Source organism: Solea solea, chromosome 13, assembly GCF_958295425.1.
Source record: "Solea solea chromosome 13, fSolSol10.1, whole genome shotgun sequence".
Lineage (NCBI taxonomy): Eukaryota > Metazoa > Chordata > Actinopteri > Pleuronectiformes > Soleidae > Solea > Solea solea.
In genome coordinates this window covers 22,939,469-23,011,557 of record NC_081146.1, presented here as the reverse complement: position 1 = coordinate 23,011,557, position 72,089 = coordinate 22,939,469, and the positions used below count along the sequence as shown (strand labels likewise).

Below are 72,089 nucleotides of genomic sequence, written 5' to 3'. Positions count from 1 at the left end.
ATATTAAAGTAATATAACTCAACGTTTACTTTTATTTTGCAAACCAGGGGAAATATTTGACTGTGGAACACAGTGATGCTGAACCCTGACCAAATGAAGGAAGTGATCACATGATCCGGTTCACAATAATACTATACTTATGTTCATGCCTCCTCACCAACTCTCTCCTGTGCAATCAGCTCGTTCCCCTCACCTGTTGTGCCACGCCCCCTTCTTCTCACCTGCATCTCATGAGTTCCCCTGTATTTAGACCTGCTCACTATCCCCTTAACTCTCTCTGTATTAACCTGGTATTTTTGATCTCTGAAATTGTTGCCTGCCGTTTTTTGGATGCGTTTGCCTCGTTGGACAGATTCCCTGGTGGTTTTTGACCCAGTTTTTGACTCGTGTCGTGCCGTGTGTCCGTGTGTCGTGCTGTTGGGTTCTTCTCTGCCAGTAAACCTCACAGAAGTCCAGCAAGCAGGTAAACTCTTCTCATTGTTCTGTGCAAAGGTGACAGAAACGTGAGCACACGCTGTACACAGCATGAGATTTGAGGGACTGGGTTTGAGTGAGACAAGCACAATCCTGTGCTTCCTCCTCACCTCCACACAGATGATCCGCTCCCAGCGTTAAGTGGAAGTGAATCAGAGTGATTTAAGGTGTTCCTGTGAACTCATACCAAATAATTGACAACATGTGTGTGTGTGGAGTCCCTGTCATTACTATCATGTTTGGGTTATACAGTAAAGGCGACGTCCAACAAGTTTGAAATGATGATGAGGTACGAGGACAGGAGAGAAGCCAGAGGAGGAGAACACAGATTCCAAAATTTCAAATCTACTGAATCACATCGTCCAGCTTTAACCACAGCCGTCCCCCGTCCCCCGTCCCTGCAGTAAATCCAGGCTCTTTGGCGGAAAGTCATGAATCTTTATGTCCATTTCCGTACAAATGTCAAACTTAAAGGCCGCGGCAGGAAATGGGGACGCAGCGCTCGCTGCACGAAGCGTGGTCTGTCTTTCATCCTGCGTGGAGACAGACAGACAGACAGACAGACAACACGACTCATTTTAGCAAGAGAGACACGTGGGTATTTAGCAGAAACAGTTATCTGCAGTGGCAAGCGTCAGATCCTAGATCACAAGAAGATCAAACTGAGGCAGATTAAAGGTCAAAGGTGAGTCAAAAATGGCATTTTATAGACGGGGTGGGGGGGGGGGCAGATGACCTTTATCTAACCAGGGGAAACTCATTTACAATGAGTGAATGTGGCTTGAAGTTGCTTATAAACATCATTTAAGTCTATCTGTTTAATTTAAGCATAATTAACACATTAATTATTACTCCTAGGCTTTTATTAGAGACTTATACATGTATATATGCTGTGCACCACCCTCACACGTGTAAAAATAGACAAAAGTACACAAGTATTGTGGTAATATTTGGGTTTGTCATTTGTCGTTTGGAATCTCACAGATTCTCCCAGTAAAGGCCTAACTTGTAGTAATAATAATAATAATAATAATAATAATAATAGCTTATAATAATAACCGCATTGCATTCACTTAAAAAAAAACAACTTTTACTTTGATCTGGGTTTAAGACACTGGGAGATTGTCCTGTCCTTAAGTCACATAGATGGTTTTACCATTAGTTTGTCGACGCAGGCACCTGAGGACTTTAGACATAGTGATGTTTCTCCAGGATCAGTTGGCCAGATATGGTCCACGGATACAAGATGATGCATTTGAAATGCATTCAGACTGACTACTGGCTACGTGGTGACTCACGAGACAATCAGCAGACTGCTGAAAATATGGGAGTCACTTGCAGGTTAGAGGTTCTCGTGAAGGTTCTCAATAATTCAGAAAAAGAATTACTCCGAAAAATGGGAAAACAAAATTCTAAATTATTATTCAAAAAAACAAACCAAAAAATTAATTACTCAGAAAAAACAGGTTTTTTTTGTTTTTTTTTTCAAAACGCAATGTGCTTCCATAGAGTATGACTGAGGGCCCTATTAAGATATTTCACATAATATAACCAGTGTTATTTTTGCTTCATTTAAAACATGGGGAAGAATAATGAAGGAGCAAAGATGTTGGGATTGTGCAGTGCAGAGGTGTGGGCTTCAGGGTCCTTAACCCCGTTTTACTCTGTGTTTCACTCAAAGAACTTAAAATAACAATGTCAAAAATGCCATTGTCGGGATTTTTGTTCCAACCCAGGTGTGCACGCTGGGCTGTGCAGGCGTCAGCTCAGTGAAACGTGGCGTCAACAGAATAAAAAACCAAGTTCCATGAGCACAGCAGAAGCAAAAGACAATGAATATAAAACGGCACATGTACACTAAATGAACGACGACTGTTGAGCTAAACTTAATAATGACATCTGTGACTTCTTCTGTCTCTGCTCTGTGCTGCAAACTGAGAGGAAGTGATTAAACCCGTTCCACCTCCGTGTTATTAAAAGATCGCACAGAAAGTCGCGAGTCACCGTATGAGACAGCGAGTATCAGTCCATTACCTCATCAGCAGGCTCAAAAACACTCGGCGCGCCCCCACCCTTTGACTCAGCATCTTTCACTTTTGCACACTGCGCTGCTCTTTCCTGTCTGTTCCATCTTATTATTACTATCAGGGAAACTTCTCGAGTCACCCGTTGACACGGCGAGTTCCACTGCACCTCAGCAGCAGCCGTGACGCCGGGGTTTCACAGCACGCCGGGGGCGGACAGACGCCCACTGCCACTGGAGGCGGGGGGAGATCCCACGGGCCGCAGACGCAAGTATCGAGACTTGAGTCTGAGCTGAGGTGAGGCTGGTTTATCTGCCATCTGACTTCCCACAGGGCTTTATCTCATCTCGCACAGTCGTCCGTTTCGTGTAACAAAAGCGAGAGGCCTACAATTTTGAAGAAAACAGACGCCCACAAGCCCAAGTTAAAGGAAAGTGGAATATATTCGAGGGCTTAGAAGAGAATCCTGGCGTCGTTTACAGACGATATACGTCCTGCGTCTGCGTATCCACAAAAAACTGTTATTTTACAGTAGATTTATTGTAGGCATTAAGATATGATTAGCATCCTTGTCTCACTTACCAGAGCTTTAACTCCCCAAAGGACTGTGTCTGTTTACATTCTGCTTTACATTGTTATTTATGTGCAAATATGTCCCAAAAAAAGTACTAAATTATGATGTAAATGTTCAACGCTCTAATCTAAACTGTGTTTCATTCATTTTAGACCATGGAAATAAAAGTACAGCTGCATAATGACCACCATGTGACGATGTGGTTATAGGCAAAGAGCTCATTTCATATTTACAAAGGTCATATTTCTGTAACTTCACTGATTTATTTCACTCACCTTGAGAAAATGGAGAAGTTTTAATACAATTTAACTCAATAGACAAGGAGAGAGAGAGTTAAATTATATTTAGTTAGTAGACATTTTGAAACAAAGCATACCAGTAAATTACAACAGCAACATTATTAAAAACCAACTATTTTTTGTCCTGGGTGGAATTTAAAGCACAAAACTTTGCTATCTAGACAGAAAGTAACTGGTGAAGGTGGTTGCAGTAAGGATGAAAAAAAAAAAAATATATATATATATATTTATATATATATATATATATATATATATATATATATATATATATATATATATATATATATATATATATTTCTACAACTTTCACTTTTACTCCACTACATTTCCTCTAACTGTCTTTGTTACTCGTTTTTCTAGCCTCGATGAGCTACTTTAAGGCACTGGTCGTGTCAACACAACACAACGCGTCGCATATCGCGGACCCCGGTTTACTCATGTGTCAGGGTCCTGTAGTATCCCACTTCACCATCGGGTGGCAGTACAAGTCTGGACGCAGGGAATAGGACGCTTTCCAACCACAGACACAGAAGTGCGATTCGTGTTGCGCGTTGATGACAGAAATCGTGTTACGCACACGATGCGCGTTGGGGCGAGTATTCCAGGGCCTTTACACTACACTCTCCACCCATTCACACGCTTCAACATGCTGTTAAATGTCTTTGCCCAAGGACACATATAGACTAGCAGAGCCAGGAATTGAACCCACAACCTTCCAGTTGAAAGACGACTCACCCTACCACTGAGCCGCCATGGCTCACAATCCTAACTCCTCCCCTTTATTAATACTTTTAATCCTAAAATTTAAGTACATTTTATATCAGAAAATGACCTTTGATACTTAAGTAAAGTAAATGTCATAAACTTTAAGACTTTTACTTAAGTAATATTATTAAAAAAAACTGACTTCAACTTCTACCAAAGTCAACAAACATTGCATTATAACATCCAGTACCACGGTTCTCAAACTGTGTTACGTGTACAGTTACCTGCTGGTAAACACGACCTGGTCACAAGTGATAAAGCTGACGGTGCCAAAAACCTCGCCTACAGATTCTTTATGTACATTCACATCTGTGGCAGTGATGGACAGTTAGATGTTCTGTGGTCAGTCAGATCTTTCCACAGCTGGTACAATCACTGACACGGTATCTAGGGTTTTGGTTTTTTTTGCGAGGACCCCACAGCGCCCCCAGCAGGCTGACATTTCTGTCATGTCGTGTTCTGGACTGCGAGGCAGCAGTGGAGATTCAGCAGTACACAGACGCAGCGAGGTTGGCAGTGTTTCAGAGGAAGACTCACACACACACACACACACACACACACAAATATCCACTATTTATTAGGACGTGCATCAACATTACGGCACAATCACAAATAAAAACCCACTCACAGGCTCATGGACTTTACACACACACACACACACACACTGTAATCACACCTGTTTCCATTCACTATGTTCACAATCATTAATCTCAGGAGATCTTGTAATTTCCCCCGAAATGTTGTGATTAGTTTCACAATGGAACCATAAATTAAAAACTCTTTTACACACACACACACACAGAGAAACAAACACACTCTCCATTTCTTCTGAATTCCAGAGTGACGTCACTTTTTCGGAATCCGAGTTGCGCCCTTAGCTGCGCGTTTACCGTAAACATGTTGCAGACCAGGGCGTAATCTCACCCGTCTTCCCTGAAATTCACTTTTTCCTCCCTCAACGTCCCTGACAGGAAGTCGCAGCTGCTGCGATTGGCTCAGCGTGGACATTAGTTGCCCCATCAAACATCAACATGTCGTTATCACGTTGGCTGCAGGACCTCGGAGAGAATATTCTAAACAAACGAGAGCACGATGGAGACAGTTGGGAGCCAAATGTTTCCCCAAAGCAGGACCACATTTGCTATAAATCCTGACGCGGCCTGTCACCAAGAAGAGCTCCGCTTCCTCAGCTAATGGCTTCCTCTTTGTCTTCACTGGGGAGAATAAAGATGTTGGACAAGTTTTTCTTTCCTCCTTTCTCCTTTTAAACCGGAGCCATTTTTTCCCCCCCATAAAGAACGCTGTATTTTTAGCCGCGTTAGCTGCGCCATGACAGAAATAACTCCTTTTTTTTAAAGAGTCGTGGTCCTACAAAGAATAAATCCTAACCAGCGCTGTATCTCCGTGACTACTGGCATAGAAACTGAGTACATATACAGAATGTATTTTTATGTCCAAACTCTCCCTGAGCCAGAGGAAAACTAGGCTTTGAATTCAGTTTTTTTATTTTCTTTGCAAACCTGATCCAAGTGTGATAGAATATTTACTGGACCAGACCCAAAACTATTGCTTTCTGAGCCTGATTCAAACCCACAATAATCCCCCCCCCCCCACACCAAAAAAATTAAAATAGATATGAAACTTTACTAGATATGAAGTAAAGACATGTGTTAAGTTACTTGCATGATAAAAACCCAGCAACCGTGAATGAAACCTGACCTGGAACCAAATGCAATTTCAAAATATGTGTTAAAACCTGACCTGGCATGTCAGGTTCTATCAGCGCTCTATTGTATTGGGTCACAACAACAACAACAACAACAACAGGCAGGTGTTCACTTGATGAGATGACTGATAACAACTCTGACATCATTAGCGCCATCATTGGGACAAAACTTCACTTTGGTCCATATTTTGGGACACCCTCACCTTAGCAGCTCCTTGAAAACACCTTTTAAAATGTGTTTTTGAGTCTTTGGTGCACTTATTATATCACTTCTGTTTATTTTACTGCTTTAAAATGACTATTTTTTTCTTTTTGGTGTCTGTTTGAGTGTGTTTTGAGTACTGTTTCAAAGTGCTATATATGACTATTATTATGAATTTGAAGGTCTTCTTGCCTCTCTACCTCAGTCTCACCAGTCTAATGTGGTGTATGACTCTTCTTTTTCACAGCTTTTTTTTGTTTTGTCAGCATTTAGGACAATGTTTTTGCCACGTTCTAATATACATTATTGATATTACATATTTTTATAGTTTATTAGAGGTAATATATTGATATAATGCCACCATAAAGACTAAAATAAAACAGCCAGTTCACTCCTTCACTGTATAAGTTCAGAAACTACAATAGAATACAATGTAATATGAGGTCTACATTATCATTATATAGTGTAAAATGAGTTTTGGGTTGCCATGGCGGTCATCCCATGGGGTGACATGATGTTCAGAGGTTTGTTGTGCTGAAAATGACCAGGTGTGAAACATAAGAGCATTAACCGTAGAGTATGTGCTCAGGGTGGTTACGGTTTACCACATCATACAATCGTGTACATGTGTGTATCTATATGTGTGTGTGTGTGTGTGATGCAGTGAGGACCATGTCCTCCTATATAAGACAGGAAATGTGTGTGTAATAGTCCATATACTGCTTTATAACATATGGCTCATAAAACTGCAAGAAGCTAAGTCGACACATATGAATGGTACTCAGTATTGCATGGACATTATTAAAAACACACCCACTCACATAAATATATATACAGTACATGAGAAATGAAACGGTTCCATCCACACACACACACACACACACACACACACACACCCCTGTTTGTGTCATCTCAGTACAGCAGATGATGATGATGATGATGATGCAAACAAGGAAAGCAAAATATCAGATGCTCCATCTTCACTCTGACGAGAGAATCCAGTCAACATGGAATCTTTTTTTTACTCTGCCATCATAATGAAACTATTACACACGATAACAGCAAATAAAATTGTTATTGTCAAACCTTTTTAGTGTGCAAGTGTAACAAGTGTAGTTTTATGCGGTGAACAATTAACCACACGATGGATCTGTTTGGAGGCAGTGACAACGTGAAACACAGGAAAATGTGCCCTCTATAAAACAAACATACATACAGTGTGTCAACACGAGCAAGAAAACCTACTGAGTACAAGAAATAACACAAGACACGTCGTTTTATACTCGGTGGACAACCCAACAGGGAAAGTGGGGGATAGAAAATTACAAATTTATGCTCCTGTGTCAGATTGAAATAGAAAAATTAAAACTTTACATGTAATTATAACATGAAAAAGGTGAAAAATAACAAACACATATGCTGTAATAACTGACCCTGTTACACAAGTTATTATTTTTTCTAACACTTCGGGAAGCAGAGCCTCCGTCCAAATGTCCTCATCAAACAGTTGTCAGCAGTGTTCAAACCCTAGTTCATCCCAGGTCAAAACCTGGGACCCGAGATGGTCCAAACCCTGGTCCATTTCAGGTCTAAACCCTGGTTCATCCCAGGTCCAAACCCTGGTCTATCCCAGGGTGGACCCTGGTCTATATCAGGTCCAAACGCTGGTCCATCCCAGGTCCAAACCCTGGTCCATATCAGGCCCAAACACTGGTTCATCTCATGTCCAAACGCTGGTCTTTATAAGGTCCAAACGCTGGTCTTTATAAGGCCCAAACCTTGGTCCATCTCAGGCCCAAACCCTGGTCCATCCCAGGCCCAAACCCTGGTCCATCTCAGGCCCAAACCCTGGTCCATTCCAGGCCCAAACCCTGGTCCATTCCAGGTCCAAACCCGGGTCCATCTCAGACCCAAATGTTGGTTCATCCCAGATCCAAACCCTAGTTCATCTCAGGTCCAAACGCTGATCCAGCCCGGGACCAAACCCTGGTTCATCTCAGGTCCAAATGCTGGTCCATCCCAGGCCCAAACGCTGGTCCATCTCAGGCCCAAACCCTGGTCCAAACCCTGGTTCATCTCAGGTCCAAACCCTGCTCCATCTCAGGTCCAAACACTGGTCTTTTTCAGGTCCAAACGCTGGTCCATCCCAGGCCCAAACCTTGATCCATCTCAGGCCCAAACCCTGGTCCATCCCAGGTCCAAACCCTGGTCCATCTCAGGTCCAAACCCTGGTCTATTTCAGGTCCAAACCCTGGTCCAAACCCTGGTCCATCTCAGGTCCAAACCCTGGTCCATCTCAGTCCCAAATGCTGGTTCATACCAGGTCCAAACCTTGGTTCATCTCAGGTCAAAACGCTGATCCATCCCAGGTCCAAATCCTGGTTCATCTCAGGTCCTTCCTATGTTGAGTTTGCATGTTCTCTTCATGTTCATGTGGATTTTCTCCTACTATCACAACACATGTTAGGGTAATGTTCCTGACTGACGTTCAGTGTGAGTGCCAGGATCAGGACTACCCATTATTTTTGTCTTTCACAATGGTCACCATGTCAAGTCAAGTCAATTTTATTCATATAGCTGAACAGCACAACACTATAAGCTATGACTCTGTGTTAGCCTGGCTACAATACTGAAGAGATGGTTCTTGTTTTCTTCTATCAAAAGATGTGACAGTGACACGGATTCTTGCCGTCTCTTGTTCTAGGGACTGGCAAGTATGACCCTCAACCGAAAATCAGGTAGGCAGGATAATGAGTCGTCAATAAGTGCTGAGTACATGTTGTTACAGGCTAACAGCTAACTCACATACATACTGTTATCCTATTGGTCATAGGAGATGTCAGAGTAGGCTGGATAATAATGGACAGATGATGCTAACATGCTAGACTTCTCATCAGGGTGTCATGGACAACCTGTCCTCCAATTCAACCAGTATTTTCTTTCCTTGTTGTCTCATGTCTCATTGACGTGGATGTAATAAAGGTGTCATTGATTAATGTACGTATCTAATCCTTCGGTTGCCTAATTTGAATTAGTTCATTTCAAGAGAAAACTGTTTGCCGTAACTGGAATGGAAATGAATGTTCAAGAAGCCAAGAACAAGTTTGAGGATAGTATTACACTGGCTGCTGTGTCTCCTTCTATGTTTTACATAAAATATACATTTAAATACTTTGTCTGTGGTCAACTAAATACCAGGACTCTTCAGTATGAAGCTGCAAATCAGTCAATGCTGCAATTGTTTCACAGTTAATTGAACAAAAATGAATGGAATCAGGGAACTGAAAGGTTAGAGTGCTTTTATTTTGAAACAGGAGCACGAACCTGCAAAACTGTCAAGAAAAATCATTCTCTTTGTAAAGTTAGTCCTGCGAGCCTGCTTCTGTTCTGAGGAATGTCAGATGGACAGATAATCCCATCGATGGATGGAGAAGCCTTAAAAAAAAGAAAAAAAACATCTTTGTCTCAGATGCTTAATGAAAATCACCTGCTCGCTCAATCACAGTCGATGTAATCTGAATTGTTGGAGCAGGATTCACACCAGGAGTCCCTGTTTGAGATTTCTGACCGACACGCCGCAGACTGCATGTCTTCATGTTTTCAGTTAATTTCTGTCTAACAAACACACTTCCTGGTTTCCCGGGCTAATGATCTGCTTTCGTCTGGCAGACACACATTCACATGTGTGCCGGGGATGACTGGAGGTGATTCAGCACAAAGTTCTCATCGCTGCCCCATCCTGAATCTTCACACATGTGGAGGCTCGCTCTCCTCCTCTTCATCTTCAAAACCGCAGCAGCCGCCATCGCTTCCTGCGACGCGTCGTCCCACATGTTGTAAGCATCAGCGGGGCTGTTGCTGCCGGTCGCCATTTTTATGTCACGGAGGAAATGTTTTATATGTTTACTGGAACACATGAAGGGACGGCTGTGTCTGTGATGATGGGGGTAAAGTCGGGGGATCGTTGACTAATCATGAGTTACAATAATCGCTAATAATCACCTCTCATGGTCACATGTTATTGTTTTACAGAAACCAAGTTCCTACAAGTGGCATTTCTGCGGTCTGTCACAGCAGCCTTTTTTAAAAGTCATCAAATTAACAATGGCTGAGTTCTATTTAGCTTCAGTTTCAGGAAGCATGCTGGTTCTCACTGTTAGGCTGCGAATTTGACACGTTTTCATACAAAGTCAATGCACATACGAGATTTTCGCATTGGCCGGGCTGAGTGACGCCCGTTTTCACAAGTTTGGTGAAAAATCGCGGCCAATCAGTATTGAGATTCTCCGGATGACGTCACATACTTGCTAGGGGTCCGGACTAGACGCTCATAACAGAGGGGGAAATGTATAATATTGTCACAGCAACAGCTAACCTCGAGGTTGAGGTGTCCCCAGGGACAACAAAACAGGGCGGCTAACCCACTAGCCTCCTGCAGAACTACTTCCCAGCCAGTTCCCCACTATGGTGGACACCTCCCTCAGTAAGTCGTCCAGACAACACAGTGAAGCATGCACTAAATAAATCTCTTGTGGAAACGGAGGCGGTCACGACGTGGCGAGTTTAACCGTTTACTTCGCCATGTTGTTGTCCGGCCACGGATGGTTTGTGAAACCACACAAGACGGCGGTTTCTTTCTCTGCAGACGTTTCCACAACAATGAGAGTGCAACAATGCTGTTGTTGATGGGGAAAAGAAATGCCCGTTTAAAACACGACAAAGCGGCGTGAATACAGCATTAGGCCTTGTTTTGGATCTGTTAGCTTTGGATTTGTAAGCTAATCCGATGGATTTCGAGAGATACAGGCCACGCCCCCTCAAAAAAAAGTAGTCTAAACAATTACTAACGATGACCAATGATTTTGAAACTATTGTCTGCCTGCTGAAGAAAAAAAATGTTTTAATCTTTCGAGAATAAAGTTGTAATATGATGAGAATAAACCATTATTATTATCTCAGATGATCACCTGCGTCATGATGCAGAAAGTGTGGGCATATCGCGAAGTCACAGTTGATGAAAGTAATACTTTTGCACAAAGATCGTGAAAGAAACCAAGTCTGTTTCAAAGAAAGAATCACACAGACTTGGTGGAAATCATCTCTTTTGTGGAGGAGGAAATAAATGGCTGTTAGTGGTCGACTGCAAGGCTCCCACTGGTTACATCTGCGTTCTGTTGTTATTTAATAATATTAATAACTTTATTTGAAATACGTTTTTTCTCGTAATATTATGACTTTTTATTTATTGACCAGCAAATTCAGGTTGAAACTGATCTGTAAAAATCTGATAAAAAAAAAAAATGAGGCTGTATACAATCTGGATTTGCTTAAAAATCCCATTTGAGCTGCAGTTTAAACAACACAGTCCTGAACAGAGAGGAGATCGTTAATATGATCAGTGACACCTGAGCTTTTCCTGCTGAAACATGGCTGCTTGATTAATTCAGGTGGCAGGTGTCTGAGGGGGGCGGAGTCAGGTCATTAAGGAGATTCAGTGCACCTGTATGATACTATTTAAGGCAGCAGTCACTGGTCTGTTGGCTTTTGTTTGGGTGGGTTTACATTTGGTTTCCTTTCAGCTCCATGAATCAGCCTTTTAAACAAATGTGTTTGTTTTCTCTTTAGTTTAACCACAAATTACCCTGATCTTTTTTTTTCTTTTAATTAAAAATAAACATTGATCATTGAAAATATCCTCAGAAAAACTTTATACAGGTGCTTGCACTTGTATAAAAGTGGACTTTTTTGTGATATCTGGCAAGGGCCTTGCTTTACAGAGGCAAGTGGATGCAGTCTCACTGCTAGATGTCACTGTTCTTCACACACTGGACTTTATTTTATATCATCTTACGCTGCTCTTCACTTTATAGATCCAGTAATTGACAGGAGTCTGGCCTGAGATCTGCCGCAGGCATGATCCTGGTTACATGAGTCAACAAGACGAGCAATAAAACAGCTGACAGATAAAAACACGCTGGCTCCACTGAGCTGTTTTTTATGTGTATGATGTCATGAACACATGAAGGTTTGACCACAGAGCTACACACACACACACACACGCACACACACTATCAATAACAATAATAACAATAATATTAATGCCTTTGTGTGTGCGTTAACTTTTTTATGAACTTATCTGACTTAAACTTTGACCTTGCCAGGACCAGGAGTCCTCATGGAGACCAAAACCTAGTCTTAGAGAGACAGTCTCACTTAACTCGTTGAACTGATTAAATTAAGTGCTGAGATTAGAATTGTGGTTGAGGTTAGGGTTAGGCATCAACTGGTTATGGTTAAAGTTTGGGACAATGCTTTTTTTATTTTTAGGCTGAAGTCAATGCGGTGTCCTTAAAAGTGTAGCTGCATGAACCTGTGTGTGTGTGTGTGTGTGAGAGAGCAGAGAGAGATCAAAGCATTAAAGCTCTCTAACCTCATCCACATCCTCCTGTCATTCTCTCTCTCTCTCTCTCTCTTTATTTCTCTACGTTTATCTGTGTCTCACTCTTTCTCCACAACCTGTCTTGTAGAGGATGACAGGTACCTCATCTCTCTGTGTGTGTGTGTGTGTGTGTGTGTGTGTGTGATTTTGCCCGCCAGACTTAGAAATGAAAAAACAAATATTTTAGAAATCTTTTAAAACGTTGGCAAATAACAAACTGAATTCACCTTTTTATAGCCACATTTGAAAAGTCAAAAAAAAAAATTAGCAATAATAATAATTATATTTTAGCATTAAAATATCATTTCAGTTAAAGAGCTTCTACAGACTGGTGTATTAACCATTACAGGAATTTAAAAAATGATTTTGATAATGTTCATTTTGGTGGCGATCTAATACACTGTATATTTAAACTTTTTGTGATGTAAAGATGCTCCTTAAATGTACTATTAAAAAGAAATAAATTTCACTCATTAACTCTGTTCACATTTTTTTTTATGAACTTAAAGACTTACAGAAAATAAGAAGCAGTTTATTTAAACGTGTGTACTAATGGAGGCAGCTTCCAAAATAGAATTATGACAGAAACATATATATTTAAAGTTGTTTAAGGATTGCAGTATGTGCTTGAATCTTAATACAGTCGTGTTTTCTTTTGACTCGAGGCCCAGGGTCAAGTTTCACTTTTAGTTCCCTCTAAGTTTGGGCACCTGTGATTTAAAATGTGTTATCGACACTCAACTGGTTTTGTTTTTGCTTGTGAAGGGAACTAGGATGGACGTAGGGTCACACACTGGAGTCTGATTTGAAAATCTAAAGTGACGGTTGATCCACACACACACACACACACACACACACACGGCCAGATCTGAGTCACATCAACAGGAGGAACAAAGAATCAGATATGAGTCTCGTCAGGTGTGGTAATCTCACCGTAGCCATAGTAATTTCACTCTTTAAAGGAAAAAAACAGGAGGTGATGTAACAATAACCAAACATAAAACATCTCTTTGTTTTTTTTTGGAAACATTAAACGTGCCTCGTGCATGAAGACGGGAACGCGGAAGAATCAGTTTTGTGAGTGTGTTTTTTAATCCGAGCTGATTCTGTGCAGCTGAGGCTCAACATCTGCATCCACAACAATTCAAGCAATAAGTGTTTTAACTCAAAAGCTCCACTGTCCACAGACCTCTGACCGTGTGTGTGTGTGTGTGTGTGAGGGGAAGTAGTGCGGTTTAAGGGCTTTTATTACAAAGGGGAAAGTTTTTCTTTGATAGTAGGCAGAAGAAGAAGAAAGAGAGAGGGGGAGTGACTGCTCTTTTTCTGCAAGAAAACGAAGAGAACGAGAACGAAAAGGGGGGGGACAACAGACATTTAATGTGTCATCCGAGTGGGTGAGTGTGTGTGTGTGTGGGAGAGAGAGAGAGACGAGCAAGAGACACACGGAGAGAGAGAGACGGAGGGGAGTGAACTGTGTCCTTTTTGAATCATTACAAACTTCAAAGACTGTCGCTCTCGTTAAAAATGGACGTTCATCCCTCCATCTTCTGAGAGAACCACAGAGGATGTGTGTGTGTGTGTGTGTGTGTGTGTGTGTGTGTCTGCGTGTGTGTGTGTGTCTCACTGCCAGGAATAGTCAGACAAAAACACGCACGCACGCACACACACACACACACACACACACACACACACACACACACACACACACACACACTGCTCTGCTGGTTGTTTTCGCCGCAGGAAACTGGACACATATTTTCTCTATTTTAAAAACTTATTTACGTCCCAAATACTTCTTCTTTATTTAGAACCAATTGAGTCACACGTACGTGTACATTTTGAGCAAATTAATGAAGATTCCTACCAAAGTGAACACGAAATTGAGTGATTATTGATTGGTATTGATTAAAAAGACACCATCACACCTTTGTTTACATGCGTTAACGCGTCTACGATCATAAATCTGACGCATCTTTTGATGTAAACGCACAGAAAAAGGTATTAATGTTTCTCCCCAAAGAGGGAAAATACGATGGCTTTCTTCACAAACCCCTCCTCATATGAATGTTATTATTGCTGCTGCAGTTGATTTCTTTCTCTTTCAACGCCGCACCGACGGACAATGAGCCGCTGCAGCGTTTCATTAAGGAATGACATCACGATGAGGTCAGAGAGCGATGCCGCGCGCTCATCACATAGTCACGCTTTAATTTTTCTAACAATTACAGATCCAATCTACAGCATATTTAAATTAAACCACCGCTGGTCGTCATCTAAATTATGTGGAACAGTGGGTTTGAGTCGGCGCGGCGTCACGGTGTGTTTTTAAAAAGGCCTGAACGTAACCTGGATACAGTGTGTGTGTGTGTGTGTGTGTGTGTGTGTGTGTTTCTCTACATGTAAACAAGTGAGTGCAGACAAAGTAGTTTGGTTAGAGGAGTGAACGCACACTCGTTAACACACTCCCTCTTTTTTTTTTGCTTTGTTTTTCCTCTCCATCACACCGTCTGTCACGTCTCTGGCTCAGCAGGAACACACTCTTACACACGTTTGTGGCATGTTGTCATTTTTACTTGTCACACACACACACACACACACAGTCTCAGCCTCTGCTGTGTGTGTGTGTGTGTGTGTGTGCAGATTTACAGGCAACAAACACACACTCATGACTTCCTCTTCATCAGTAATTGCTCTCATCTGTTGATCTTCTTGATCTGTGCTCTGATAAAAAGCTGTGCACTGTGCCCCCCCCCCCCCCCCCCTCGAGGACCCCCTCTCTCTGTTTGTGTGAGACAGACAGAGAGAGAGAGACACACTGGTTGGGTAGAAACAGACGGGACAGTACTGTAGGGCATATTTTGTGGTCTAAACTGATGGTAAAAGCGTGTGTGTGTGTGTGTGTGTGTGTGTGTGTGTTTCGCGGAAGCAGTCGGACACCAGTGGTCCAGTAAATATGGGTCCACAATCAAAGGACTGTTTACAGTTGCCACGGAGACACAAGCAAACTCAGGCTTTATCTCACATACGCGATCAGTCGAGGAATTGAAAAGTTGCGAGGAATGTTGATTTTGACTGTTTCCCGGATCTCCTGTCATTTTATTTATAATCTATTCTTCCCTGTTAGGGGCCTGAATCATTAAAGGTCTGGTGTCCTAATAGTGAAACTGCACGGTTTGTGTGTTAAGATTCCACTTGAAAACACAAACAAACACACACTGTGGTGGTGGTGGATATAAAAGACTTATTCTTTAGCTACAAAAACACTTGTTTTTCCACTTTAAAGCAAATATACAAACACACTTTCTGCCAATAATCCTTCCTAAATGTTACACAATGAGCCTTTAAAGCTTATGGACACAGTTGGATCTTGACATTTAACCACTGACATTTGTTCCCACACACACACACACACACACATTATGCATTCCCTAGCACAGGGGTCTCAAACTCAAACTCAAACGACCTGGGGGCCACTGAGCATCTAGTCTGGTCAGAAGTGGACCGGTCAAGTAAAAAGAAGTCCAATTGTGTGTGAGGAAAAAATACCACAATATTCCATCATGATATAGCAATAACAATATATGTATATATATATATATATATATATATATATATATATATATATATATATATAGACACTTATATAACTTATATAACAATAAGTCTTTGATATAGTTCACAAAATATAATGCTTGATTAATCTATAAATATCAAAGACAGACAGATTTAAACTTCATGAGTGCTGTGCCACATGAAATTGATTGGGGGCCACAACTGGCCAGTGGTAGGCCGCATGTTTGAGACCCCTGCCATAAAAAAACCCCTCTAAAACCTGGTCTTAACCCCCCCAAAAGCCCCTTAAAGATGTGAGGACCAGCCAAAATGTCTTCATTTTATGTTGTTTTCATATCATTTTCAGTCCTAAATACACACACAGTGAAATTAGCTCTGATTCTTGAACCAGAAGATATTCTAATCTAATCAATGACGTGTCATCATCATCATCAATGCATATTGATTATATATACAGGGATGAGGCTCATCTGTGGACATTACTGAGTGTAATATTCACCACACTGAAACAAGTGAAAGTGTCTGATGTGTTCAGCTTTCATCCCCTCTGGTGATTTCACTTTATTCATCTCTCTCTCTCTCTCTCTCTCGTTCTCTCTGTCTGTCTCTCTCTCTTATGTGTTTAACTGCTGGCACTCACCCTCCCTCGCTCTCTTCATCTCTCCTGGTTAATTATCCGTTGGCATTCCACACTCTGCTAATGAGACCACTAAACTGTCCTGTCAGACAGGCCTCAGGCTGCTCCGTCACTCCCTGTGTGTGTGTGTGTGTGTGAGAAAGCACCGTGGAATTGAACTATACAATGTGAAGAGTGAGTGTGTGTGTGTGTGTGTGTGTGTGTGTGTGTGTGTGTGTGTGTAAATAATTAGACATCATTTATAGCCACCGCAGGTGTCTGTACGTGTGTGTGAATGAAGACATTCACTGGAATTCTTCCTGACTTTTCTCACTCACTCACACACACACTCGTCGTGTCTTGCCGTACAGGCAGTTTGCTAATGTGTGTGTGTGTGTGTGTGTGTGTGTGTGTGTGTGTGCGTGCGTGCATTGTGCAAGTGATGTCACACATCATGTCATCACGTCGGGCTTTCTCACCCTGCTTGTGCCGCCGCCAAGCATGATGGGACGGCGGGTTTTTATGGTGTTGAGTCAAGACCCCGACCTTGGCGTGGGGTAAAGAATGTGTTTGTTTGTGTGTGTGTGTTGCATTTAAATGTATACACACACTGCATTACACAGCTCCAGACGCAGTGATGAAGTGTCTGCCTCACTGACACACACTTTTTATGGGATTTCCCGACCCCACTGCTCACTCCACACACACACCCCTCCCCCCATACTGTACACTGTGTACCTGGTATTCCTTATGTTGTGGGGACCTACATGACCACATTAGGCTGAGGTTAGGCTGAGTTTATAGGGTTAGGTTAAGGTTAGGGTCAGGGTTAGGATTAGGTCAGTAGTATTTATGGATAAGGAAATTAATGTAAGTCATTGCAATGTCCTCTGAAGTCATGGAAACCACCCTGGGTGTGGGTGTGTGTTAATAATAGCATGGGCTAGTGATGTTTTTGAATGGAATGACATGACTGTAAATTATTAGCAGATTTCACTTCTTTTTGTGTGTATGTGTGAGTGAGTGAGATATTCATCAGTAGCCACATTTACTGTTTCCATGGACACGATTAATCTGACTACCTTACCTACTTCAGAAACTCTGTTTCAAGGGCAAAAAGGGGACAAAATGGGACATGGATTTGGACCGTATTCACCCTCAGACCACTTGATTTACATTATGCTGAAAGATTATTATGAAATCATTGATAAATAACTATAATTATTTTGCCTACACCAGCTTTAGATCTATTTTGTTATGGTTTAAACCTCATAAGAGATGTCTAATCATGTAACTGGTGTTACTTTACTTAAATTAGCTCCCACTGCCGAGATATGTATGTTCAACTCCTACAGAAATGAAAACTGGATTCTTATTTACGTTCACTGAATATTTTATACGTCTCTTTATTTCCCCCCCCAGGATGAACACGTGCGTTAAAAGTTGTGTCATCTAAACCGGGAAGTCGTCAACCAATGTTAGTCCAGACTCATCCGTGTCCAACATAAAAAATTCAAAGCGTTTATATGACATGTCGCACAACAGCCTGCAGACTCGCAGACCTTAAGCGATGTCTCATTACACATGAGCAGAGTTCTTAAAATGAAGCAAAACCAGATGCTCAATTACATTTTGGCAGCGGACGAAGAGGCTCGAGCCAAACCTGACAAAAACAGACAGTAAAACCCACTTCACTGTGTCGTAGTGATGAAGAGAAATCGACACCTGCTATTGAAAACATGTGTCAAGCTTTTTTTCCCCCTCCTTCTTTCTCGTGATAAACAATTTATCCAGTAACTCATAATTGTGATATTGAATGTTGCCACGTAAACATCTCATGCCGTGTTTGTCGAATAAAATGAACTGAAATAAAAGCCAATAATTACTTTGACCAAGGAGTCAAGTAGATTTTGGTAAGAACCCACCAATGACGTCACAAAAAATTATCTTTTCAAGAAATCCTTGAAATTTGTGTATGCTACCATCAGACTATGTTTCATCCAGATCTGATCCATATTACAGATACGGCAGCAATTTAAATCTTACAAGCAGGTGAAGTTCATCCACAGGATCAAAATGTAAACATTTCAGGTTTGGCAGAGGGAAGTTCACAGACGTCACCTGCCACCAGGCTTGTTTTGGATGACAACCAGCTGTCAATCACACATATGTGCCATTATTTTAACATCTATTTTGCACAAAATGGGAAGATCATTTACAAAATTGAAGAACGTCCACAAGAGTATGTCATTTCCATATGGACGATAACCATCTTAAAAAACACCACTGCCAACCGATTTGTTTTTATTTCAGTTGCAGAATCCCATCACTCAGTGAGGACGAAGTAAATACTGAAGGACACAATTCCTCTTTATTTAAAACATGAAATTAATATGTGGTATGTAACGGAATTTTTTTTTTTCTTACAAGTGAAGATGAAAAATGGAAGGAGAGAAAAAAACAAAAACAACCAGATCATGACAGGTGTATATTTAGTCTTCCTGTTTCAAATAATGCATAATTAGACGTTAATGTGACGTTATGTGTTTGTGTGTGTCCTCAGATCTCAAAAACTACTCATATTTTTCTTTACATAAGCTCATTTGGTCAAATATAAAACAAAAAAAATATTATTTTTACTAAGCCGACAGAAAATTCCCTCATTATTTTTTTCCAGGCTCTAATGTAAACTCATAAGTGAAAAAAAAAAAAGGTGAAGTAACTAAGGCAGCTTCAACAGGACAGGACACACCTATCCCCAAACAAGGACGCAAGGATGGAGAGAAAAGACGGGCTGCGTTCATCTCCTCGAGTCCCATGAAGATATGTGTTCTAAGACGAACAGAGAAAGGAGGAGGTTAAGATGCGAGACAGCAGAGTAGAAAAACGAAAGGTTTGTCTCTTCACTTCCAAGAAAGCGTGTCTTCTTTTTTGAAGTAGAGGAGGAAGAGATCTTTGCACCGTCACCTCCTGAAATCAGGTTTTCTGAGTGGAATAGTAGTAGTAGTAGTAGTAGTAGTAGTAGTAGTAGTAGTAGTGGTGGTAGTAGGAGTAGAAATATAAATAAACAGGATGGTGAAGGAGGTTTGTGGAGGACCCCCTTCACCTCCTTTTCTTTCCATTCTCATCTCAATAAAGAGTCTGTTAGTTCAAATCTTCCACCGTTTCCTGGGGCATCCCGCGGCTGGTGCTGGCGGTGACAGCGGTGGCCTCAGTAGCCTCAGTCAGTGGGGATGGGGATAATGCAGATGTGCAGGAAGTTGTCGGGGTGGCTTAGGTGTTCGCTGAGCCACTGAAGAGGAGTCTCCAGCAGCGGCTCGATGCCGTGGATCACAGCCTGGTAACGCTTCTGCTCACCTGGAGAGAGACGGAGACGGAGAGATGAGGAAGAGAGGGGGAAATAATCACAGATTTTTTAATTATCTCCAACAACCCCAATGTTCAGGGCGGTGACTTTTTCCAAAAACATTACATGACACGTTATTCCTGCATAGATATTTACCACACATGAACAGCCATAAACACAACAATATTTATTATTAATATTAGTGTTTCAGATGCTTTGGTGTTGCAATTGTCCATTCAGGACCGGTGTCCTCCATATACACAGAAAAACACTGTCTTGTTTTCTTTTTTGGTGGATTAAAAGTGAACCTATGCCCTCTGCTGGTCCAAGTGGCAATTACCTTAGGTGGTCTGATGCGTGTCGAGGCTGTATATTTTAAAACTGAACAGGTTTTCATGGTTCAAGTTTGAAGTTCCACAGCCCCAGGTTGGAACGGATCAAAAAAGTGACAATTTTAATAAAAATGGACTGAACAAGGTTTTTCATAAAAGAAGTAGTACCGAAAGAAAATGGAAAAAGGAGGAAAAACTCAAACTCTCCTTTAGGCCTCCTTGAACTCACATAAAATATTTTTATTTACAATATAAGAAGCCGGAAATAGAAGAAAAAAAAAGATAACACTGTGACTCAGGGAAGAGGACATAAGAGAAAACAAGGGAGTATGAAAATGTGAAAAACAAAAACACAGATGATGAAAAGGAGGAATGTGCTGAAAAATAAGAGTGAGTGTTTAAAAACAGCAGAGAGGATGAGAGAAAAGAAGAAAAAGAGAGTAAGTAAGGAAGGAAAGGAGGAAAATCAGGGGAAGATGTGGTAAAGAAAACAAAGTCAGAAAAAAACTGATAAAGAGAAGATAAAGGGAAGAAAAAACAATGGTGGAGAAAAAAAACTGAGGTGAGAGACCACATCAGAGATTCTTGTGATACCACGGGTGTGGTGGGTGAGCGAGAGTGAAGAGAGAAAGTATGTGTTCGTTCAACTCTGAAGTGACAGTTGATTATTTAAGCGTTTTGTCGTTGAGAGGATTCGAATTTTACACTCTCACTCTGACGGTTCACAGTTTCACACTCTCCCTCTCTCTCCCTCTCTCTGACCTGAAGGCCCCTTCAGTTTGAGTCTGCCCATAGACCACAAATCATCCGTTATTACATCTAGTGGCTTTGGGTCATGTGATGTCAGCAGATTTCTGATTTTGGGGTTCACATAAGGATCTCTTTTTGCGGATCATACGAACATGGGTATAAATAGTGTAAACATAGACACAAATACTGCCAGATGAAAGAAACTTGTTTCCTGTCATCTCTTAAACAACTTTCTAACCAACAAACGGTTTAAAATGCAGAAAAAACATGATGGCGTGACAATTTCAAGATGATCATGTCAATAGGAAACCACACATTTAAGAACACCTGCTTATGGGTCTACTTTTTGCACATAACGCACAAAAAAGTTAGGACAGTTTAATGAATGTAGCTGATTTTGCAGCATTTGAAGATCTAAATACGTGAGTTTACTGGTAAGAGGTAAGAGGAAGAGGGAAGGCGGGGTTGCAGCTAAACCACCACTTTGTCACAAATGTCAGAATATTCGTGTTTGCTGAACTGGTGGTTTGATACGTACGGTTTCACACTTCTTTTACGTACAAACAGTGACGAGCACTAAAGTGTGTGTGAGAGAGATTAGAGCTTAACTTGATCAAAATGTGGCCGGAACTTGAGTCGACAGCAAGTTTAAACAAAAGTGATACATTTCACTCCAGTTTCACTGAAAACAAGTCACACCTTACGATAATGCGCACCTGTTTAAAGGCAAGAATTTAATCTTGCCTCCGCACTCATTCATGTTTGCTTTTGCAGTTTTGCAGCGACGGTGACACGGGGTGTTTTGATCGTCATTAAGAAAAACAGAAACTGTTCACATGAAAAGAGCAAATACAGCTGTTTCCAGTGTGTCTGGTGTTAAAGAGACACAGAGAGAGAAAGAGAGAGAGCGGATACATGCTTTAAAGTTACATTTTAAGGTCAAATAAATAAGTACACACAAGTGCTACAACAGCTTTTAGTCAAGAGTGATCACAAAGTCACACGCAGTCAGACACCTGTCTTGTCTGTGTGAGTGAAAGAAAGAGACACACAAGAAAAGGCCTCTTCCTGTCAATCACACTTGACCTTAGCTTGCACGCACACACACACACATACACACACGCACATGCACACATTGCTCTCATTCGCCCACCTCATTTGTGACAATTTGGCTCCACGTAATATCAGGAGGACGGTTGAGGCGCAGCATTAACCGCCGGTCTGAGAAGCGGCGCCGCCCTACACCTGCTGACTGGCTGGCAAACAGCAGTGTGCAAGCAACACTGTCGTACAAACTGTGCAAGACAACGTGCTCCACAGAGGCCCTCTGAAAACGACACACGTGGCACTTCCACACAGGCTTCACTTTCTCAGCCTAGAGACAACAAATGCTTTCATGTACATTCTGAGGTGAGGCTGTGATTTTCAGAGTAAAAAAAGTGGGGGGAAAAAAAATAAAAGTTGAAAAATAATTAAACAAAAAAAAGTGAAATATATAAGAGAGCACCACGAATGCTGCAGTGAGGTAAGATGCCTCCGTTTTGTGTGCATAGCATTCAAAAACCAGAGTGTACCCCCCCTTTCGCCCTATGACAGATGAGATTGGCACAGTGCACCCCGCGACCCTCATGTGGAAGATGAGTGAGTGAACTTATGAATAGTGAAGTGCACACTCTACCAAATGGGCAAATGAGTGCTGTGGTATTACTCTGAAAAGCATGCAAATATGTAATGTTTTCAACGCCAAATGTATGAATTTATGAATTTCTGCTGCTGAATTAAAAATCTTAAAACTGAATTGGTTGCTTTTTAGGTGTTCAGGTGAATTTCTAGGTCACTGGAGCACGTTTCAAGCAGTGTGGGATAAAGTGAGGAGAAAAACCATGTTATTAAAAAAACGGGAAACCATTTGGATGCTGTTGGATTGGGGACAAAAACGTTTTCGTTTTTCATTTTCGTCAGAGCAGTCGAGGTGGTGCACTTATTTGCATCGCTGACTTTCTGCACTGAAACCACCGAGCCACAGGTTTGAATAAAGGAAACCAGCTACAATCAATCTGTACTGACTCAACTTCCTCTCGACTAAAGGGAAGTCGAGGAGCAGCTGAGGAGGCCTCAACTGCAAGAAGAGCAGCAGCTTTAGTCTACGACAGGGGCGTCAAAGTCAAATGACCTCTGACCAGCTTCTAGAGAAAAATTGTGTGGGAAACATAAGCTTAAAATTCTCGCACAATATCCCATTGTGACGTCGTAATTAAGCTATTCATGATGATATTTCACAGAATTTCAAAGTAAAAGTGTTTGTTTTGATACGGAATGATGTAAACTTCACAATAAAAACATTCAGTGTATATAAAAAAAACTATTAACATCAAAACCAGACAGAAATAAATCTAAAATGAAGTAAATTGTAATTAAAACACAACAAGCTTAATGTTGAACACTATACTCGAGGCCCCATGTGGCCTGTGGGTCGCCTGTTGTACACCTCTGGTCTACGATGTTCTGAAGTTATCGTAGACTAAAGCAGGCATAAATTTTATTGGATGAGCCTTTTGTTCGTGACTAAAATCTGTTTGTTTTTAAATTTGTCCCTGCTGGCGGCCATGTTATCTTTGAGGGCAAGTATCTGGGTCAGGATGGTTCATGGAAATGACTGCATGCACAGTGAAGACAGTGTCAACATCTCGTACAACCACACAGAAAAAAACTGAAGTATCCTTTTAACACATTTGGGCTGATCAGCAGTGATGACAATCTAAAGTTCCATTCAGAAAGTACAAGGTGTGACCCCGGTACACAAGACAGCCATAGTGAAAACACACTTTCTCCTGCTCACACACACACGCACACACTCCATTTCTGGGTGGTGGGTGTATCGTACCCATCTAATCTCTATCAATGAGTCTTGCCTGACAACAAGCCTGATGAGTTGGGTGGAGTAGGTAGGTTGTCACAATCTCACTATGAGAAATGGGGGAAATTTACAATGGGCCACGCCCCCAAACACACACTCTCTCAACTGTACACACGCAGGTTTAATACGCATCACTGTAGATCGCTTCTATGGTTCAGTCGCACATGTGCAGTCTCATGCTCAAAAAGCCTGGATGACTCGTAGGGTCAGTAACTCTGCGTGGTCCATCATGTTTTGGTCATTGTCAGTGTGAATTCCAATAAACACGTTGTAAACAGCTGCAGCATCACAACAGCTGACACTTGTTAGGCTACAAAGTTGAGACAGAGGGAAAAAATAAGCCCCCCCCCCCCCCCCCCCCCCCCAACAACATGGCAGGCACTTCTTAAGAATGAGCTCAGAAGACAGAAAGAGAAACGGAGCTTTTCATGACCTTTTCATCTTTTCAGGCTCTCATTTACTCACTTTCCTCTAACAAACCAAGCTAACTGTTAGAGAACTGGGTGGTGTGAAAGTGTACATTCTGTTTACGGTACATTCACTATGTTCAGTGCACTTAAAACACTAATCACTATAAGGTTAGGGTCGGTAAGTCCAGAAAAGCTAGCAATAACAGACTTTACACTAGAGCTGCGACAATGAATCAATTACTAAATGAATCAACTATTTGGTAACTGATCAGTTTGAGTGTTTCCCTAGTAATATAATTTTTCAGTTTCTTCAGGATGTTTGGAAATCATGTGACTTAGCCTGGGTGAATGTAGCCAAGTCTGCCACGTTTGGCCAACTGGTAAAGGGAACCATGGTGTGCTAGAGGCAGGTTTAACACGATGATGACAGAGAAGTGACATCTAGCAGCTTTTGTATACATCCAAACATGGTGGCCACAGAAGAGCAGCTGTCTTCTGGATTTTGCTTTCATTTTAAGTGAGACGGAGCCAGAAGTCTCTCGACGCCATTATTAGATAGCCATGCCTCCAAGAAAACTACACAAAACATGTTTTGGTTTTTTTGTTGACACGCTTTATGTCATCTGGATCATTGGTCTGATTTGTTGTAGGTCTTTCCAATTGTGTACAGAGGCATTTTAAACTACGTCCATTGGTCACGCCTCTTGGGAGGTGATTCCAGAGTCAAGCTCAATGTCAAATGAGATTGAGATGTGGTCTGGCGTTAGCCCAGGCTACTTCACTCAAGACAAGCTGACTGCAGGTAGGCAGGTTAGCTAATGACAGACGTGGTTTCGTTTATTACAGTATTTCTAAGGCTACAGACACCAGCCTTTTTTCCTTCTTTCTTTTTATTCAATGACATCTATCGGGACGTGCAGAGGATACCAACAAATAAGATTAAAAGTGTTTCGGAAATAAATGACAGAACTGAGCTTTAATAACCAGTTTGCTTTGGAAGGCAGTCGTAACTGAAACTGGACTAATTTAGCCACTGACATAAGCGCATACACACACACACACACACACACACACAGATACACACACCCTGTGGTTGAGTGGTGCACGAATGCCGGCCAAGACGACATGTTTTGTCAGCCGAGCAAAGCCCAACCACGATTTAGGAAAACCGCAACACGGCGTGCTCCTCACAGCCAAACACACAGTCTGAGTGCATGACTGGCAGCTGGTAATACAGACTGACTGGACAAAAACAGCCACTGGCTTCCTATTCAATGACTGAGTGGTAAAAGTTGTTATTCAATAAATACTTATTGAGTCTATAAACCGTCACAACAGCAAGAATTGCCAAGAATGCATCATCACATTTCTTGCTTGGTCCAACTAACAGTGCCAACACCAAAATAGGTTCAAGCTACAATTATTCAGAACAATGAAAAACAAAGCAATTCCAAGCAGCAACAACAACACACAAGTCTCACAACTGCACATGCAAACTTGTGTTTGCACAGGTGTTACACAGAAGACTAAAACAAAAACACCTCAGGAAGCGCTTTACTGTAAGTGACATGCTTAACATACACTGCAGAACCAACTGCTGAATAAAAATCACTAATTAAAGTACAGTGTAAATCTCAAACCGTACTGATGGTGACAGAACATACAGATGCAACATTATCATCTAATCTTTAAAAGCACTAATGTTGAATTTATACTATAACACACATTGCAGGACTTAATATCCTGAAAAAGTACTGTAACAACAACAAAAACAACCAAACAAAAGCTTTAGAATAAAAGAAAACACGTCTAAATGATGCAATATAGCAATGTCATTACTCAGATTAACAAAGAAATAGGAATTTGACAAATGATCATTGTGATACTCATGACTGTAAATTTATTTCAATGTAGTTCCTTAGAAGTGCAACCAACAACTTCCGTGTCTGTCAGTTCATGTTCACTGAAGTAAAGACACAGCAGTCAGGAGGTGTTGGCAAAGACACATGCACTTTTCCTCAGAGCTGGTGTTGCTATATTAAGCAACATTGTTGTGAAAAACACGTCTGTCATGTTTTGGATACAGAATAACGCATGTTCTTTGTCCCATAAACTTGAGTCATCTCAAATCAACGCGAAGAGAACCAATAGGGGACCAATAGAAATGCAGTGGGTGTCGTTTCCCTCTTACCAGCACACTGTGTAATTAGTTTTAACATCATAATGACAAGTTTAAACTTAAAAAATGTCTATTTCAACTTTAGGCTGAATCTAGGGTCTGTGAAGAAAGTCCTGAAAACGGGGGTTTGGACAATCTTCGTAAAAACAGACGTCAACAACGTGTTGGAAAGACGAAATCTCCAGCCCCAAAACTCACCCTGAATTCCACCAAAACATCTGCAGCCTTTTTACAGTAAACCTGCACGGAATAGAATTAGAAAACAAGAGATCTCAGCTGACCACATTTTAATCAACAATAAAACGAGTCATACGGCAGGCTTTCGAGCTATTTCTGAATTCCCCTGTCTGGTGCACATCTCACACACCCGCGCACATGAACCATAACCCGCTATCTGCTGTATCAAAACAGCCACTGAAACCTACATCCCCACCCCCCCTTCGGCCTCTGAAGTGAGCCGACCCGTTTGATGAGCACAAGATGATGCTCCTGATGCTGCCTGTGAAGGGAAGCCTGCCAATAGTGAGTGGGTTGTACCACAGATGTGACTGAAACAGGGGGGGAAGGAGGCGTGGGAGGAGAAGGAGGAGGAGGAGGAGGGGGGAGGGGATTGAGAGGGTTGGACTTAAAGTAATGTGTGGATTTGTCACTTGAAGGGGAGGGAGGGGTTAGGGTGGGGTTGTGGGGGTGGTGAGATGGGCGGGGGGTTTCCTCTGATTATTCACAGACAATAATCAATGACGGGTATTTTCATAATTGGGCTCACCTACGATAAATCTTACGAAAAAAAAGCTTTATTTATGAGAACTGGTTGTTGATACATGTACAGTTTGTCATGTGTGGGCAGTATCACTCCAATTCCTGCCAAACGCCCTTGCTCAATAACACACCTGGTCCAAACACATGAAACAGTGAAGACACAGACATTCGTCAGAGCCCTGACCGCTGCTTACAATATGCTTTGGGTTTGTTTCCCCCGCAGCAAGTAGGAAACTTCGGGGCCTCACGCAAACACAGACGTTTTCGGCCACTGCATGAGAAATGATTTGGGAATCCCCTTGTTTTTTTTCTCCTTAATCCAAGCCACCCCCATTCGTTTGCTGCGACTGGTTTCTGGGTCCCGAAGGGGTCAACACCAATCCTCTCTCAGACATAACAGAGGTGGAGACTGTTTGAAAACCTTATTATTTGATGTTTGAAAGATCAGAGAGGCAGAGTACCCCAGATTTTCTTTTTGTTGTACCTTAGGGTCCCGGCAGAAAAGAAACAACTCCTCTGAACTCTTGAACAATGCTACCAGCAAACCCTCCTCTCCAAAGCCACCACTGTCCCGCCCAGTCGCTGAACACACGTCCCGGTCTCTCTAATCCAAACACGCCATCATAATCCCCGGCTATCACTCGACTCATCTACCAGTCGAGGAAGAGATGGAAACCAAACAAACGACAAGAGACAAAAGGACCACTTTCACCTTGATCCACCAGGCAGGCTGGCAGACTCTTCTCTGAGGGAGGAGAGCAGAAAAAAGCCGAGACTTAACGTCAAAGACATGAAAGACAGCTACGGCAGACAGGAAAGATGTTGAAGACTACACCTGAGCAAAAGATAGAGGATCAAAGAGGACAAAGAATAGTCTCAGATCAGGAAAACTACACAGATAGACGGAAAAAGGGGAATAAGAGGAAGTGGGAGAAAGAGGATATCTTTGTCTACGAGGAACAGTCACGCATATTCTAAGCAAATCTTGAAATTTGCCAAAAATGAATGAATGAATTGAATGCAAATTAGATGAATTTATAACATCTGGAAGTTGACAAGTGTCATAAAACCAGCCATTTGTAAGAAAGAGAATCGCTGGCAGCTGTTATTGTTCAGAGATGTCAGGTGATGGATGGATTTCATGCTGCCGGAGGCCAAAATCTGAGGAAAGTTTCAAATGTACCAACTGTGCAAGCATGACTAATTCCACAAGATAGAGGTAGAGTTTTTCCACATGAGGAAAGATCTTCTTACTGAAAAATTTGTGGGTCTGACGTACACTTTGCACATGGCACATTAGACTACAAACCCATTACCCATTACGCTACATTGGTGTTAGCTTTTATTGTGGTTACAGTTAACATACTCTCTCGATATGACTCCGCTCCCTGGGTGTTTTTGCACGTAAAACTGAACTGGAATTACCACCTTATGGTTCTACCAACCACAGGTAATTACAGGTGTAAAATTACAGACTCATCGTGATAGCATTCACTGAATGACAATATGATATTGGCTAATGTGCTAACATCTGCCGAGTGCAATTTTGTTTTTGTGCAATACAGGAGTCTGCAACTGATTAATTATTTTATATGTACACATTTGTATGATTTTACACTCGCCAGGCGTCACTACTTGCCGTCTCCTCGCGCTGATAATGGCAGAGAAAGCTACGTTAAGAGATGCCCCATCCATGCTCAATACATAGACTTTCGATATATGATTAGCTCGTAGAATCGTTGTATCGTTTCGTTAAGTGAGATACCCTGTGATTCCCAGCCCTAGATTTAAAACTTAAAACTGCTTTGAATTATGTAAAACCACAGATTAATGCAGTGAGTGAATGCAGTTAAATGCTTAAAAAGTAATAGTAGTAGTAGTAGTAGTAATATCTTCAAATCTAACGTGAAAATGTTACTATCACTATGGTGACAAAATGAGAGTGAATGTCAGACAGGCAGATGGTGTGTGGGGGGGGGGGGGGGGTGTTAATGGTTCTGTCTCGTCGCTGCAGATGAGTCTCCTGCGGGTCGTCTGTCCTGAAACACTATTGTCTCCTTATCTACTTCCTCTCTCCTCCTCTGCAGACGCTGCCTGTTTAGACTGCCACCTAACCACTCTCTCTCTCTCTATCTATCACCCTCTCTCTCGAGATGTGCTGAGTGTATTGTAGACAGGGCTCACATGGTAATTCTACTGGCCATACATATATTACAATGTGTGTACGTGCATATGGTACGTACAGTATTTTTACTGTACAGTGTAAGACATGTACAGTCCATACATGCTCCCCATGAAGTAAGAAATTCACAGATGTTTCACATTTTGCTGATACTGATCATTTATCCTTGTGTATCTTCAGATTTTATTTTTTTTATGCTGCAAATTAGTAAGGGATATTTTGAAGAAATGAAAATAATTTAGCGAGTTTAATAAGTACATGTTGTTCATGTTTTGTGCTTGTTGTCGGTCCAGAAAAAAAAAGACATTTCATGATCCAATTTCTTTCATTCGTCCACATAATCAAGTGTGACAGCTTTGTATTTCCATACAAGAGACAACAGACGTAGCGGTTTATTTTGTTTGAATTCATGTTCATGCAGTGGAAGTTTCAAGCTTCTAGTAACAAGCCTCATATTAGAGGTTTTATGTTGTTTATATGAAAAGAAATGAAGGTCTTCCTCTTTTATGCAGCCTTTCTTCTTGGCTATTCACTCTATCTGCTCATCATCTCCCCTCCTCCTCCATTTTACAACTCTTTGTTCACTTGTTCTGGCAAACACCACTATTTTCCCCCATCCACCCCCCAGTGGGTGCGTTATCAGAGAGAGTGGATCTCTGATATGTGTCATGTGTAAATAAAATACACCTTAGACGAAAGGAAGTTCCTTCCTTCTTTTACTTCTGGAAGACGATGCTATTTGATAAGACAGCCAAATCTGAAACACATACTGTGTTTATTGCATCGTACTGTTGGGGCTGCTGCTGGTAGTGTTTTGGCATCAATGAGTGTGCAACAATAATAATGTTAGTACTGTGATTGCTCAATTTATTGGCTGTGTGTGTGTGTGTGTGTGTGTGTGTGTGTGTGTCCACAGACGTACCTTCATTGGGTATCGCAGCTGGATACATTTCTTTCAGCAAGATGCCAAGTGTGTGAACTTTGCCCTCAGGTGAAACGGGACGAAACTGTTTCTGGATGAATGGCCTGTCGCTCATCGTCTGAAAATAAATTGGAGCACAATAAATGAACAAGCACGGCAAACATGCGCCAAATAAAGCCGAGTAAACCAGGTTTGGGTGTGGTGTATCCATCAATTATAACGATTAGACAGTCAAAGAAACACGAGCCTTTTGGACGGTAAATATGTGTGCAGATGCCAACTGACATAACCAAAAAACATTATGGTGTACGCAAATTGCCATGTGCATTGTGTAAAAAATTAGAAAAGAAAAAAAACTATTACATAAGCACGATAACCCTGATATTCTCTGGTTATTATACAGGTCAACAATGGGTCACTGTAATGACCCATTGAGCTGATGTGTGAAAAGAGCCTTTACATCTCTGAGGAATCAAATTGTGATAGTGGGAAAGAAGACGTGTTGAGGACACTCATCACGACTTGCATAGTTAAGCAATATTATCTATCTTTACCTGCAATTGAAATGAAATGTCTTTTTATTTTGATTTTAACTTTTTTTTGATTGATCTCTGCATTTTTGATTTATTATGAAATATTTTTAAAACAAGCTCTTCTTGCAACAATGTTAAGGGAAGAAAGAAAGAAAAAAAATCTCTGTCACCCCAAGTCACAAACCTATTTGTTTGGGAACTCCCATTCTGAAGACGATCAAACCGCAACACTTGCAGTGCTTCATGGTTTACTTAACTCTACGTCAAACCACAATTTACAAAAAGGGGCGTCGTGCTTCATTGACGACCTGAAACTAGTGATTGAGACATAAACTCCACAGGAAAATTCTAACTTGTATTATGAATCACGATAAAATTACGTTGAATTTTCTTACGTCTCCCATTATCTTCAATCTCCAAACAATTTGGGGTTTTTCTCTAAAGATAACCCAAAATTGCCCTTGACACATTTGGCACAGCAGGCATGAATGTTTTGAGTGCAAAAACAGTAGCAGAAAGTGCCTCACATCATCATCAAGACAAGTAAAGCACCATATATACTGTTTACCCACAAGTGAGTCCATCATGAGAAAACATTTCCATCTCATGCACATGTACCAAGTAGCACCTGAGAAAAAATTGAGCTCTCAAAGTAACACCAAGCAGATTTATTCCAATAAGATAATTTGCTGGAGCAAGAGATAAGATTTTTTTAAATTGTTTTTGTTATTTGTTTAATTTTCTACACACTCTGCTCAAAATTTACTCAGTTCCATTCCGATCACATAACCTATGCAGTAGAACAGTATTTCTGATTTTCTCACAATTTAAGAACCTTGGATTTCAAAATTTTTACTCTACATTACAAGCAATTCATGGAACTGCCGGGAAGAGCAGAAAAATATCCTGCAATTAGGACCATTTCTACAAAGTTATGAAGGGAAATTTTCGGAGGATGAAGAAAGATCACATGAAGAAGCCACACAGTATGTCAATGAACAATGCAGTGACTTCTGCTGGGAAGAGGATGTACACCAATGTGCAACATTTTCAACAGATGTTACAGGCTCCGCTGACATGTTTTACTGATCAGAATCCATGTGGAAGTCATTAACTTCTGCTTTAGTACGTACTTGGCGGAGAAGTCAGCTTCTACCCAGACTAAAAACTCCTCTGGCTCTCTGAGAAGTTCTCTGATGGAGAGAATAGTGGACTAAATCATACCGTTTCGTGACATTCTCCATTGTTCCCTAAAAAAGAAATCCCCTTTTTCTGTTTCATTGCTTCACTGGGAGGTTAGAGGTTCAGGGAGATGTTGGTGAGATGTCACAGTGATGTTGGAGAGATCTGCTCAGCAGCAGAGTGGATGCATTTAAATTGTTCTGTACTTAAAAATTCCCAGTGTGTAAAATTAAGATGAAATGAAAGATAAAATAATTATACTTATTTCTTGTAAGTGTAAAATCATGTGATTGTATGAACCTTTTGTTTTCCATAACCACAGAATAAGCCTTTTATACTGTATTTTTAATAGGAGCCACATTAGCCCACAATGGACAACTTAAACATCTTTTGAGTTTTGATACTGAAGGCTTTTGAGGTTGTCCAACACACTTAGAAGGGAAGGGTGAGGTGAGCCATATTCTGCTGCAAAACCCAACACCACCAATACTTTGGTTAGGGTTAGGGGTTAGGGGTTAGGGTTACCTAACCCTAACCTTGCTAATCCTCCTCATCAGGTACTTGACAGATGTAAATTTTATTCTACTCCACTTTTAGAGCAACAGCTAAAATGTGTAAAAAAAGTCACAATTAAACAGCTAAACAAACAAAGCAAATGCGGCAAACATCGTCATGACTGGTCACCACTGATGCCGCAGCATTCCATGGGTGAGAGGTGTGGGAAACATGGTGGGAAATTACCATCACACACCACACAAACATCACGTAAACTATGTGCAGCAGTGGTTATGAATGGACTCAAGGGTCCTTATTAACGACAGACCAGCACGTAGTAGTTTGAGACTCACTGGGTAAAACATGATAAGATCTTATGATGCACTGATTCTGATTCTTAATGTGAATGTCATATTGTTTGTATTGAAAATCTTTTTCCTGACAACAACACAAGATGTAAAAGTAAATAAAAATGTAAACCTTCAATGACTCCTTAATCCTCAAGCACTTAAATGTAGACTCAAGGCAAAGCTACACCACATGACCAGGAGGATAAAGAGATAAAATCAGTCTTGACAAGGCATCTTTTATATATATTCATGAATAGACACCACGCTTCAGTAATGTTGCCAGACTCTTACAATAACAATACGAACCACTTATTGGCGAAAACGAGCACTTTTTATGGCTATAACTCAGAATGGTGCGATTGCCCCGTAAGATTAAACTGCAGCCATTGCCGCCTGTCGCGATCTACTGGTCCAATTATGAACGTTTTTGTAAGTACTATTCACGTACACACCCACATTTATACACAAAGGGCCCAGGTCAAAAATACCGGAATTCCCCTTTAAATGCGGCTTTGTGTAAGGGGGAGGCCTAGAATTTAACACTGTACTTGAACACCACCTGTGGCGACACAGATGGAGCACTTGACCTGCTGCTGCTGCTGCAGGTTCCTCAACTGTCTTCACTTTCTGAGTAGACACGGTGGTGTAAATGTGATAGTTGTCTTCAGAATGTTGGGCTTCCAGTCCTATACTGGGGTAAACGCTGCAAACTGGTGAGTATGTATTAAAGTAATAGCTACCAAACTGTTTAGATGTGTTGGGATGTGCTCGGTGTTGTAAATCCTTGTTCCTGAATCAGTTTCTGGTGTGTTATTTTGTAAATGTCAAAAGTCTCACTATCACTTAGCCAAATTAAAAATTCAGTGTTTCAAGTTACCAAGTGACCCACGTCATGAGGGCAAGGAGCGCCAGGAGTTGCTGTCAAGTGATAACTTGTGTTTAATCAAGCACCTTACTTCAGAAGACCTCAGCTCTGTGCTGTTGTGTCTTGAACATTTAACACTTTCAACAGTACACCAGAGAACTACAATTTTGCTGCATTGCAGGAAATTATTAGTTGGGAATATGACATTGAAACAACTAATCTACAACTTGAAAGAATGCAAAGGTCAGTTGAAAAAAACAGTTTATGAAACCAAAAGGAGAATTATTTAAGGTTTTGTAGCATTGCATTTCAAATAATATCTTCATAAAACTGAATCCCTTTTTAAAACTGTTGATTGGACTGACTGACAGGCTTTTATTGTCATTCAAAATTAAACACCAGTCAAGTGCACATCTTTAAATAATGATTACTTTCATAATCAATTTATCTGGTGATCACTTTCTCAATATGGAGCAAGGAAACCACAGAATCTTTGCATTTACGACGCTGAAAACTCCTAGAGGCACTTTCAATTATTGAAAAACACAAACAGATCCAATCAATTGTCAAAATAGTTATAGTAGTAAAATAGTAGTTAAAAGTTAATAATCATTGCAGCCCTATATCTGAACAAAATGTTACAACTGGCTAATCATGTACATAAAATAATTCAAAAAATAAATAAAACATGTAACTATGCAGTAAAAAGGTCAAATGACCTTTGCAAGTTCAGGCCCAAGGTGAAGACTCTCATTCAATATAAGAGGGTTTTTTTTCCCACATACGCCCAGAAAAAGCAGAATAAACACTGAAAATTAATAATATCTTGCTATGCCAGTGGAGCAGCGTCGAACAGTAGGAAAAACTCTGGCATCAGAGGGAAATGTGGCACATGCAGACACCCAACCTGAGGTGTCAAACGGAGAGTCTGACACACAATAGGGTCTAATCATGGAGCTCTGAAAAGGAAACCGCCGAGGACGGGGATCGAGTAACCGAGCGGTAACTACACACCACAGTTCCAGGCGCGAATAAGCAAGAGGAAGGTGGCGGTGGAGGCGCGAAGCCGGTGCTCGGGTTACGCAGAAAGACTGAGTCACTGACAGGAAGCACGATGTTTCGTGCGGGATCATCGCAGAGAGCCAGAGGAGAGAGAGTGCGCTAAGTGACAGCGACTTCTTTGCATTTTTAAATAGCAAGCCATTAATAATTGAGCCGGTCACCATACAGAGAAGGGGCTATTGTTCTCCAGGGAGAGAAGCGTGATACTGCGCCGATGAAGACACTTTCTTTTCAGCTGGCGTGACACCTTAGCTGGCACAGCAGCACATGGCGACACAAAGAGCACGAGGTGTCATTAGGTGACAAGAGATGGCCTCGCTCTCGCCGAGTGAGAAGAGCAGCGGAACTCAAGACCTCGCCTAATTGATGGAAGGGATTCAATCCCCCTAATTGATGGTAAAACAATGGACAGAGGGCCACGGGCTTGGCACTGTCAATCAACGCGAGTTTCCGAGAATCGAGAAAGGTCAGAGAAAGCATTTCCACTGAACTCTGAGACCGACCATTCTGAAATTAAAATTCCAACCTCTTCATTTTCTCAGATCATGAGACGCACACCTGAGGAGGAGGAGGAGCATAAAATCCATCCAGGGATGCTGAATTAAATCCTCAATTATTCATCATTTGACCATTGTGCTAGTTTGGCCTGTTGTACAGTATTTCACCATTCAAACATCTCCATGTTTAAGTGCTGATTAGAAGTGGCTTGAGTTGAAGTTTCAGCAGAAAATGAACACTGGCATCATTGACGCTCAGGTTCTGCAGAGCAACTGGAGTTATTGTGTTTTTTACACTTCCATTTTACACACAATTGTAACCCAACCAACACTCCATCCAACTACAGGAAATGTAACTAGGTGGTTGTTGGGTAAACCACTCACATTCAAACCATTGATTAAAAACAGTTGAGTTGTTGACCGTCTGCTGCCATGATCAGTGAGTTTGTTGTGACTTACCAAAGTCATGATAAAACAAAGATGAAATTACTAATGAAGGCAGCAGTACTGTAGACCAACACCTGTGTTCTGTGTTTTTGTCAATAGACTCCAGTGTGCTGGCATGAGTTGCTTACAAAGTTACCCGTTGTCCTTGGAAACAGCCACATTGCACTTCACTGACTCATTCTCCGATTACCTCTTTTAACCCCAATTTAAAAAATCCTGAACTACCCCTTAATGATAGAAAATATCTGGAATGTTCTTCGGATGAGTTTACATTCAGTCTTTGATGCAACTGCCATTTAAACCACACACGGAAATAATTATCAAGTTAAACCTGGCTCTCAGTCAGCGGGATGACTTTGGGATTAAATAGGTTTATCAACAACACTTCACAATAATCTGGTCTAGTTAGCCTGTTAGCTTCCATTAGCTGCTCTGCACCACTGCCCTTTGTAATCTGAATCAAGTCTCTATTTGAATTCATTACTGTAAATGTGACCAGCGATTGTTCCCCAGCAGAATACCCGTATCACCTGTTGCCTCTGGCATGATTACACACAACTGTTTCCAGCATTCCCATGTTTTGTAATTGTCTGTGGAGTCACTGCCTCCCCCTCGTCTCAGTCAGCCATTACAAGATATCTGGAAGGCAATAAACCTGCATTCTTCAAAACGGGCTGCTTCCACAGCACCACAACACAGAGGGGGGCGGGGGTGAACCGACTGCTCTTGCATCAGTGGCTTGTGAATAAGAGGTGAGTCACAGAGCGGGAACAGAGAGGTTTACCTGTCGAGCAACAACGTAAGTGGTCTTTAAAAGGAAGGATGGTAATTTTCACTTTCCGTGGCGCGAGACAGTCAGCTCCCCTCTGGCTCTTTGAATCACAGAGTGGTGTCACCGCTGGAGCAGGAAGATGGAGCAGTCAAATGAGCTCTGCTGCCGGCCCCCCTGTCTGATGCACTAACATACACAATAATAATCACAACCAGGGCTGAAACAATTATTAAATAAATTGATTATTTATCGATTACTAAATTAATCACCACATTTTTTTCAATAGTTTTTTTCAGTCTATTTTTTGGTTTCTTTGCTCCAAACAACAAAGAAACCATTCACACTGAATCATTTTGGTTTTCGGACAAAACAAGACATTCAAGAACATCATCATTTGCAGGTTTGAGAAACACTGTTAAACATTTTCTGACATTTTCAGGACCAAATGATTACTCGATTATGAAATAATAACAACACACTAACAGGGACTACACAGAGACTAGGACTGTATGACACCGAGAAAGAAAGAAAATGTGCAAGTCACTATTTTGCTCATTCACGCTCATCCCATAAATAGAAATTCAGCTTGATCAACTTATTCCGAGACCTTTTCATTTCAACAAGATAAAATCTTGTATTGTCCCATCGCAGTATCAACATTACTGCAGCTAACAGACTTTAATTACCATAAATCGGTTGATTACGGTCTTAATTAAATAGTTGCAGATATACAAGTACTAAAACCAAGTACTAAAACCAATAAAATAAATGTTGTCAAATTTAATCTTACTAATCATCAGAAGGAATGAATTATTATGATTTATGGCAAGCCAAGAGAGGCGGTCAAGCCATTTCCATCCGTCAGGATATAAGGCAGACACACACTCATACACGCACACAGACACGCGCGCACACAAGCATACAAATGTGTCGTCCATGCCCATGAGGTGTGTTCGTCTCCATAAGGAGCACAGGCCAGACGGAAATGAGCCCTCTGTTATTTGGACTCAGTGTTGTCATTAATTCTGTCTGCATCAAACACAGCACATGTTATTTACACTAAAGACCACAATCTCCCTTTGAAGGACTGCAGTACGTGTGTGTGTGTGTGTGTGAGGGGGGTTTGTTCCTCTGTATTTGGCAGTGTCTCCTGCTAAGTCATCCTCACTGACTTCTGAGGACCAAACAGCTTTGTTCTTTTCGGCATTTTTGCGCCGTTTCCACATGATCTGCTGAAGGTTTGGTCGCACCGTGTTAGGTCTTGTCACAACAACACTCTGGATTTTGCTCTTCTCCAACACCAGAGTTCCTACACGACATCATTTCCACAACTCCAGTGTTTGACTGCAGCTCTGTTCGTGGCTTTTGTATTTTCATGGCATGTGTAGCTCTTTGATTAAAGGATTACACAACAATTACAATCCATTCCATAGCTATTTTTTTCTTTTTGACGTCATTCCTAAAGGTAATATATTAGGATTGTACTCATTAAGTATGCTGTGATAGATGAACCACAAACAATCAGAGAGGTGGTAAACAAATCCCACAAATGCCACTACAGGTATTTTTAAGATCATAATGAGGAGTTTCCACTCCTCTCCAGACTTCCCAGACTTTCTTCTCTGCTTGTAAATATTTAGCAGTTTGTCAGATGAAAACCACACCATCGCCAAAACCAGTCAGACTTTTCAAGAATTATGCTTATTTTCTCCAGTGTGTTTGGAAATCACAGTGAGGCTGGAGCACGCTTTGATGCTCCAACTGTCACGAAAAACCGACTCGGCTCATAAACGGCCGTGGAAACTCGCAATTCAGCCATGAAAAAGGGCTCAAAAGCAGGGTTTTCTTCAAGCCGCCTGCAGTTACGCGGTTTTATAGCTGCAACAAGTGCACGTCTGAGAGGGCGGATCATATTGGTCGGCCTGCATGTTTCAGTCGGCCACTTTAAAGACTTGTGTTTTATTACTGAACACAAGAATGTTTTTGTAGAAGTGTAAAATGGTTTATTTACACGCCGAAGATGTGAAAGTAAAAACAAAAACGTTTATGAGGTTTTTTTTTTTTTTGCTATTTTGTTGGCAGTGACAGACAGCGGTTTCTCCGCCCTCGTTGTTGTGCAAAATGTAAATGCAGCCATATGTGGAGACCAGCAGGTCGTATTCAAAACTTTAAACTTCCAATAATAAATCATCACGGTGGGAAATTACCAGCAGATATGATTACAGAGAAATGTTTGGCAGGACACTTCCTGTTCTTAACACTTTGACGTGACACACCGGAGCTAAATCTATTTTCTGTTCCGTTCACTGTTTCATTTTCTTACATTATTTCTCCTGGCGTGTCTTGACAGGCCCTAAAGTTTGACTCTTCTACAGAACTCAGTGACAGTGAGGGGGCCTTTCTGTCTGTTTGTTGTGATTTGAGATCAAGGCTTAGCACGCACATTTAGACACTAGACTCGAAGCAGACTGTAAACATGTTTTTTGTTGCAAAGATCCAGATGTTTTCCAAATCTTTTATTTCCTTCTCAAGGCGGGATGCGACTCTTCAGTGTCCAAGAAGATTAGGAGTGAAACTGAATGAATTCTCTTTGTCATTCTGTGCATTTGTCCTGATCCGTTCGATACCCCAAGTAATTGTTCAATTAATTCTCCACACTTTTCCAGCCTTTCCTGATAGTAGGAACCCCCTAGCACTCGACTCAAAGCGTGGCACTGCTTCCCCCGCTGTCTGTCTCACGGCCGCTCACTAATGTTTTCCAGGCGGGAATCAGTCGCTTATTCATCCTCTCATATTTCTTTTTTCATTCTCTAAAAGGGAATTTTCACCTGAGTCAGGGTAACGCTGCAGAGGTTTGGCAGGAACAGCCAACATGAGGACACTTGTCTGCCTACACAACCTCCACTGTTATCACTATGCCCTTTCAACCAGGGAGCTCATGAGCAGCATACAAATACAAACAAGTACTGTTTATCATAATCTTTCATTTGAACATTACATTAATGTTATATGATGTCTATATCTCTCTGTCAGATAAACCTTGTTTAGGTGTCTTCGTGCTGGGACAGGCTGAGTTTTACCAGGATTATAAATGTACCAGACTTCAATATGGGAATGTAACCCATCACCTTTTTACTTTACTTAATATTTCTCTATGGATATAAAAGCTTATATGAATGTTAAACCCTTTCTCTGATTTATGATGACCCTGTTTTGACCCTGTCTCGATTTGTTCCCTGTCTGTTGCATGGATAAAATAAAATAACATTTAAAAAAAACTATATTTCTATACAGTGGCACCAGAAAAAAAGTTTGAGGGTCTATTAAGCTCTGTTAACGCGATTGCTGTGACAGACAAATATGTAGTACCTATGTAATAAAAGTAAAATAATAACAAACAGTGATTCGGTCTCAGACGCTTACTCACGTTGTTTGAAGACCGGTTGTCAGTTATTGTTTTGGCTTGCAAACAAATAAAACTAAACTGGGTTATTGTTATTGGAGAGATAACTGTGTCAACAGACTCTTCACTAGAAGAGTATGAAAGAAAGACAGGCGTGTTTTTTCAGAGAATGGTTGAATGCCTGCCAGGAGGAAGAGACTGCAAATGTCTGGCGATGCTTTGAGTTCACTAACTCACTTGCTGGTTGATCAGCAAGGTTTTTTTTTTTACACAGCTATCTGGCACCATCTACTGGGCGAAAGTGGGAAAACCACAACCAGAGTCCAGACTCATTATCTGCAGCCTAAACTAAACGTGATGCCATAATACTATTGTGACAAGTGTTTTGCTGTGTAACGAGCAACTCTATAAACAAGAGACAGACCACTTCACATCTTCACATGCACTAAAGAACGAATATTCTCCAGTGATCGTTAGCAAAAGTCGATCTGAACGTTTTCCAGAACTTTTCCTGCTTGGTTCAAATGAGCTTATTTGAGAACACAGCTTCGGCTAATTCATATCTAGCCAGTGGGAGACAGCGTTGCATGGAAGCTCCAGAGATTCTCCTGCTATTATAATAAGCAAAACAGTTTCTTAGACCAGTGGTTCTCATTATTTTTTTGTACAAAGTACCATCTGAGAAAAATACTGAGCTCTTGAAGCAACACCATTCTCTTTTATCACATACCCTGGTATATACAGGAGAACAGTATTTCTGAGTATCAAGTAGAAGCTTGTGTACCACTGGTGGTACACATACCACAGTTTGAGAACCATGGTCCTAGACAATGTCCTGCTGTGCATGACATATGTGTAAGACTATCTCTGGTCCCAATTCTACAGACATTATCTTTATGTCTGAAAATGTAATATTTTGCCCAGCTCTACCTCCTATAACGGTCACGCTGTTAAATGTAGGGTTACAACTAAAGATTATTTTCATAATGGATTATTTTGTCGATTCTTTTCTCAATTAATCTAATTGTTGTTTATAGGGCTGCAACGATTATTCAATTATTAATTAATTAATTTTTCAGCTTCTTAAATGTGAACATTTTTTGGTTTCTTTGCTCCATAAAACAAAGAAATCACTGAAAAACTTAAATTAAAATAAATTTAATTTATGGATAAAATAAAACATTTGATAACGTCATAATTTCCAGGTTTGGTAAACATTTTCAGATATTATTTTCATTCTGAAAATAAAAGTAGCAAATGTTAGAAAATATTGAAAAATATTGTTTCCCAAACCATGAAATGATGATGTACTGTACATACAGTAAATGTCTTGATTTTTCACAAATGTTTTTCATGGTTCCTTAAAGCAAACAAACCAGAGAATATTCACAAAAAAGAAGAGGAAAAATGTATTTAGTAATCATGAACAAATGTAATATTACGCAATAAATATACGATGAATCATTGCAGCGTTATATCAAAGCATTATTTGGCACATTTCACTTCTTCAAAATGGAGTCTGTTTCTAACTAAACCAAACTGACTTGCACACTGCTGCCAAGATAAAGGTTTTTCCTTAACCAAACCTAACGAACCTGGACTGTGCGTCACAGTGCAGGACATTTCAAAACCACACAAACACTTCCTGGGAACAGATTCAGAATTCTGAAGAGCAGCCCGTATGACTTAAAACAATTTATTTTGTCAAAACTGTATTACCTTGTGGCGTGAAGAGCCAAAGCCAAAGTTCAGAGCATCAAATGTCTGAATTGAGTCATAAACCAGTCAGTTATTTGTTTTGTTTTTTTTAAAGCTTTTAACAGATTTGACTGATGATATCTCATCCAAACCACCACTGACATTATGGCCCTCTCCTATTCATTTAGAGAGGAGGCTGGAGGAGCTTTTCTGAATAATCTGACATAAATCTGAATAAGCTACGCAGAGGCATAACCATGAGAGCTGCCAAGCGGCAAGACTTTCTTAGAGGGACTTGGGTGTTACCTGGTATATCCTGAAGGGGATGTACCTGAAGCCTTCCTCCTCTGTAGAATATTCCATCAGCTTCCTGTTCATGGCCCAGAACTGATCAAATTTATCTGTGACAACAGATATACACACACAGTTACACTTCTGTAAAATAAATCTTAAATCTTTCTATTATGCATCAAGTAATAAAAAAACTGGGATAAAAATGTAGGCATATTAAACACTAACACATGAGCTGCATGAGCAGCTTCAGCTTCATCCTGGGCTGGTTTCAGACCCTCAGCTCTCGTTTTCACACAGACCCTGTTCTCGTCGCTCTCTCCTGGAGGAAAGTGTGAAACCCCCCCCCCCCCCCCTCCCCCGTTTCTCTCTCTCTCTCTGTTTCTGGTCTGTTTTTGACGTGAAAGTTTTTGCTTTAGTTAAAGTTTCACCTCTCACTTTCAGGTGAGACCAAATTCGTCGATTTGGATTATTTCAGATGTGTTGTATGTCCCTGTGTGTTCATGTAGTTGCAGCTGAAGAGTTGTGGGTTTGAAGCTCTTGGGTGTTTTCTGCAAAACTGATCAAAACATTCTCAGTTCCGCATTTACTCTGCACAAGTTCATGCATGACTTAAATATACTACAGGAATCATAGAAGTGCGCAATTAAGTATATAAAAAAGACATTATTAAATGAATCATCCATTTGAATGTTTTTGACACTTTAACGGTCTACTTCCTAATGTCAACCTTGAGTATTTTATTGTTTTCTATCAGTCCTCTCATAATTCTATATTGAATTACGTCTCTTTTTAATGAAGAAACTTTCATGTCCTCAGAGGTCAAAAAGACACAGCTGTAGTAAGAGGCCAGTAAGGACGCAGATACTTTTCCTCAGAGCCGGTGTTTCATTGCATCACGATAAGCATAATAAATACCAGATGAACACTATTGTCTTCATTGTTGACAGAGAATAAAAATGATCCTTTGTGTCATAAATCAAGATGTTATCTTTCCATAAAAACCTTGTCCCAGTGGTCTAGAGAATAACACAGTGAAAGCAAAACTGATAGGAGACTACTATAAAAGCAGATGTGAGTTCATAACATCAATCATGTGCTATGGATGGCTTGATATCACTTTTTCATGTCTGATACCGATACTGATATCACAACCTTGAGTATCTACTGATACCAATATCAGTCTGATACAGTCATTTTACACTTTTTGTAAAAAAACAACATTTGTGCTGATGTATTTACCATCTAGACATATTTCTCCAATTTTGTTATAACAATTCTTCTCCCGTACAGAAGAAATAAGAAGACCAAAACATGACTCTGCTAACATTTCCACTTACATGTTTCAGTCTTTACATACTCGGGCTGCAGCGATTATTCGATTGTCACTATTTTGATCGATTAATCAAGTGCTTTTTTTCAGTGATTAAAACACACTTTCTGAATTATCAGCTTCTTAAATGCAAATATAATAAATATCGTATCGGCTTGTTCCTACACCTCATATCAAGTTTAAACCAAAAACAGTCTATTTCACCTGTAACTGAACATTGAACCATACAAAAACAAAGGCTCTATTGTTAAATTCCATGAAATTCTGCCTCCCAGCATCGACCTCCATGATCATGGACAGCTGGCAGATAGAGTTATTACCTGCTAACAATTGCAAGACAGATTAAGTCAAGGTGACTGGTCCCAGGGAGCAGTTGGTGGGTAAAGGTGTTTATTGCCGTGTGGTTTGATCAACTTGACATGGAGTGACCAGCGATCTGAGGAATCTCACACTGTGTGAGACACAATCTTTGGAATCCATCCCTTCGGTGTGTGTGTGTGTGCATACATCTCATTCTTTATCACACACATGCACAGCAGTGTACTGAAGTGTGTGGACTTGTTTGCCTCACCATTCTGCAGACCCATCCACAGCTGTTTGTGGTCTTTCTTCTGCATGTCGTTAATGACTTGGCTCTTGTGCTTGAGGGCGTCGGCCTCCTTGATGCTGGACATGAAATGAGCTTCAACCACAGAGTTGGACGAGCAGTGGAGCAGGTCCTGATCTGGAAAGTTCTGACACACATAAGACACACACACACACACACACACACAATAACTTAATTCATTTCTTTTTAAGAGGCAGAAGAACTCCATAACCTGCATAACCTGGTCTTTGGAATGAGAAGCCTGAGGAGATGAAGCGCACAGATTAAGTGGATTCACTTTTACAAACATGCTTTTGTTGTCTGCATCTTGCTATTACATTTGGCGTTTTGTATGTTGTGGCTTTTGCTTTCCTGTTTCTCTAATTTGAGACCGTAAATGTACTTGCTTTGTCTGTCAAAGCACTTTGTAAACTTGTGTCTTCAAATGTTCCATTTCCTTCACTTGTTTTCCGGTAGTGAGACTGAACCCATTGTAAATGTACTATCAAACACTCGGCTAAATGCTTAAACCTCCTCCAGAGTTCAACAGTACTACATGTCTGCCTCTACAAATAGAAAAATTAAAGCGGTAACAGACAACTTTCATGTCCCCGGGCGTTCCAGGTGTTTACAATATTTGGTCACCGTCATAAAGACACAGCAGTAGATGCTGGTACTTTTCCTCAGAGTACTAGAGTTCCATAATAGGCAACACAAATGCACAACGTGAGAATGTTGTTTCAACGCTGGCTTGTGAGAATGTTATGAACGCCACATTGGTTTTCAACATCACAACAACACATTGAAGCAAAAGGAAACATCTATTTCAGCTTTAATATAATAATCAGGGCTCCCACATCTGAATTGATATCAGATTGAAAGACTTTTCAAGGACTTTCCGCTCAAATTCAAGGACAGAATGTGCTGACACAGCTTAGTAATTATGACTGGTCTTTTGTTCTTCGTAGGACTAGTCTACGTACATCAAGCAATGCAGGGCATGAAACAGTAGGAGAAATGTAGCTAAATATTAACTTAACTTCTTTATTGCACATAATTCAAGCACTATCAATGACCTATGTCTTAAACTTTCAAGGGCCTTCCCCAAAGTCACAAACTTTCAAGGACCCGTGGGAACCATGAATAATATTAACAGGTTGTGTTCAGAATGAGGGGACAAAATGTTCACAAAAAGTATACTCGATAAAATATGCAGTCAAACACATCAGCTTGGCTACTCAAGTGTGCACACACAGCTGCTCTTACCTTAAAGTGCACAGTGATGCTCCAGGGTAAGACAGTATTGAAGGCATGGAGGTCAAAAAGAACTCCAATTGGATAGTGCCTGCAACCATGAAGCACATGGGGGAAATAATGTTAATGAAGATTAATTCGGACGGACCACATTTCTACATGCTTCAATTTGTGGTTTGTGGAAAAAAACTCATCTGACATTTTTCAACATTTTCTGAACCAAACAACTAATAGATTAAGAAAATCTTCTACAGATGAATCGATTATGAAAATAACTGTCGAAGCCCTGGTTGTAAATCACTTTTTCCATGAAAAACACGTCCAAGTGGTGGAGAGAAACATTGTGAAAATGAAGGCGACACATTTATTCCAGAAAGTTCCAGCTTTTTAATAAGCTCTACACTGACAACTGTTAAACTTCTTTACTGTGTTTTACAGGAGTTACTGGGTCTTCTTGCATGTCTGTTGCAATACTGACACCCTGTGGCTGAACTTTGAACCTCTTGTCTGCCAGACAGCCAGACAGACATGAGTTTGTCTGCTGAAACTGCTGAGAATGAACTGACTCATAGCAAATTGTCTTAAAACCTACGTGTGGTGTAAACCTACTGTTGTATGTGTGACTGTGGAGGACAAGTTTGCATGAAGCACTACAGCAAAAACAGGGAAGTCATGATTTAAAGTTCTAAGAATCTTAATAACTGTGGCAGGGATTAGCTGAGTTAAAGGTCTCTGTTACAGATTTCTGTAAGACCTAACAAGAAAATAAAAACTCTAATTCATGAAAAACACACACTAAATTACTCTATTACCATTTAAGTGGTGTTCCTTCATACTCAAACCATATCTCCCCCACGTCCTCGGCCTTCATCACTTTGAGGAAGTGTTTTTTCACTTTGTCTGTAACCAGGGTGAGGTAGCTCACTCTGGGTAACAGCAGCTGGGAGAGCAAAGAAGAGAGAGAAGAGACAGATTATTAGCCTTTTCAGTGGGTGTTTGTCTGTTGTCTGTCTGTTAGCAGAATCATTGTTGATCAAATTGAAACAGAAAGTGGGACAGTTATGTATGTGGATGAGCATGTACACAGAGTAATGTGGTATACATGCAGCTTCTTATTTCTGCATTTTGTAAAGGTCAGGCTACCAACTTGTCACATAACCATGTAGTGTTTTGAATTGGAATTGTATGAACTGTTTTAAACACAGAAGACTGCTGTTGAACGTACTGTATTATACATATTAGATATTGTCTCAACAAAATGTTAAGCTTTGGATGAGAATAGACTGTGGGCGTTTGCCTCAACTTCCACAGGATATTAACACCCATCACAAGGGAGTGCCGTTTTTCTGCCGCCCTATCAGCTGACAGTTGTGGGTAGAGCCAGTCTTACAGTACTGTACTTTACTCTGGTACCCCAAGAGAAGGGTGTCAAAGAATTTAACAGTTTGAGCCGGTTATTTTGATACTATTCCTAATGGAAATGCAAATGATACATAGCGTACTGTACCGAACAGTTCCGCTCAGTGGAAACATGGTTATACAGTGTTTTAACTGGAGTCATAATTTAAGCTAAGAAGTAATACACATGGGGGCTTGTCTTCTGAGTCTAGCCTCAGGTTTTGAGGCCATGTTAAAACACACAGTAGATCATCTTCACTTACATAGTAGGGTTCAGCTTCTCTCTCAGTCACCTCATCCTGGTTCAGAGTGAAGCAGGTGGGAATACGGCCGAACCAAACGTCTCTCAGTACGTCCTTGTCATCCGCCATGCTGCTTCTTCTCCCAGTGGCACATAAAGAACGAGTTTCTCAAACACTGGCACAAAATCCCTGAGGGCAAACGCCTTCCTACTGTCAACAACACAGCAGAGAAAACAAGGCGAGCGTTAATGAAAAACTTTCAGCAACACAAACCCACAGTGACACAGAAAGTGAGCAACATGAGCTAGCGCACACACAGAGGACAATTCATGTGTAGTAAAGCCAGCTGTGTCTCAATCGAGTCAGGAGAGGAGTTATTACTGAGTTATAGTCCGGTAACAGGCAGAGACTCACCTGCTCGTCCACCACACCGACTACACGCCTGTCAAACTACATAGCCGTAAAGGGAAACTGATGTTAGCCTACGGGCTAAGTAGGCTAACTTAGGTGGAAATTAGCTAAAGAATTGACAGGAAAAACAAAGGTGCTTGTTTCCCCCACATTGTCCTAATTGTCCGCAGAGAAATGTGTCTTGTGTGCGAGGAGGAGACAGTGAAATGAGAGGGGAAGCTTACTTTTTGTTACCGATGTTTAGCCTGGATGGAGGGAGGCCCAGCAAGTGTCGATGTTGTCATTCCCCCGCTGTCACCGGAAAAACAGCTGAAATCCCCGGTCGCGGCTCAACAGCGGCCCCTGGCGAGATAACATGGGAAGGTTTTTAATGCAGTCAATTTTATATGTCATAAACACGCTAAAATAATAAATAAATCGCTTATATAGGTGTGTGTATATATATCAAGATTTTACACATTATGTTTATCCGAAATATATATACTCTATAGCTCTATAAGCTCTATAATCTATAATAATTTAGTCACTGATTGATAACAAATATATCATGACAAAATGTAATATGATCAATTTAATCTCTGGGCTCAGTTAGAAAAGTATATATATTGTGTAATACTGATGATACTGTGTTTTTTGTTAGTGTTTTTGTACTTTATTATTACGTTATTTATTTATTTGAAACACAAGCATATTCACGTAGTTACCACTCTGGCCTACTAATGTACATTTTGATTTTTTTCAATAAAGTTTGCTTTAAAAATAAAAAGGTTTTACCCTAATAATATGATTATTAGTCTGCAGGTTTTCTTGCCTGGCTTTATTTTAATGATATTAACCATAAACTGTAATTATAAGGATAAGTTAGCTTGTAAACCACCTATACAAATGTATATACATTTCTTCATGTAGATATTGTGTATTTCCGCTCGTTTCTTTTAACACTTTATTTTGAGAAACTGGATGTGGTTTATTTAGGGGGTGGCTGTTTTGACCAAGTACGGACGTATGAGCAAATGTAAAAGATTGCCGTGTTAACGGCGATTTAATAACGAGAGTAACTGTGTTAAGATTATGACAAGTAAAAATATGATAATAACATGTGAATAGAGTCGTCTCAATGCGACATTTACTATCTGAAGTGTATAATGGAGCAAATTAATCGTGGGGCTTAGCAGGGGGATGACTCGACTTAAATTGGCAACCCCATCGTAACCAGACGTCAGTGGTCTGCGGATGTTTGGTGACACTTCTACCCTCACCTTAACCAATCAAGACGAAGAATGAGTGACCCTGAGCCAATCACAAACGTGAAATTAGATAGGCTCCGCCTACCAGGGATAGGATAGGAAATCGGGCACATCATCATCAGGGAGGCTGTTCATCGTTTGTTGAAGTTCTTGCAGAGTGAAAATGGATAAAAACCTGGAGATAGATAACCTGGAAATGCGTCTACAAGCGCTGGAGAGTCGCATATACGGGGAAAGAAGGAATAAAAGTGGGAAAGCCGTCAAGGTTTGCTCAGGGTCCTGTTATTTTTAACATACAGGGCGATGTCTCGAGTGGCTAGCTAGCTGCTAGCCTAAAACGATAGCTTTGTCAGTGGGAAACCGAACGAGTTGACGCCCTTTTTTATTTTAACACACATTAGCTCTTAAATGTCTGTTTAAAGTGACGTAGAGAGTTCGCGTCAACTGTTCCAAGCCTTCAGTTGCCGCAGATTACATGTCAGTTGGCTAGGTTAGCTGTCATAGATGATTGTGAGGCCTGAGCTGTTGTTGTTGTGTGTTGTAGCCTCAGGGATCAGGGGTCTCAAACTCCAATGACCTGGGGGGCCGCATAGTCTGTAGTCTGGTCATGAGGGAATCACTTGCAAAGTGTTTTTGGGAACGTTATTATTTTGATATATTTTCACCGTTTTGTCATTTTATGGACCAACCATTATTGAATTAATTAACCGAGTAAATAATCCCAATCGGAATTGTTATCAATTGCCACCATAGAATAACCTATGGAGACATCAGATGATATGTTCCCTTTTGAAATAAAGAAGTAATTGATGTGAACGTGCAGTATGCAGAGGAACCCATTAACAGCACATATCTGTAAGTAATCGTTATTAACACATTTTAACATCCATTTTTAATATAAAACAAAAGTTACTGGTCTCCCAAAATGTAGAAGACTAGAAGAAGGAGGCTTTAATGAATGGACAGGATACATATTTTTGCTGTGTATGGGGTTTAAAAGGGGATGTTCCTCCTGTGCTGCTGAGTGGGTCGTCCCATCAGTGTGTCAGTCATTCATTCATTTTCTACCAACCCCAGCCAATTTAGAGCATGAAGTTAACCTAGTGCCCAGGTTTTGGTTGTTTTTGGACTGTGGGAAGAAGAAGCCACAGAGAATCCAAAGAGCCCACACACACACACAGGGAGAACTTTCAAACTCCACACGGAAAGGCCCTTGTTCAAACTGGGGAGCTTTGTGCTGCGAGGCAAAAATTACCTCTATGTGTCATATGATGAGAAAAACACTTTAAGTTTACAAAGAGGCATTGATTTGTTGACTCTATTTCCTTCGATGGAAAGATGTCATAAACTAAAATCAATGTACTTGTACCAGATAAGATCAGAATAAGACTAAAACACAAATTATAAAACTATAGATAATTTTATTTAGGAATACATTTAAGGGTTCTTATCATTATCAATTTAACTGATTTGTTCTTTGGTCTGTAAAATGTCAGAAAACGGTGAAAAGAAGTGAACAAAATTGAACTACTACTGACCGATATTTGATCTAATCGTCTTTTGTGTTGCAGTGTTCAGATTCTATGGCGCGCATTCAGGCAGGTCTGACCAACATGGCCAACAAAAGAGAACGAGTGAAGATCCTGCAAAAAAAGAGTGAGTCACACGTTGTGTTGCTTTCAATTGTTCTGTCTGTGTGTAATGTTATATTTGTCATTTAAAGTGGATACTAGTTCATAATATTGCTTCAGATATTTGTGAGTAACACCTACAATTTAGATTTAAATATTTAAATTTACTGTCATTTAATTCAGGCTTGTTGAGTTTTTTATTATTATTATTGTTGCTCTGTTGCAGTTGAGGACCTACTGAAATACCTGGATCCCCAGTTCACTGACCACATCGCTGTACCCGACGCCATGAAACTGGAGTTCATCCTTGCTGGTAAGAATAAGTAGAAATCTGTTGTAGTTGGATGAAATTGACCTGTTCAAATAGTACAGTTGTTTTTTTGTCTTGTATTTTGTAGAGCAGGCACCTTACCACATAAATACTAAGTTCTGATAGTAGAAACTAAACTCACCGTGGTGTGTTTGTGTACACAGAGGAGGAGTGTTTGCTTTCCCAGGCTGCTTTGCTGGAGCAGGTCAGCACCCTGCAGCCACTGTTAGACAGTAACTACATTAGAGGTGAGTGTCACTCATGCGGTCATTTAAAACCAAACTTGGGTCCTAGTTCAAAAAGCTGATTCTCCGATTCATATCGACCTTTATTTGAAAGATCCAATATCATAAGAGCACTCAAATCTCACGAGACTGTCATGACCATGTGATATTTGACCAGCTGATTTGTTTGTTACATTGTCATCTGTAATGAAGAGCCAGAAATACTTCCACATGCTGAGTAACTTGTCATTGAAAAAAAATTATATATCACTGTTCTGATGAGCAAAGAGGGTTTGTATGCAGGCCAAGCTGAGCTCACATGCTGGACAACTTGGTAATTACTTCAAACTGTCTGTTGTGCTTCTAGGCTATGGTTTATGGCCAGAGTCAGAATCTTGGCAACTTCTTACACATCTTTTAAAAAAAATGTTTTTTCGACCCATGCAATTTTTGTACCAATGAACAACAATGATTCTGTTTTCGCACATTCAGCTATTATCAATATCATTTATTGTCACTACTACAGTGTGTGAACAGTGGTTTGAACTATACCGTTGTGTACTGTAAGGTGTTTCCATCACTATTAGACATGTGTCTGCTATGTGTCTGTTGTTTCCAGATGTACCAGAACATGCCACCAAGTTGCAGCGTCTGTCACAGCTTCACATCAAACAACAGGTAAACCACCTTCCAACTCTCTCTGTCTCTCTCTCTCGTTCTTGCTTTCATTTTACCCCTGGACTCATCTGTTTTTCTTGTCTTTTTCACAGGACCAAACAGAGAATCAGTCCCTGGAAGTGAAGAAGCTTTTTGAGGAATACAACAAAATGGTACAATTTTGTTTTTACATGATAATCCTCTTCATTGAGATAAAAGTGACAACCATATTGTTAGAGAGCTGTACGAATACAAAGCTTTAACCGATTAACAATCATTTGTTGAGCCGTGTCTTCAGATGAACCAGTCTGTTTTAAAACCTCTTTGTCCTGTAAATACAGTATGTTAACATCTTAAACTGCACCCACTGACCACTGAAATCTTATTGGCAGATGTTCCTGTTGTCCAAGCAGTTCACCCAATGGGACGAGACCCTAAGGCAGATGGAGGAGGTTAAAGGCATCTGACCTGTGGAGTAGTTTCAGTGAACACTCACAAACACACTTGAGATGAAGATGTTGACAGTGATGAAGTCTGCACAGTGACCGGAGCTTTATTAGACCAGTGTTTCTACCATAACTGGTCAGACCAAGAGACAAAAGGAATCTGTTTAGATTACCAGCCACATTGTTTAAAATCCGATTCACATTGACAGTTCACATTCTTAACTACAAGTGTCTTCCATCTAAACGCAGTCCTCTCAAACGGCAGGCGTTTAAATGAGTCATCAACAACAAAAGAAAACATGAGGTGCAAGATAAGATCAACCTTTATTGCTGCCCCATACGGGGGAATTTAGAAAAGGAGCTACAGGCAAAAGCCACGTCATTCTGATTTGACCATTCTCATTCATGTCGCACAGCTGCATTTCAGATATTTATCGGATTTTTTACCACAAACGGAGAACTGAGACATGGCTCTGACTGTGGCAATCAGATTTCTGTGTCCACACAGATCTGAACAATCCAGGTCTTAGTCATCGGATGAGTCACGTCAGCCTGGTAATCTGGAGGTAGTCTTTATTTTGGTCCGATGTGGTTTACCGTCATGACCAGAAGCCCTCATGTATTGCATACAAATACGCACAGTGTAAATGGCACTTGATCAGTTTGGCTTTTTTTTGTCCTGCAGCAATGTGAGAATGGCTTAGAAGCTACAGCCGGAGAATACAAACATGCAGACTTCAGAACTATCTGTGCACTATTCCAAACGACGCAAGTTTGTTAGGTTTGCAGAGACAAACATAAGTGGTCCTGTAACAAGTAGTAGTAATACATTGATAAAGGAACTTGGTCTGAAGTGTCACCTGTTGCTCAGAAAGCTCACAGATGCTGCTGTTATTTATTTTCAGACACTTTTTTTATGTATGTATATTGACTTTAAGTAATTCATTCCAACAGCTCTTCTGGTCCTGGCGTCACGTACAAAATATGAAAATTCTAACACATTTACCATGACTGCAGTGGATACAATAAATCTTATTTGACTTGTTTCTTGGATTATTCCTTTGTGTGGTGCCTGTTACTTATAATGAGATCTAGCTATTTTGTTGTGAGGTGCAATATTAGACATGTACAATATATGTATATACATTATTAGAGCTGTAGCTGGCTTCTCTGGTAGGTATACTAGCTTGAGACCTACCTCTTTACCTGGCACTTAACTGAGGGAGTCATTCGTTGTTTTGTATTTTAATCCTGCTTTGTATGAAATGTGCATAAATAATATCTGATTGATTATTTCATTTGATGAGGTTTCTACCATGTGTCATAGTGACACCAGACTTGACTGCCTTTGAACTGGGCCAACTTGAAGTATTCTACAAGTTATTCAGTCACACTCTCCAGCACACAGCTAAGGTGAGCAAAGGAAAAAAGGAGGCATTCCTGCAACATTACAGATGCCAAAAAGAACAAGGAAACAAGCAGATACATTTGACAGGAAGTCAGAACAAACTCAGTCATGGACCCATCTGAACTCATGCTGATATCTTATGTGTTTTTCCCTCTGATCTCTCCTCCAAAACTGTGCAAGCCAGCCATCTGCACCCTCATCCACAAACATCTGAAGGACATTGCTTCTCATGGACTGAAGAGGAACTTGCCCACGCTGGTCACAATATGTGAACACATTGTCTCCAGGTATGTTCAGCACATCATGGAGCACATAAAGCCCATCCTTGAGGAATGGCGCGTCAAACTACCACGCATACTTTCACTTGTCGATGGTAACCAGTGTTTCTTTGGTGTAGACGAGACCTATGTGTGTTATAACATGAATGCCATTCCGTCGTTCTTCGCTCGCTTTTTGGGAACCTCTCCTCTGATTCCATGTTGTAGCTTAATGGAATACGAGTTGTTAGTCACCAAAGAGGTAACGACGAGAGTGAACAACTGCATAGCCAAGGAAATGATGTCAAACACCAAGCATTTGAGATTCAAGCCTTACGACTGTAACTGCATTGCTTACGAAACCCTGCGTGAAATGACGGGTCACTTTTGTAAAGCCATGCGCTGCCTGCTGCTGCGAGCATGCCACTGCACACGAGCACAGCAAAAGCGAGCGGAGGAGAGCAGCACCGGTGCCCTCCGCAAAGCAAAGAAGACACACATTCGGACCATAAGTAAGGAAAAGAGTATTGTGATCTACTCCACTTCAGAGAAAGCACTAATGGACATCATGTCAGAGGTCGTATATGTCCACAACATGCCTGACCACAAAAACAACCCCAAAAATGAAGGTGGCAGGTGCGTGGACTTGCTTATCGGTGATGGTCTACACACTATTTTTGAAAATGATGAAGAACAGGCGGACGACACCGCACCCCTCTCATCCTCTTATGATGAAGATGGAGAAGATGCAGACTTTGGTGCGTTTAGTAACGAGTTAATTGCGTCCTTTGGTGGCGAGGATGTCGGACAAGATGCAGAATACAGTGCGTCCAGTGTGATACCTGCGTTTTCTGGTGTAGAGGATGTAGGTGAAGTTGCATATGAAGGTGAGAACAGTGAGCCGCCAACATCCTCTGGTGTTGAGGATGTAGAGGAAGATGTAGAATACAGTGAGATACCTCCGTCCTCTGGTGTTGAGGATGTGGGAGAAGATGTAGAATACAGTGACATACCTGCGTCCTCTGGTGTTGAGGATGTGGGAGAAGATGCAGATTACAGTGAGATACCTGCGTCCTCTGGTGTTGAGGATGTGGGAGAAGATGCACATTACAGTGAGATACCTGCGTCCTCTGGTGTTGAGCGTGATGGAGAAGATGCACATTACAGTGAGATACCTGCGTCCTCTGGTGTTGAGCGTGATGGAGAACGTGCAGATGGAAATGAGTACAGTGAGCAACCTGCGTCCTGTGTTACCGAGGAAGGAGAAGATGGAGGCAGAAGTGAGTGCAGTGAGCCTCCTGCATCTTGTGGCACTCGGGATGTAGGAGGAGATGCAGAACACAGTGAGATGCCTGCATCCTGCAGTGTTGGACATGAGGGAGAAGATGCAAATGGAAGCAAGTACAGTAAGCTGCCTGCATCCTGTGGTGAGAAGGACGTAGGAGAACCTACAGAGTATGTACATGACACCGCACACAGGAAGTTAGTTTCTGCTGTTGAGAACATAGCAGATGAGGTGGATGACAATGTAGACAGGCAGATCCTATTTGCTGAAACTACTGACATTAGACCAGGTGGTGATTTAAACAAGCAGTTACTCAGAGATGAGGTCTCATTTTATTCTCCTGACCCACATAGATCCACATCAGCACGAGTGTCGGGTGATTACATAAAATATTACACACGCCTTGTCAATATAGTGACAAGGATTCTAATGCATACCATTGAGAGGGCCCACGTATCAATGCCTCAAACAGATTTCAACAGGATTGTCCACAATGTGTCATATAAGTTGCTTGCACAGCTGGAGCTCAGGAACATTTCTGTGAGAGTAAAAAAAGTTGCAAATATTAAGGCCGTGGTCTGTGACCTGTCTAAGACTTTCCACTCCGCACAGGGGCTTCTGAAAGAATTAGAGGGGGCTGACGATACATTTATCGAGGCCCTGAGGAGAAAACTGACTGAAAAGAACAAGAGCATCTTCGGGTGTTTCCTATCAGTGGGCAAAGACTTTTACCAAGCTGTAGCCCGCCTCCGTAATGGCACCTCCTGCAAACGGACACGAAAGAATGAGATCGCGATTACATGCAGCCAAAATCCTCCTGTAGCGGCAGTCAGTAAGTGGCAACCCAAAATTTGAAAATATCTTCATGCTAGGGCTGAGTGAAAGGGCCCAGAATTGAAATCTCAGTAGCTTTAGGCTGAGTGGTGGTATATACGATTTACAGGTTCAGCTGTAGGCAACAGGACTTGCTTGCGTCAAGGAGCTTCTTCAGTTCTGAGTAACTGGTGAAATTTGGCTGCTGTTTGCTGGATACCTGTGTAGAGAGTTACGGGAAACAATGAAAGTCACGCACACCCTGACCCAGTGCCAGGTTGTTAGATTCACCTGTGTCAAGGTGAAAAAGAGGGTTGTTCAGGTCGTCTGAGAGACCGTCTTCTACACAGGAGTGTGTGCATGTGTGTGAAGCATGAGAGGCCACAGCCACAGTTAGCATTAGCAGAGAAAAAGCAAGGCACTAATGTGTAAAGTTCTGTGCCAATGGAAAGAAAATGCCCAGACTCCTCCAGTCAAGCCGAGTGTCCATGTGTTCATCATCTGCCAGCAAAGAAAAGTAAGGGTGTTAGCCCGAAGTAGCTACATCTTTAGCCCCGGAGAAACGACCTCACCTGTGTTTCCTGACCGCAGTCTGGGAGCTAAAGCAGGAAAGCTCAACACCCACGGTAGCTGCTATCAAGTCTTCTGAAGACACTGTGAAGAAAACCGACTCATAACATTAAAAGACGTGACATTGTTTGGTTCATAGTGCATTTATATTGATTCAAATACATCAATGTACTTGTATCTTTTTCTATCATTGTTTATTTGCTGCACACCTACTGTAATCCTGGGAGCCAGCCTTTGATGCCAGGTATGAACAGGGCCTGTGATTACACAGGATGTGTGTACAACTGCTGTAAAATAAAATAAAAAATGTTTTTATAGCCTTAGAATAAGTCATCTATAAGTGCGTAACCCTTAAACACACCTAGACACATGTTGGGCTTTTAATTTCGAGAAGTTTTATGATTTTTATCAAGCATATTATTAAAAAAAATGCATTTTTGAATGTTCTCAATATTAAAACACCACAAATGTGTCCTAATTGAAACCCATTTGAATCACTATTTTTGATGCATCATGACAACAACATGGCAACAAAGTTTAAAACAATTAATTACTGTTTGTTATGTATGATGATGAAATATGACATTGCAAAAAAAAATGCATATAAACAAATGTTTCTGCTAATCTTTCACATATACCAATCAAACCAAAAATAATCCAGTTTGCATGAAGTATATTGAAAATAATGCATTTATTGGCCATTTTTAGGCCATAAAATGAAAGTACATCATGACAAAACTTGGCAATTTAAGGGTTTAAATTGAATGTTGTGTATCATTTGATGTGTATGATGAGGACTGATGCTGGTTTAAAAACATGCATACAAGTTGTACAGCTTGAACTTTTATGAGCACATTGTGGTGCTCTAGGTGTGTTAACGTAACTTTTTTGAAGGTGCATCCAAGGATTAATTTAAAAAATAGGGGGGGAATTTCAACTCAGAAGGTCTGAGCAGCCTCATTAACCCTAATTAAATTCAAGATGGCTGCCACTTGCCACTTGATCAACACTACTACTACTACTATTACTGTTAATTGCATCTCTGTCAAATTTCTTTAAAAGTAAATCAGTCAGACTCATAGTATTGCTCAATTTTCATCCGTGGACATGTTGCTATGCGTGTGTGTGCAAAATACCATATAGAGTGTTGTTATTGGGTGATATTGTTAACAATTAGCTCAAGATATGCGAAACAATTATTTTTATCAAGCCAGTATTTCAATTTGACGTGACATACCACGTTCATACGTTTCTTACTCTTATATAGCACATTTAAGTTGTTGTGTTTGCAGATATTAGGTCCGCTCGGTGTTTTGTTTTTTGTTTTTTAAAATTTGTACAGAGTGAGTCGCACAGTTATGTATAGACGATCTTTGGGGGCGTATAGCACCAGTAGGAAGGAAGCAGCCTGGCGAGCGAGGGGAGGGGGGAGGTGAGACGGCGCAGGGTTGGAAAGAGAACCGACCGTCATGGACCGGGTTGCCGTGGTTAAGGTTGGGGCCGCGGCTAGCGCCAGCGTCTGCGCTTTGTTCGGTGGAGTGGTTCTGGCGCAGTACATCGTCGCCAAGAAGAAGCGAGCTGGCAAGAAAACCCGTATCATTGAAATGGTGAGTGAAATTAACTGACATTTCAGCGTCGTCAGGGACAGATACGAGATATAGGAAGTGTAGGAATTCGACCTTCAAAATAAAATCAAACAGTCGCTCGCACTGTTGGGTGGGACATGTTTTGACTTCATTCTCAGTGAGGACAAGTATTTATTTTCCATTAAAAATAACGTATAAATAGCGTATATGACTTTGACCTGGAGCACTCAACCATTCAGTCCAAATGACAGTATACTGCAAATGCTATTAATAGTCTTTTGCAGGACAGTGATCATTTTATATAAAGACACTTGATATAAAAAAATTCCATATCTTGTGAGCACCTGACAATAAAAAGTACAATCATGAATTAAGATAAGAAAAGAGTTGTAGAAGTAAAATAGTGTAAATGTGATAATTAGTTAATTAAAATCAACCCCAGCGAAATGAAAAACCGTAAAAGTCGACAGAGAATTGGCACATGAATTAAATAATGATAAAAAATAAGTAAAAATTGTAAAACAATAAATCACAGCCAAACAAAAGGGGTCATCATTTTTATTATGTTACAATTTATTGACTTAAAGCAAGATAACATTTTTCTCTTTTCTTGATATGTCAGATATGACTCGAAATATTCAGTTTGCAAGTAAATGTAATAATCCTGGGGTTAGGTGATGAAACAATAAATCTATGTCAGTGTATCCAACATTCAGTATATATCATTATAGTGTTTATGCATTCTTTAGACACACTTAAAAAAGTACAAATATAAATAAATACAAATACAAAATTTGAATGTTTCACCTCAGATTTGTGAAATGTTTCTCCATTTTATAACTCAAATAATCTTATCAAAATAACCCACCATTTCAAGGTTTGGGAAACCCCAGACCAAACAAGTACTCAATTTATTACTGAGAAATTAACCAACAGATTAATCAGTTGCGGTAGTTGCAGCTCTAATATATCTCCAGATGAAAAATAGTTTTAGTGCACTTCGCTGCATTTATTTCCAGGTTGTGAGAAATTTTTATTTAAATCGCAGTGGAAACACTAACATTTCTGTTGTGCACTACCCCCAGTGAAGTAGCCCCCTAACAAAAACATGTGTGCCTTTATTTTGAAACTCAGAAACGGAAATACATTGCTGTGCTCTTTGCTCCAAGCATATTGACAGTAATAGACCTGCACAATTGGTGTACGCAGGCGTGGATGGTCCCCAAAACAGCAGCTGTTTGTTAGAGGTCATCTGTTAACCTTTCTCCCAACAGGGACAAAACAGCAGCTTTACAGCTGTTCAGCAGGAAGCTTCATCACATGACTCAGCATGTGGGTGATGCTCTTCACAGCGTCACCTCATTTCACTGTCCTGGAAACTGCTGCTGTCTGTTGTTGACACACATGGAGATTATACAAGCTGCAGCAGCACATGCACTCAGTCCAGCCTCCTAACCAGTCTAACAGGACTGAGACAGACCTGACTTGACATTCCATACATACTAAACACAACTGACCTGTTTATGATTCATTCAGCGTTCACCTGACTTACCCTTCCCTTCCTTTTGGGGTACCAGAGTAAAATGGTATTGGTAATTAGACCAGCTCCATCAACGACAGTCATCTGATTGGGCGACAGAAAAATGAAACACTTGGTCCGTGTAAATATACCATGGAACTCCAGGCAAAGGCCTGCAGTCTATTCTCATACAAAGCTTGACGTCTTCTTGAGATAAAACAGCCCTCAAACCAAGCAGAAGAAAAGAGCTGCTGGACGTCCTCCGTTGTTTGTTGTGCTGCGTTTGATGTCGTCGTTACGACGTCACGATACGTGGCCATCGGGGTACTGTTCTCAGTCCAAACACAAACCTGACCCAGGACAAACCTGACCATCTAGCTTTACAAGCAATTCAACACATGTCATGTACATGGAACGGCACCAGGCAACAACATTACCTGGTGACATTATGTAACAGACGTATAAAATATCAGTCTATCTGTGGTTCAACAAAGAAGATGTTGGTTGGTGGTGGTGGTGTTTTACACTGGCTCTAAATGTGAGCAAGTCGGTCACAGCTGACAGTCAGCTGACTTGAATTTGTTTGCCTCAGATGGACATAAAGATGCCCGTCTTTTTTCCTCTCCTTACTCATGTGATTTAGCTTCATTACCAGAGGTGTAATATCGAAGGGAGTCATAGTCCAGACAAATTAGATGTGATTTATTTGAGCTGGTAATTTCCAGGTCACGCTGGCAATTTATTCTTCACCAAAGTGGGTGTTTTTGTGGCACACAAGTCTACGAAGAACTAGAATTATTTGTCTCAGGTAAGCAATATACTGTAGATGAATCGGTCAGATACTCAAAATCACTGGATAGGATATGGGGAAAAGACAAAATGTGTAAACCTGGTTAATGCACCGGAAGGTTTTGAGTCCGCAGTGACCTTGGTCTGATGATGGTCATTGAAATCCAATTAAAAGTTAATCAGCGTGTCTCAGTGAACATTTGTGCCAAATTTGAAAGGATTCTTTTGAGGTGTTCTCAAGATAATGGATTGGGTTGTTGAGGTCACAGTGACCGAGTCGTCCTTGAGTTTTTTATCTTTATTTGTTGTCTTTGATCTTTGGGCTGAAAGTAGCGGCTCCCACTGTTGATACTGCTCGATTGCCGAAGTTTGTGGAATCGTGACATGGAAACCTGTGACCATCTGCCTTTGATGGTGGAAGCACAAACATCAAAAACCATATGTCAGCAACTCAGCGCAGGCTTTCATTTTCTGTCTTCTGGGTCAGGTTTTATTACATCATGAAGACACGGACATTCATTTTTATGAGCTTCCTGCGACTTGCTGTAAGTTTCTCTCTGTAGTACAAACCTTTCGTGATGTTGCACTTGATGTAATTTCACTTAACCGTGAAGAAGTTGTTCACAGGACATTTTAACATGTCAGCTGAGTCATGTATGGCCCCATCTTTTTGTTTTCAGCCATTTTCCAGCCTTACACCAAATGATTTTTCAGAGTTGCAGACTGTGTTCCCTATTTAGAGTTGAGCTGAGCTCCTCAAAGTGGTAATCTGAGTTTTTATAGTATCAAATGTGTTTGATAGAGTAGAATATAAATATAGAAATACTCGCAAAAGATAATCTAGTTGTAATCTTATAAATAGTGAAGTTTCAAGATTGTGATCTGCGACTAGAGACTCGATTTTCAAAGACCAGGTCCAGCATGACTTGAGTGTATTTCACTCTTTTGACCTGCGGAGGGCAGCACAGAACTTAACCTGACCTGCAAGTCTGGGGTTTCTTTTTACACAATGTCTGAATGTTTGTGCTCTCTTCAGTGTATATTTATGTGCTACAGCAACTTACAGTCATTTAGTCAACATGAGTTGATGTTCTGTAAGAATAATTTATAATTATTGAGGATTGACGTGCAGTTCTTAGGCTATCTACACAAAAGTATACAGCAATTGTTATTATGATATGTTTTTGTACATGTCAGGCCAAGAGAATATTCATAATTAGTTGCACATCTGTGGCCTTACTGGAATTTTAGCAGTCAGACAATGATGCTGATTCACTCAAATAACTGCAGCCATGGTATGACCAGATGGTGCTTTTCCTGCCTCTTTATTAGTTGTCTTGCTGCGTACCTAATAAAGTGGTCAGTGAGTGTATGGAAAAAGGAATTGGGCAGAAAATCAACTAAAAGGGCAACGTTTCTGCAGAAGAGTAATCTTATAACAGAGTTAGGGCAGATATTGAACGTTACCTCCAGTGAGCATGCTGCTTTATCAGTAGCAACAGATGGCTGTCGCTATGACAACTAAAGTGGTTCATAGTTTTAGTTCAAGCATAAGAAATGAATGAAGGAAACAGGCACTATGTCACCCTCCGTTTCAGGCCTGTTGAAACATCGCAGTGATGTGTGGATTGGATGCCTTCATGGACTTAGACCATTTACATTACAATGCTTACTTTAAAGATGGCTGTGTCAAATGGATTAGTGTACAGAGTAACAGCAGTCAGCGATTTCAGAGCCTCGGTGGTTTTAGAGTTTTAATTAGAATTTGCTCGTCTGAAGTCCCATTATTTTGCAGAGGAGCTGCTATTATACAGTAGACAGTAAATGCATCATCAGATGTGGATCTCACTTTGACTTAGTTAGACATTAGACACAATATTATTGTGATATTTGTAAAAATCTGCTGGCTGTACAACACAATGAAATCACTTTACCTAATTCTTGTGTGTTGGTTTCGAAGTGTCTGAATTAGTATTGTCCCGATACCAAAATGTTTGTTTCGATACCAATATGAATTTTGATACTTTTCAAAATACAGGCAAAACTCAAAAAAACCCCTGTCATCATTATAATTTATTTTAACAAAAAATCTTCCAAGACCATAGAAAGTACAACAAATTAAAGTTTAAAGATCACTTTTCTTAGTCGCACACACTTTTAGAACAAAGGGGAACTACTGTATATCTGAATCATGGTAGTCTTGAGACGTAAATATCACCATAGATGCAGTGTGGAATCAAGCCAGTGGGGGGCAGCAGAGGTCAAATGACGCGGTGCACACCTCAAACGCGTCCATTGCCGTTTTTGTTAAAGGTTAATCATGCAACTGCAACTGTTGAAAATTCTGGTTAGGATACGATTGTTATTCAAAATAATACCTATCACAGTGTCATAATATGAGGTTGTAGGAAAGCCATTTTCTTTTGCACTTTGCCCTAGATGACCTTTGACCCCGTCAGGCCAAGGCTGGGTCTCACAGGCTGATCATATCAATGTTCTTTGGTCAGGAATGAGTAGATCAGTTGGGGGGGGGGAGTTTGACAGCTGTCAGATACGTCCGTGATACTGATAACGTTCTTATTTCAACTGGAACAATCAATATTAAAACCTCTTTTTATTTGTTAAGTGGTGGAACATCTACACCATTATTATCTTAGCAACAGCAGCTCTACGAGGGCAATAATTAAACCACACAAATAAACACTAATTGCTCATAATGTGGCAATGTTTGCTGTCATGTGTTGTGTATGTGTGTGGTGTTGGCATAGACTTCTCTCCTCACCCACATGCTGAGGTTAAAGTTGGTGTGGCAGCGTAGAACCCATAGACTCCATATAAAGAACGGAGAATGAAACTACTGTTGTGAAGTCACGAGATTTGTGATTGGACTGGATTTCAGTCATGTCATGTCAGTTTTGGAAACGGGAAACACAGATCACCTGTCTCCTGCAGGCAGGAAGTTATTGGACAATACCAACTGTCAGTCACGTGGGGTCCACCCATACTGAATGTGCCAATTATTGTCTAGTTTCCTCAAAATGGGAACATGAAAAACTGACATCATATTCAAATGAAGAAGACCCTAAAACCAATGATTGAGACTCCTCTGGAAAATGTTAGGGCTGAACGATTTTCAATAAATATCCAATATCTATATTTAAAGTGATATTTGTGCAGATCTTTGAGAAACAAATATGTTTTTTTCAGTCTGTAGAACGTGATGTGCATCGGTCAGGACAATGTTTAATCTAAAATGATAATTTGACACACATTTTGGCTTTAAGAAAATTGAAAATTACAGTAGGCCGTTAACTGATAACTGATGATTAGTAAAATGCCTAATATTGGCCCCCAATAATCTGCCTGGCTGGTAATTGGTTGACTCTTAGTCCCAAATACTGGGAGAATCCCTGGTGGAGTCACATATTCACCGGAGTCTGGTGTAGATTAGAGCAGGGACGTGCACTGTTAGGGCGTTGAGGTGGGTTGACCTAGTTTTTGGGAGTCGTGGTATGCGAGACAGTCGGGGGGTCAGCCGAGCAGGGACTCATGAGGATGAAGTGGACTCATGTTCCAGTCACGTCTCTCGTACATCATCATCAGTACGGGAAAACACACTTCAGCAGAAATTGAGCCTGGTATCAGTGTTGCACTGATGGTTCAAATCCAAATAGATGTTTTTGTTCCATATAGAATTGATCAGGGTTCTTTAATCAGGGCCATCACATAGTGTGGGTGTGGGGGGGCGGGATTAAGCCTTTTTAATTGACTGCAGCAAGAATTCCTTTACCATGACAGCCCGACTACCTCTTACAGGAATGTGTTTACGTCATATCTACATTTCTTTTCTCTTGTAAAAGGAGAGCCGTGCTGTTTCTTCAGGGGCTGAACAATTCATCATTTTCAAATCAATATCACAATTTGAAATGGTGCATTAAGCAGTTTTATTGTTATTTGTTTTCACTGGCAATAAAAAAAAATTAAAAAAACACATCATCTTCTCAAACTCAAATGACCTGGGAGCCACTGAGCATCTAGTCTTGTCAGGAGGGGGCCAGTCAAAAAGCAAGTATTCATTTGGGTCGGTGATATGAGCTTAAACATATAAAATAACAGTATTTGTAACAATATGTAGTTCACATTACAAAATGTATTTATGATGCAAAATTAGTCCATTAATTTAAAACAAGTACATGAATAACACATTATAAGTTGATGTTGTTTGAAAGGCCACGTCAAATCAATTGGTGGGCCGCGAGTTTGAGACCTCTGCCTTAGAATGTAGTAATATTTAGAAAATGTAATGCGCCACCGCCACGTTTCACAAATCTAATCACAACATCTGGGAGAAAAATCCTAATTTTTAGTATTTCCCCTAACTGTTTAGCCTTAAGTTTTTCTATCCAAAGTTATTAACTCCTTACTTATTTGGTCGCACCTTCTCTAAAATATTGTGCTTTTTTTTTTCTTTTTCTTCTTTTTGCGATGTCATTCACCTGTTTGTGTTCTACAACAGTGGCACCAAAAGTTTGACCTCCATCTTCTGGCAAAACATTGCGGGAAAAAGTGTCACAAACTTTTGCATGACTTTTCCAAACCTCTTTTAGCTGAAGCTACTTGTATATCATAATTACTCTCTAATAAAGCTGCGTCGTTTACTCTCTCCCGTATGAAATTAACATAATATTTTGCATACTCCTGTTTCAGCACATTCAGTCAATATAATAATGTGTTGCGACAGGAACCTGATCAACCTGAATACTCGACAGGTGATGGACGTGTTCAGACTTCAGACTGCAGTGTGTCTGAACATGTGTGTACAGTTGTGTGCGTCAGCCTGGCGCTGCTGAACCTTGAACCACGTGACCTTTCATTCAGTGTGGAGCTTTTTACTGCACTTATGTGTGTGTGTGTTTGTGGGGAGGGGTTTTGTGTGTTAAAATGTGTGTACTCGGCAGAATCCTGCTCCCATCTAATTGATTTTACGGGCTCCTTTTTTTCCATGGGGTCAGGGGTCACGTTACTGGAACGAGGGCAGATTCAGTTGTTCATTCCATTTCTATTTATGCTGAACTGTGTGTGTGTGTGTTGACATGGGTCAGCTGAAATTGTCAACGTGTGTGCGTGAACATGGGGGGAGGGGTTATGTTGTCTAATCTGCGGGCTGCTGCTCGCTCCCTCCCTTCCTCCCTCCCTCCCTGACTGTTGCTGTAGATATATAAGCCTTCTGCAGCCACACAATCTTTTCCTCACTCTTGTGTTAGCTGAGACAACAGACCCGTGGTAAGTATGTGTGTGTGTGTGTGTGTGTAAGGGGGGGGTTTAAAAAAAAAAAAGGACTGATTTTAGAAATACATTTCTCCCCAGAATGATGATGTTTACCTCCATATCCGGGGTTTTTGAAAACATTTTTGAAGACATTTTCCACTTTAGTTTGAAGCGGGTTCATTTTAAAGGCTCTCGTTTGTTGTGACTTTGTTTATTTATTTGTTTTTGAAAGATAATTTAAATTCTGGTCCAACTCGGTGAACTCAGTAGACAAAGCTAAAAAAACACTTTGGTATTATCTACATGGCCTGATTGTATTTATTGTATTGTTAGCAGGGGAAGCTAAATGAAGCAGGTGAGTTAAAAGGAAAGTCTGTTGTACATGTTATGTACCTCTCCTGTCCGACATGCAGTGTTCTCTGATTTTGGACGTATCATTTTAAATTTTTAGTTTAAGGAGGAAAAGAAAATCTCTAAGCAAATGGCCTTGCTTGAGTAGTTGCCTCCAACTAACTCCTGAAGATAACAATGAAGTGGTTGTATCGTATCATATTGATGCTATTAAATCAACATTTATTGAATCAAAATACTTAAATAATTGCAATATATCAGAAACTGAAGTATTCTTTGATATTTGCACTTTTTTTACCGTGTCTTTCAAACTGTAATGATAAAAAGTACATTGCAGTCACAGTGTCGATTTTAAGAGCGTCTCCAGTGTGAGTTCACGTAAACAGAAGGTTTGAATTTCACTGCCGTCGGGGGACACACCTTTTTTTTTTTTATGTATTCCTCAACTGCAACTTTCCAGTAAATGCTGAGCGTCTCTGTGGCAGCTTGAGCTGCTCAGTACGGTCAAAAGCATCATATTGTGATTTATTTTTGGACAAATCTTTTTTTTGCATTGATTGGTTCGACTTAACCTGTTGGAGGGTGTCACATTTAAATGTAAATGAGTGTCTGCTTACATTCAAACCAGTGTCATATGAGCTCACATGATCCTTAAAGCACTCACATGACTCTCTGTGTGTTTCTCAGTGTAGTATTGTTTAGTTTTTTGTGTCTGTGGAGACACAGAGTGATTTATTTTACAGCTTGGCAGATGGAGAAAACTACAACTAATGATTATCTTCATCATCGATTCAAATGTGGATTCTTTTCTCCATTAATTCAGTAATTGTTTGGTCCATAAAAGGTCTGAAAATATCGATCACTGTTTTTAAAAACTCGGAAATAATGATTGTCAACAAACCAAAAGGATTTCTTTGTTTTGTAGAGCAACTAATAAAATTTAAGAAGCTGAACAATCAGAGAACTTTGTTTTAAAAATGTAAAAAAAAACAACAACCACAAACTGATGAGTCGTTGATCAAAATAGTTGACGATTAATTTAGTAATCGATTAATAATTGATTAATGGAGTAATTATTTCAGCACTGCCAAGGGAGACAGTAGCAAGAATTCTCTAAAACACGAGTGAGGTGAAACGAATGTTCAAAGATAACTTTAGGTTAATGAATTAACCCCGGTGCTCTGAAGCATGATTGAGAAAGCTCTGTATTGGCGACAGAAGTTACACACTGAAGCTTTAACTGTCATTTTCACGGAGATAAAGATTTGAAATATTTTGTCAAACCCACAAAACATTTTATTATTTGAGGAGGAAACATTTTTGCAGGGTCTTTCGATTTAGATCGGCGACGCATTCAAAAGTCAAACGTGGTGTCAGCGCTCCGAGAACTGCTCTGTTTTTCACTCACTCTTGAGGTTATGACATTTAGGAAGTTGTTTTGCGTGTGCACATGTTGAGATAACTGTGTGTGTGAGAGGGAGGGAGGGATGGAGGCTATTCAAGGGTGTGTAATTGTTTATTTTTAGTTTGTGTTCCGAGTGTTGTGTTTCTGCACGGAGATTTATGACGGTTTAAGCCAGAGTGGCTTATTATATAAGACTGGGGTGGGGGGGGGGGGGAGGTTGTGTGTTTGTGCGCCAAAGCTGCTCAGCTGTTTCATGTAAACACATTAAACATCTACACACGTGTTGTTGCCTCTCGAAATACCTTCAATAGCCAATCCTGTTGCATCACTGTCTGCTTATATAATTCTCCATCTGTCACAAGAAGTTAGAGATCATCTATCGCTAGGTATTTATAATTTAATGTCTTGAAATGGCTCTTTGGTAAGACAAAAGTGGAATAATTGGATAATAATTGCAATTAGGGCTGCAACAAACAATTATTTTATAATCTGTCGATTATTTTACAGTCCATAAAAATGTTAATCAGTGTTTCTCAAACGTGGAAATGTATGTCTTGTTTCGTCCACAAACCAAAATGATTCACTTTTTAATGATTTCTTTGTTATACGAAGCAAAGAAACTATAAATATTCACATTTAAGAAGCTGGGAAATCTGCAAACTTTAAAAAAAACAACAACACACAACCGATTAATCGATTGCATAAATAGTTTCAGCCCCAATTTGGATTGTGCAATGTGTCAATCATGTGAAAACGTTCACTACTATCCTCATAATTGAATTTCACCCTGATTTTCACCCCAAAAAAACAAATAACAAACTTTGTGGTGAAGTAACCATGTCGTAACCATACCTCGTTACATAACAGGTTAAATAACCACACGCTGGTTCCCTGCAGCGCTCGAAGTCTGCAGGCGTCCACTGGTTTTGTGAGAACGGGTTTTGCTGCAGTCGATTGTGCAGGTGTGGCTCAAACCTCACAGCAGTGGAGGACGGGACTGTTTGCAGCATTTCTGTCGTCTTCAGAGACGCCCCAATTATTCGATGAGACGTGAATAGGTTATGGTATCAACATAAAGTAATAATTAGATAAGAATTAGAAGAAAGCGTGGCTTCTTATTTTGGTACTATTCCTTATGGAAACGCAAAAAGAAAAAATTGGTACTGTACCAAACCAATCTTATGAGGTGCAATGTTGCCCGTCACAATTTGAAGTTCTTAAACACAGATTGAAGTTGCCCTTCATTCTCATTCTTACTCTTTCCCCATTCTTTAATCCTTCTGGATTCTAATCTTCTTCATTCAAACTGTCCACCTTGAGGTGCAGTGCTGCCCCCCACAGTTTGAAGTCCAAGAAAGCGTGTCATAATTGCTAATAATAATAATAGCTGGGTTGCTGTTGCGTGTAACACGCTTTGATCTAGCGCTCGGCTTTTATTCAGCCTTTGATATGACCTGTCACATTCAGGACGCCGGCGTTAAACACATCCTGCCACCGTAATCTGAAAAAAACCTTTTGCCATAAAAGTGAGTCGTCTAAGGAAGATCATGTCGGCAACCAAGACCTCTGGTGTGGAGGGCGACACTTGTTCAGCCAAACAAGGCGGAAAACCTGACAGTTCTGCTCAACGCCGTCTAAGTCGTAGCAGACAAGTAGCTCATCCATACCAAACCAGACAGACCACCACTCTGCAAAGTGACACTGGCGCCGTTAATGCCCCGCGTCCTGCGAGACAACAAAGAGACGGCTCTGGTGGCGCTGCTTCACCTCAACGCTGTCGAAGTCAGGGCAGACAAGTGGCTTTCTCGCTAAGAAAAGAAGTAACGGGCGCTCAGATCTAGAAGAAGGCGGCAAATGCATGATTACGAATGACAAGCGGCATTCAACACCACAAGTGACTCACTCTGTCTCTCCTTCTTCTCTCTGCCTCTAGATGCCTCAGTTTGAGAAGAAGACGGTCCACATGAGGGACCCAGAGAGGGTGGAGCAGATCATCTGCGGCCTCATCAAAGGAGGAGCTTCCAAACTACAGGTAGGACAAAAAGTGCTGACTGTGCTGCCCTGATCTGTACTGTATCTGTACTTTTTGGGATTTGGGAATATGGCACCTCCTGGTGGTACTGAAGCACCGGCAGATTTTAGTTTGTCTCCAGAGATGGACGTAATGTCGATGCACGGTCCTCATCAAATTGTCCTCGACTCTGTTCCAGATCATCACCGACTTTGACATGACGTTAAGCAAGTTCGCCGTCAATGGCAAACGCTGTCCAACGTGTCACAGTACGTACAAGTCTCTGTCACGCCATGTTTCAGTGATGCCTGCTCAAAATGTACGTTACAGTGTCCCCATTCTATTTGTCTTTGCAGATATCATCGATAACTGCAAGCTGGTAACAGAAGAGTGCAGGCAGAAGCTGCTGCAGTTGAAGAATAAATACTATCCCATTGAGATCGACCCGCACCTTACCATGGAGGAGAAATACCCATTCATAGTGGAGTGGTAAGTCTTTCTCACCAGTTTCAAGAACGTAATAACGAACAAAATGATCCTCAAATCAGATGGTGCCTGTTGTAAAGTTTGACAGACTTTGTTAAACTGTGTGGGGAAACAAAAGAGCTGAACACACTTAAGACACAAAATAAATGAGTATACTGCATAATGGAGGAAATTAGGACGTTTGAGAATATAAATGTTGTACAAGGACAGGTGACATTGAACCTTTAAAACCCAACTTGGATTGAAAGACTGTGAGAGAAGATGATTTAATGATTTAAATGGTCAGATGTGTTTTGAGCAGTCTTGTATAAAGTTCCTATAAAGGATACTTGAGTAAAAGTACAAGTATGTTAATACCAGGTCTTAAAGACATTTTCAATATCGAAAGTAACTTTCTGATATAAAATGTACTTAAGTTTTAGAAGTGAAAGTATGAAAACAGTGAGGAGTAATGATAGGGCGAGTTGTCTTTCAACTGGAAGGATGTGGGTTCAGTTCCTGGCTCTGATCGTCTGTATGTGTCCTTGAGCAAAGACACCGTTTGAATAAGTGAATGGCAAAAGTGTAGTACAGTATACAGACTGTTATCAATTCTTCTTCCTCTGATTTTATTTGGTAGTAACGAGTAGGGTAAATGTAGTGCAGTGAACGTACAAGTTGCTAGAAATATAAATAACAAAGTCAAGTACAGATGCGTGAATTTTGTACTTAATTACAGTAGCGACGTATTTGTACTTTGTTACATTACAACCCTGGTTTTTAGAGACTTTGGGGGTCATGAGAGAAAGAGCAACAGAGTTGTTGCTCTGTACTGTACATGTGTGATTATGAAATCAAGGGACAGAAATTGTTGTTTGCTGTGTGTGTGTGTGTGTGTGTGTGTGTGTGTGTGTGTGCAGGTATTTCAAGTCGCACACATTACTTGTGGAGCAACGGCTAGAGAAAGACAAACTGCCCGAGGTGGTGAGGGACTCTGACGCTGCACTCAGGTATTTGTAGCAGAGACCTAGCCACTGATTATAATGTGTGTACATGTTTTTGTCATTTCCCCCGTGACCGACCGACGTCTCTGTGTTTGGTTTCAGAGACGGCTTTGAGCAGTTTTTTGACAGCCTGCATGAGCGCAACGTGCCCGTCTTCATCTTCTCCGCTGGCCTGGGAGACGTCCTTGAAGAACTCATCCGCCAGGCAGGGGTCTACCATCCCAACATCAAGGTCGTCTCCAACTTCATGGACTTCGATGATCATGTGAGTCTTTATTCTCATAATGTGATGACTTTATTCTTGTAATATCGCGACTTTATTCTCAAAATATTTCGACTATACTCTCGCAGTTAAGACTTTATTCTCGTAATGTTACGACTTCATTCTCATAATCTTACCAATTTATTCTAGTAATATTGTATTATGACTTTATTTTCATAATATTACGACTTTATTCTCGTAATGTTACGACTTTATTCTCGTAATGTTACAACTTTATTCTCGTAATGTTGCGACTGTATTCTTTTTATATTTTTTTTATTATAAAAAAATACAGGAATTACTGTATTACAAGAATACAGTCGCAACATTACAAGAATAAAGTTGTAATATTAGGCAAATAAAGTTGTAATATTACAACTTAATTTTCCTAATATTACGACTTTATTCTCGTAATGTTGTGACTTTATTCTCAGAAAAGACAGAAGTCCTATTCTTTCTGCTTGTATTCTCCTGTTTAACCTCAGTACAACAGCAGAAATGTGTTCCCGTGTTCACCACTCATGTTCCTCGTCACATAGGGCGTCGTGAAGGGTTTCAAAGGCGAGCTGATCCACGTGTTCAACAAACACGACGGCGCCCTGCGGAACACCGAGTACTTCAAACAGCTGAAGGAGTGCTGCAACATCATCCTAATGGGCGACTCCCTGGGCGACCTGAGCATGGCCGACGGCGTACAGAACACCGAGCACGTCCTCAAGATCGGCTTCCTCAACGACAAGGTACGGCACACAACCGGGGACCAAAGATGTGTCTGTGAAGGTTCTCAGTCCTCCTACAGTCCTAGTATTTGTTTGAGTGATACATGTCCAATAGCAATGGAACTCCAATTCCCATTATCTGGATGAGTTAGTCCAGCTTTGAGAAACCTTTTTACATGAAGCACCTCTTGACACTTTTCCTTCTCCTGCAGGTGGAAGAGCGCTTGGACAAATACCTCGAATCCTACGACATCGTCCTGGTGAAGGACGAGACGCTGGAAGTGCCCAACGCCATCCTCCAGAAGGTTCTATAACTCCATGTGGCCTGCCGGGCTTTTAACACCTCCATAAACCGTCGTCACTGGTGCTGACTGGTCTCTACTTAAACCCCCCTCCACTCATGTGGGACCCCACCCACCTGAGTCGTCCTCTGACTCTGTACACCACCCCCCCCACCACCACCGCGTCCTCTTTATAAAGGCACTGGGCCTGAATAAACACCTCCTGAACAAACTCTTTTAAACATCCGTGCAGCAGCAGCAACAGCATGTGTC

General features: G+C 40.8%; 3 protein-coding genes across 4 annotated transcripts in view; 2 read left to right on the top strand and 1 right to left on the bottom strand.

Moving 5' to 3' along the window:
- Positions 1-19,041: 19,041 nt before the first annotated feature.
- atg5 (ATG5 autophagy related 5 homolog (S. cerevisiae)) lies at positions 19,042-47,624 on the bottom strand. The gene is made up of 8 exons (XM_058648203.1): positions 47,533-47,624; positions 46,919-47,107; positions 46,070-46,197; positions 45,270-45,348; positions 43,989-44,151; positions 42,100-42,194; positions 30,490-30,607; positions 19,042-20,049 (listed from the first exon to the last, which is right to left on the bottom strand). The coding sequence occupies exons 2-8, from the start codon at positions 47,024-47,026 to the stop codon at positions 19,913-19,915; spliced, it is 828 nt and encodes a 275-aa protein (XP_058504186.1). The 5' UTR covers positions 47,027-47,107; positions 47,533-47,624; the 3' UTR covers positions 19,042-19,912.
- Positions 47,625-48,646: 1,022 nt separating this feature from the next.
- On the top strand, positions 48,647-52,869 carry dctn3 (dynactin 3 (p22)). The gene is made up of 7 exons (XM_058646757.1): positions 48,647-48,820; positions 50,127-50,211; positions 50,413-50,499; positions 50,661-50,744; positions 51,340-51,398; positions 51,491-51,550; positions 51,770-52,869. Exons 1-7 carry the CDS (start codon positions 48,719-48,721, stop codon positions 51,842-51,844), a joined length of 552 nt encoding a protein of 183 aa, XP_058502740.1. The 5' UTR covers positions 48,647-48,718; the 3' UTR covers positions 51,845-52,869.
- Positions 52,870-57,594: 4,725 nt separating this feature from the next.
- nt5c3a (5'-nucleotidase, cytosolic IIIA) overlaps positions 57,595-72,089 on the top strand; it is a 16,141-nt gene continuing 1,646 nt past the window's right edge. Inside the window, exons 1-8 of one of the 2 annotated variants that reach the window (XM_058648345.1) lie at positions 57,595-57,763; positions 69,008-69,106; positions 69,285-69,354; positions 69,442-69,574; positions 70,471-70,560; positions 70,657-70,819; positions 71,356-71,556; positions 71,748-72,089. The exon at positions 71,748-72,089 is cut by the window's right edge and continues 1,646 nt beyond it. In XM_058648345.1, coding sequence (XP_058504328.1) covers positions 57,626-57,763; positions 69,008-69,106; positions 69,285-69,354; positions 69,442-69,574; positions 70,471-70,560; positions 70,657-70,819; positions 71,356-71,556; positions 71,748-71,849 — 996 coding nt within the window. In that variant the 5' untranslated portion in view covers positions 57,595-57,625 and the 3' untranslated portion in view covers positions 71,850-72,089. Of the gene's footprint in view, positions 57,764-65,227; positions 65,334-69,007; positions 69,107-69,284; positions 69,355-69,441; positions 69,575-70,470; positions 70,561-70,656; positions 70,820-71,355; positions 71,557-71,747 lie in introns of those variants that run through there. The other variant, XM_058648346.1, reaches the window with a different exon arrangement.

What these genes read in the sequence shown, in the direction of transcription:
- atg5 (XM_058648203.1), bottom strand. Translation starts at nt 47,026, where the DNA reads ATGGCGGATGACAAGGACGTACTGAGAGACGTTTGGTTCGGCCGTATT. An exon ending in GAGAAGCTGAACCCTACTAT is followed by an intron (nt 46,198 to 46,918) that starts GTAAGTGAAGAT and finishes TTGCTCTCCCAG; the next exon opens with CTGCTGTTACCCAGAGTGAG. An exon ending in GAAGGAACACCACTTAAATG is followed by an intron (nt 45,349 to 46,069) that starts GTAATAGAGTAA and finishes TCATGGTTGCAG; the next exon opens with GCACTATCCAATTGGAGTTC.
- dctn3 (XM_058646757.1), top strand. Translation starts at nt 48,719, where the DNA reads ATGGATAAAAACCTGGAGATAGATAACCTGGAAATGCGTCTACAAGCG. An exon ending in AAAGTGGGAAAGCCGTCAAG is followed by an intron (nt 48,821 to 50,126) that starts GTTTGCTCAGGG and finishes TTTGTGTTGCAG; the next exon opens with TGTTCAGATTCTATGGCGCG. An exon ending in GAAGATCCTGCAAAAAAAGA is followed by an intron (nt 50,212 to 50,412) that starts GTGAGTCACACG and finishes GCTCTGTTGCAG; the next exon opens with TTGAGGACCTACTGAAATAC.